This window comes from Solea senegalensis, linkage group LG21 (assembly GCF_019176455.1).
Source record: "Solea senegalensis isolate Sse05_10M linkage group LG21, IFAPA_SoseM_1, whole genome shotgun sequence".
NCBI lineage: Eukaryota > Metazoa > Chordata > Actinopteri > Pleuronectiformes > Soleidae > Solea > Solea senegalensis.
The window spans coordinates 11,119,949-11,189,373 of NC_058040.1; the positions used below are offsets into that span (position 1 = coordinate 11,119,949).

Here is a 69,425-nt window from a genome sequence, read left to right on the forward strand (position 1 = left end):
ATTTGTGTTCAGTATTAAGAAAAGCACTAATAAATGCTACTGCGTCTCGCAAAAAATACTTCTTCTGTTTTAGGCACAGCAAAAAAAAAAGCGACTTGGGGCCCCATCTCTTATTTAGATAAATGTCCTGAAGCACTAGTAAAAAATGAAAAATGATTAGTATTATTGTTTTTTTGTTTTTGTTTTTTTGCATTATTCCCAGGCAGCAGGCATCAAACAGACAATCTAAACTCGAGGGCCAGAAGTTGAGAGAGAGAGAGAGAGAGAGACATGTCGTATTTTCAGGGGGTGGTGGGGCATTTATAGAGTGTATCTACAGAGCACAAGTTTGCCCCAAAGCAAGTGTGGGATGAGTGAAAGTTCGAGAATAATATGGTGGTGAAACGATTTGGTTGATTGTTTTGTTTCTTTGTGTTGAATTTCTGTAATGTACTGTACATTACCAATGTTCATGTGTAATGCACTTTTTTTACATTTTGTTAAAATGATGTCCAGTCTAATGTTTATCATGGAAATAAACCATTTCCTCTGCATTCCCCTGTGGAGCAGGTGGTTATTACACGGGGCAGTTCAGCTGGGGTTTTTTTATTTGGGTGGAAAAATATCACGGGAGAGAGACGGTCCTGTAACTGTGGCCCGGCATAACTTCAGCCTCTGTCTAGTGTTGCTCTTTCAGTTACATGCAGCGGGCAGGGAGTAATCTTATTGAATTAGTCAAATTAAGTCTGCTTGACATCACGAAGCAGGTGATAGCCGGGAGAGAAAATCTCCTGACAAGACCAAGTCTAACACAGCGGGCAGACAGAGCATCAGCCTCAGTAAGTATCTGCCTATTATACTGTATTTTTAACCTCTCAGACACTGAGATGACGTTATATATCTGTGTATCTGTTCAATTACTTGAAATAGTCGCTGCTGATTGTCTTGATAAATGCTTGAGTAACAACTGGTCAGTTAAAATTGTTTGAATATAAGTTTATCTTGCATACATCCATGGTATGTATCATAAAAGCAACAGAAATAGAATGCTATGAGTAGCTATGTTGCATAAATCCACTGTCTGGCATTGGAAAATGGGAATGTTACTGCCTGAGAGTCTCATCCTGTTGTATGGATCATTTGACTTTGAGCTATATACTTGGTCTGGCAGAGGAAAACAAAGTCTGAGCTACTGGTGCACTCTGAATCACGAGTTTCTTATAAACTGTGTGATTAGTCCTCCAAGCATGAGAATAACAAGAACGGGAGATGAAAGAGAGACAAGAGGGAGAAGAAGAAGAAGAAGAATGGTCAGGGTTTCACAGGCGAGTGTCACAGATGCCTCGCAACGCTGGTGCTGTAACACATCCATCTTAAAATAACACGTCAGATGCGCTGAAGCTTCCAGCTCATGTGTCTGTCAGGCAGTGGATTATTGGGAGTTCACCATGTGCCACATCAAACCAAACAATGTTCTTCTCTGCAGTTCAGTCAAGTGCTGGTCAGAGCCAAAAAAAAGCATATTATTGCATTTTTTGGTATTTATTAAAACGTATTTTCTGATCATTGTGTTCATGTGAATGAGTGACTATATGATGTGTTCCTGCAAACTGTCACATGAAAAAAAAACTTCCTTAATACAGTCATTCATTTATCTTGTAACACTTTTAACTCATTGTCCAAAACTGTGTTTAACTACCTGTGGACAAGCATGTGATTTAACCCTCCTGAAAGCAGCAAAACACACAAATGGTTGACCTCACTTTTTTCACTCACCTTTCAACTCACAAAGTCTTACTGTGGTCAAAAAAACAGTTAAATCCCTGGTTAGAAGCAGGTTTTCACCAGTGGGAATGTGTTTAACCGGCATTCACTCCCGAGTAAAATGATTCTGCAAATGACTGCGGTCTTTCATCAGCTTTGGCTCTGATCGACATTGTAGGAAAAGAAAGAGGATCCCGGTGAACTCGCGCCAAGTTTGCCTGCTCTATTTTCTGCCAGAGATGCAACTGTATATTTCTGCACACGTGTAAACATCCTGTATATTTAGCTGTTTGTTTGCTCAAAATACTCCACATGCCACCCCAAAGCCCATTGAGCTATTTTCCCTTTGTAATAATCTCTCCTCCACCATCCATCAGCTCGGTGGTTAAACTCTCATCAGGCTCTTGGCAAACAATTCAGTTTAGCAGTCAAAGCACTTGTGACTTGCATCACATATTCCAGGTGACCTTTCTTCCGCTCCCACTGTAACCAAAACAATCATAAACAGTCAGATAGTTTGAAGGGATGCACACACAACACAAAGGGACCTTGTGTCCAAAACCGGTAATTGACAGTGCATGATGTCTCGCACTGCGCGGTTACTAAAGGGACATGTTTGTACAAAACTTTTAAACCCACAAACCATGATTAGCAAGGGTTTGGTCTAAGTGGAAACAATATATTTTCTAAAAAGGTAAAGATCACGTATTTGACTGTATTTATCGGAAATCTATCTTCCCTCTGGTCCTTTTATTTGACCTTGGAACCGGGTGACTGACCTCTTATCTCGCTTGTCTTGTTTCCTTTTCGGCCGACTGACTCAGTGGCAGCAGTTGGACCTTTAATTATAGCAACCACAGCATTCCTTTGTGACAGAACAGGGGGAGATAGACAGGGAGGCATTGGAGGGGCACGGATGAGTGGTGTAAATAAATATACAAAAATAGAGAAAGATTCACTCTGTTATGTGATTTCACCTAATTAGGAAGGAGAGGCGAGCCATGCTCACTTTTACTTGCATATAAAACTTGTGTTTTTTACGCTTCCCCACAGTTAACAAGAACAAGAACCATGGGCCAGAAACTGGAGAAGCCTTCGGAAAAAGATGAAGAGTCACGCAATAATTCGGAATGTTCTGAGCAAACAGGAGTGACAGAACAGCCCGAGACAAGAGAACAAGGTGAGAGCAGAGATGAGGATGATGATGGCCGTTTTGGTAGGATTAGCAGGATCAGTATCAGTGGCTCACCGGCTGGGCATACAGGGGAGCTCACAGTCAATCCTGCACGTACAGACAACCAAACTGGGCAACCAATCAGGCCTCTGTGTCAGCCAGAGCACCCTCTCAACACCACAGACAAATGGGTGGGTGGAGACAGGGAGAGTCTGAGTGTCACTCGAACTGTCGAGGATTCAAAAACTGTCCTGAACCGTAAAGAGGCGAGACAAACTTCTAACAAGAACCGAGGCTCTGAGAGAGAGGCTGCAGTCTTTACTTGGACTACAGCTATGGAGGGGCAGGGATATGGAATGAAATCCGAAACTGGCTGCAGCAAGCTTGGTCCTGACATTAAAAGCAGGGGTCTGTCAGGGTCATTTGATCCCCGTAATGAAGAGGACTTTGTGGTGCTGGAGAGGGAGGAAACCTGGACATCTTTCGATGGAGAAAGCAATCTTTCAGGTAACATGATAACAAGGAAGAATCTTCAATCATCTGCTAAAGGGAGAGTTGAAGAAGACACATCTGCTCCCTACCTTCCAAAACCTTCCAGGAATACTCCTCAGGAAAAGGTGTATGAAAGTAAAAGCAGACGATTATCTGACACACTTCTGGTGATGCCAGACACTGAGGAAACATGTGCTGGGAGTTCACCCACTGCGTGTTTGCAGAGTGAAAGGGGGCAACATTTGGCTGAAGTGACAGGCAGCAGGTGTCGGCTAAAAGGAGTCGTTCATGTTGGAGCTGCCCACACTGAGGCAACTGGGAGAGGAAAGGCAGAGCGAGAACAAGTCATGAAAGACCAACGCGAGGGGCAAGTTGCTACTCACCAATCAAAACAAAACAACGGCACTGGTGGTTTGGAAAGCATGCGTGATACAGAAGGTTGTTTTGTTACACAGGAAGAGGAACATGGGGAGAATTTAGGATTTATTGCACAAAATGTTGATCAATCCAATCAAAACAGATTTGCTGGTGCTGTCTCTAAGAGGGCTAGAGCAGGTATTATCAGTTCAAGTGGTAAGAAAGATGATGGCCAAGCCTTTGACTCTCGTACCACAAATGCCAACCCCCCTAGATCTGAAAGAACACAAGCCCGAGACAATCCCTCACTTTCAATGGATGTTCTGTCACCAGGCAGTGAAGGCTGTGATGGAAAGATGCAGAAAGTGATCTCAAAGACGGAGAATGAACATGTCCGCTTGTCTGCTGTCATCACCCCTCCACCTCAAACTCACCTGTTGCCTAAGAAAGACACAAAAGTGACAACACAACTCGATAGAGAACAGATAGTTCCTGAAGCTGTGCCTACCGGTGATTCTAAGGACGAGCCTATGCCAAAAGAGAAGCTCAGAGTAAAAGGTCCACCTCCACCTGTTCCCAAAAAACCCAAAAACCCATTTATAAAGCTCAAAACTGCACAATTATTGTCTACTGATGTCCAACGAAGAGGAAGAGATCATCGTTCTGAGGAGAAGGTCAAGAGAAGGCACACTTTCCATTTTAACAAAGACCTTAGATGCAACACAGCAAAAAACCAGGACATGTGCATGCTGTGGGACGACAGAGGCCCTTACATCCCTCCAACCAACACACGCCGGCTCTCTGCTGACCTCGGCCCATGTCAACGTCTTTCACTTGGACGCATGGATGAACAGTACGGAGACATGATTGACTATGACTTCTGTGATCGCATGGCAAATCTGTCTCCGGATGAAGACATGCAAGACCTTGATATGTTGCAGAGAAGGATATTCTTCGAGAGACGATCCAGAAATAAAAGTTCACCTCCACCTGTCGCAAAAAAGGCCCAAAATCCGTCTGCATCCACAGAGGCTCTGCACATAACAGAGGTTGCCCGGGACCTAGAAATCCAAAGACTAAAATCTGCTTGTTTAAGGAAAAGAGAAATCTGCCCTGAGCCCCCAACTGAGATAATCAGCAACAACAGCCATGCTAACTATGGTAAATGTAGAGATGTCACTGACCACAGAGCTGACAGGGATTCAGGCAGTGAGGTGGATTCTTATAAGCCCGTGTCAAAACTTATCAAGGAAAAAAATCAAATGCAGAGACTGCAGGGTCGGGTCAAATCTGAGGCGGTTAAACCTGAGGTTCGAGTGGCAGAGCAGGGTCCAAGTGTGAAAGTATCCCAGATGAAGACCGCCTTTGATGTCCCAAAGAGGTCCAAAGAGAGACAGGCAGAGGTCCAACCATCTCCAAAGAAAGGTAAGGACAGAAACACATTTTTCCAAAAGATATTCTGGGTTCACTGCTAGTACAGATACTGGTCTGGTCCTGTTTCCTCACTCTCAGGCAGTTGCCTTGGGCAAGAACACTCGGAAAAACCATAGACCAGGGGTGTCAAACTCATTTTTGTTCAGGGGCCACAAACAGCACATTTTGATCTTAAGTGGGCCAGACCAGTAAAAATAGTAAAATAATAGCATAATAACCTATGACCAACAAGAACTCCTTTGTTTTTTCTCCTTTGTTTTACATTTAATGAGGGATATTTTTACAAAACATGACATTTCTTGAGAAATTTCAACAATATCATGCCTAAATTTACTATTTACACATCATCTATAAAGGCATAAACATTTAGTCACAGGTATCTGGAAGTGAAAAATATTGCATTTGACCTTACGTTTAGATTGTAATCATAGTGTGAAATTTTGACAAATTCATCCTGTGGGCCGGATTGGACCCTCTGGCGGGCCAGTTCTGGCCCCCGGGCCGTATGTTTGACACCCCTGCCATAGACTGTAAAAAGATTTGGACGTAGTCTTCCAGTCCCTTAGTTCTTAGACACACCACATTAGCAAATATGTGTTCAAAGAGCCTAAATCCAACAGTTAAAAAAAGTTAAAAAAAAAAAGAGTAGTGTCTCTAAATGAATGCTAAAGCCAGGAGTGTTCTGTTTTTGGTGACATTTTCCTTCTCTTTATTAATTCAAGGATCTGCCTGCCTGTCTGCCTGTCTGCCTGCTTGTGTCTCTGTCTGTCAAACTGATGTCATGGCAACCATTGAAGCCAATAAAATCCTCTGAATATTTTTTGAAATTCCTTTGATGATAAAAAAAAGTCCTTTGATGACTTTGACAAGCACCCATAGTTCGGTTCTCTCTTCTTCCACATGCCTATCAGTGGAGAGATGCTAGAAATGTGACATCACAAATGAAAGGAGCGTGACGTCACCCATCTTTTATTTCAAGGAACATTTGAATTGTCCATCTGTCCACCTGTTATTCACACAACTGTCCAATGGGTCAAACTTGGCAATGACTTGCCAAGGGTGTGCAGTGTGGTAGGAATGTGATAGATATACCGCTAAACAAGCCGCTTCTGCATGCTCAAAGACAGTCGGGCCAAGGCGATGTGACATGCACGTGATGCTGAGTCGAAATGTGAGAATGAGACTGGTTGGCACTGGTTTTATGTAACTATAGTTATGGGTTTAATTATATCACATGATTAGTAGTATGTATTCATACGCTAATTCAATGGCTCTGCCAGCGAAAATACTCGGTTGCGGGATCTCAGTTACATAACATAAAACATCTAAACACTTTTGAAAATCTATTAAGAGTTGGCTCTATTTTCTAGTCTTGTTTAGAGAGTAATTTAATTTCTTCTTTTTTTAAAGTATGGCAGGATTTCCCCAGACAACATCTTCACATGGCATCACTTGGCATAGGTAAAGACAAAATGTTGAACAACACAATTAAACCACATGTTGCACAGGGTTAAGTAAAGACTTTAATTCTGCACTAGAAATAAATGTGAATATTGTGCAGATTTCTTCCTGCTACATCTCCCACGTATGTATTCACATCTTAAACAAAACGTTAACATTCTTTTAGAATTAGATTACATTACAATCACAGTACATAATTACATTAGATCACTTTTCCCAGTACTCTTATTACATTTAACAGTGTTATATCACACAAATGCAAACCAATTGAACATCCAAATGGAAATGTCCTGCTGCAATGATCTGTTGACATGTGAACTAAATAGCTGTCATGAACCATTCATCATGAGAGGACTAGAACTGAAACCCTACATTACCAGCAGTGCACCAGATTGTTTTAACATTTATTAATAATTCATACACACAAGTTTGTCAGGAACCAGCTTGAGACATGGCTACTCACCCTCACTGAAAACATGTCAGGGGAAAGACATGCTAAGACTGATAAGACTTTATCTTATCAGGAAGCCTTATTTAACAAAACAAGACACTCATTTCCAGGTTTGGAAAATACCAATCATTATTTTTCATCATTTTCTGACAGTTGATAAATGAAGCAACTGACTCTTTTACGGAGAAAATGATAAACACATTAATTGATTGTATAAATAATTGTTAATTACAGTTTGGAGGGTATGGGGTCTTGTTTTTGTTTGAATTTGACAGGATGGGAGAGACAGAAAGGGAACACTGAACAGAACACCAAAGATGTAAAGCTGAACAATATAAATATTTATACTACTTAAGGACACATACATAGGGATAAACTCAAGTTTCCCTGCAGACCCATCCCCAATCATAGCCTTGGAAGAATGAAATCTGACTGCTCGTCTGCGCATGTGCAGTAGTCGGTCGTCATAGAATCCCTTTGAATGTTAAAACGATGAGAATAGACGATTCTTAATCATTTGCAGGTGAAGATCGGACTGGAGATGCTCTGATCTTCCACTGGCATCCTGAAATACCGCTAGATACAAACTGTGACTCCACTGACCGCACCTTTGCAAGGAAGGCAGTATAAGAGGAATAATAAGAGCAAAGCGGCTGGGCTTTTTTGTGTGTGTGTTTGTGTGTGTGCGGAGACAAGGGATACCAGAGCAACGTCCTGCAGGATAAGGGCGCGCCTAAACTACCACATTCATGTGTTGTGATTGATTACCCCGTGCTCACGAAAATCTTGCATAGATTTAGGAGGTAAGACACTCTGAAATAGTCTCTCGGCGTTGTGCATTTTCCATGTGCTGCGTGGGTCCGCGGATGTGCAGCATCCGTTTTGCCCGCTGGATGAGCTTGAGAGTGGGAGCAGCAGCCTCACAAACCCTGGGTGGACATATCTGCACTTGCGTCAGCTGGCGGTGCTCCACCGCGGCTAACACTTAGCAGCTAGGCTAACTAGCGTAGCTGAACTGTGGGTCCAAAACACACTTGCCGGCTCGTGTGGAAGAATTAAGCACGTTTAGTTTAAATTGACACAAATAAAATGGCGTAACTCGCAAATTAATAGGAATTAGTGTGATTTTGTAAAATGTCCACATAACAACACTTGCCTCGACCGTGTCTGCGGTGTCGGCGGATGTTAAGTGGGACCAGCCCCCGGTACAGCTGCGAGCTGATGGCTGGGGCAGCGCGGCACAACACGGTCTATTATTATGCATCACCCGCCCCTTACAATACTATACGTAAATGTAATTATCATTCTTCAATTTTGTTAACTTTTCCCCAAAAAATAAAACTTCATGTTTGGTGGCGTTCATTAGTGCAAAATCACATTTGGGGCGTTCTTCACAAAGAAAAAATTAAATCTGCATACGCGGCTCAGCCCCTCTTTCGGTAACTGTAGCTTCCACGCGTCATTGTTAAAATAACTTCTTATATAGTCTAAAATATTATCACTGTCGGTTCTTATTATCACGTTAATAATGTATTATGTAGCGGTTTTGTCTCAATGAGGTGGTGGTGGCGGAGGAGGAGGGGTACGTGGCAAGCTTTGTGCTAACAGCAGCTAGCAACCATTGTTTAACGGTGACACCGTGCAGCTGTTTGCACCGCCGTTGATTCAGACCATACGGTGCATGTAGCTCATGAGCACGTACACATCTCCAACATGCAGGCGTTATAATGAGTAGGCCGACGTGAGGTGTTGTTGTTCGGTGTATGTTGGTGGCGTTGTTATGAATCAATGTAGTCGCATTGTCCTGACAGTCATTGGAATAACATGAGGAGGGAGGGAGGATGTGGGGGGTGCAGTCTAGGGGTGCCAGAGACACCGCGATATGCTATTATCGCGATATTTAAGTCACAGTACAATATTGTGAGTTATTTGTTTGTGGGCAAAATAAGACATTTGAGAACATCATCATTTCCAGTTTTGTTAAACACCGATAAAACTGATATTTTATGGACTCAAATCAATTGAGAAAATAATCAACATATTAGTTGATTATAAAAATAATTGTTAGTTGTAGTCTTACTCAGTATATTCAAATATCGTGATAATTACTATTGTGGTGTCTCCGGCAATTCCCACCCCTACAAACTATAAAAGTAGCACTTCAGAAATATTGAATAGATGTACTTTATTAATCCAAAACTGGGAAATTAGAGTGTAGCAGCAGCAAGACACACAATATACATAGAATAAAAATATACAAATAAAATGAGATTAAATTGTATGTACATAACATAAGTATAAGGAGTGTAATGCATAATAAATATGTAGTCAACTGTGAAGTGTAAAAACTCCAAACTGTGCATAAAGTGCATAAAAAAACCGGTATGAACCTTAAAGTGCTGATGAGGTTTTTACACACAACTATCTCTAGAGTTTACAGATAATGGGCTGAAAAAGAGAAAATATCCAGACAGTGGTGGTTCTATCGGCAACATTACTTCGAGACCATATATGAACGCGCAGCATGGCGAACCTTGAAACAGATGGGCTACAAATCTGCAGCAACCTCTTGGTGTTAGTTTGGCATTATGGACCATAAACTCACAAGAATGTTTCCAGCACTTTCTGGAATCCATGGTGTGAAAAAATGAGGTAGTTCTGGAGGCAAAATGAGTACTAGCGAGGTTGATAAAGTGGTCATGTAAGATGCTCAGTCCTGCTGAGGCCTGGATGCTGATACGGTGTAGAAGCAGTTGTTGTAATGTATGGCATCGTTTAAACCAGCATAGGTGAAAACAGCTCATGTTCTTGGGTGTACGTTTGGAGTGAGAGGAGTTTCTCTTGAATGCAGCGTTAATACCAGCAGAGAGAACATGCTGTTCTCATCCGCCTGTGCTGTCCAGGCATCATGCTCTGCTGTATCACAGGAGCATAGTCCCCACTGTAGTGGTTAGGGATCTGTTAACTGGTATGTCAGTATTTTATTCATAAAAGAGTGCTGTGTCTAGTAATTGGTGGATCCAGCATCCGCATGTAAAAACTGACTGTGCATGCTGGTATTTTTTAGACTGCCCTAAGGTGTCAGTGATACCAGGTAGAGACAAAGTCTAGTGTTGTGCAGTAGTGATTAGGGCTCTGTGGTTAATATTTCACACAAGTGACTTGAAAATCCTTGCTTACTCACTAACGTACAGTCCTTGTGATTGATGAAAGTGGAGCCACATCTTTCCTTGTGACATATCATGCTCTTGATTGATAATTTTTCACCCACGCAATGTTTCTGACCAGCACAAGTGTAGACAGAAGGCTGTGCCTATTGTAAGATAAAGAATCTAAAATCAATCGCAATAATATCATTATAATATCGCAATTATTTTGGTCAGGATAATCGTGGTGGGAAATGTTTATATCGTGCCATGCCTACTGTGGAGTGGGACCTTATTATGTATAATTTCCCTGTTAACTAGTAACATTCTCTCATATCTCTGTCTCAGATTAGAATAATAGCTACTCTTTAAAGTATTGCGTCTTTTAATCTATATTAGCTCCAGAAGGCTGGGATTCAGCTTTTCCATTTTTGTAATCTGTGATTGAATATAGAGAAGCAGGTTGTTTTTTTGTGATGACAGAGCAGTGTGTAACTATAGAAAAACCCTGTATAACAACACAGTATGAGGCTTCAGAATGGCAGTTTAATTATCGTCCCACACTTCTGTATTTTCCACACAATTACTCTGCAAAGCATGTCACAGAAATTATATATTTCAGTTATCAGTGATTGAGTTTGTTTTTTTCTTCTTTTTACAATAGTCGGAGCTTAGAAGAGTCAGGTGTTTGGAGAATTTCATTGGAATCACACTGCGATCATTCAGTGTGTTTCACAAGTCGGGAGTGTTTCCAGAATCTCGCAGCAGCAACTGACCATCTGTCATGTCGTGCTTTTGTAGCCCACAAATGCTACGCTTGTATGAGGCCGTTTGTCAGAAAAGGTCAGGTGTTATTCAAGATTCTGATGATGTCATCGTTACTTTTCAGAAATCAATGGCCAGATATCTACAGTGGGTTAGGTGTGGGGTTTCTCAGGAAGTGGCTTGTTGTTGTTTTTGAAATGTCCCCAAGGAAAAACCTAAAAAATAAGTTGCCTATTTGTTTTCACTTTCAAAGAAAGTGCAGATGGTTTGCGTAATCCTAAATCTATTTACAGTGAACCGCAGACATCCACATGTTGTAAAATGGTGAAATCAATAGAGCATTCATTAAGATGCAGGGTGAAAAGCAACATTTTCTAAAGCTCTACTTTATTATTTGATTTGAATCATGCATTAACACCAATTAAGGCTAAAATTCACTAAATAAAATCTGAGGCTGCTGATTAAGATTATTTTCTTTTGCTCTCAGAAATGTGCACTTTTACACAGATTTAAACACATCTGGAAAAAACAACATTTCTGTTGTTTTCCAGCAGGTAGCGCTGATTTGTTTCCTTTGTATGAACAGGAACAAACTGAGTCACAGCCAATAAATGTAATCTCACATCAGACAGACTGACTGAGCTGGCCGTCCGCCAAATCTTCCTCTCAAGGTTTCCTCTGTGTACACACTGGTGACAGCGGGGCGACAAGTTTAATAGTATTTTTAAAAGCCATTTTCAGCAGTGCTTCTAGAAAACGGTACTTCTGTGAGAGCAGTCGTGCTTAACTCTTATTTCTTATTCTCTGCAGATATGTTGCGGCGAGTTGTGCGACAGAGCAAGTTCCGTCACGTCTTTGGTCAGGCGGTGAGGAACGACCAGTGCTACGATGACATCCGTGTCTCCAGGGTCACATGGGACAGCTCCTTCTGTGCCGTCAACCCCAAGTTTGTTGCCATCATCATAGAGGCGAGCGGGGGAGGAGCCTTTTTCGTCCTCCCGCTACAAAAGGTGAGACGCTCGACTTAAGGACATGACATCGTATCAACGCTTCAGTTCAGCTGCACAAGACACCATTATCCATCCATTATCCGTCATGCGGAAGAAACTGAACGCCTGTTTTGAAGTGTTGAGATTCGTGAATTTAACAATGTCACCTGCAACCAGACTCCTACTGGACGACACCAGCCGTCAATCACACTGGTGTCCACTCCTCTAAATGGCAATTAGATTTACAAAATTGACATCACGTTCTCCTCAGGAACATGTTAACCAACATGTTCACAAGGTCAAGTGAAAAATAGGCTTATTCACCTAGAGTCGCCCCCTGGTGGCTATTCACTATATTTTTACTTCCTAGTTGGCCTCACTGAGCAAACCAGAACACTACGTCCCATTTTATACACATTTTATGATTGCATCTTTAATAATATTAACTTCCTCTGCTCCATTATTATTCACGGGCAACGGTGGATCAGTGGTAAGAGAGAGTTGTCTTTCAACTAGAAGGTTGTGCGTTCCATTCCTGGCTCCACTCACACAAATGTGTTCTTGGGCCACACATCCCCACGTTGCTCCTGTCGTCATGATTAAAAAAGCACTATATAAATACATAAATACAGACCATTTATTATTTAAGTGTGAAAAATGAATGCTTCTGCAGTTGAGCTTCAAATCAACAAGGTTAAGGCTATAATCGATCATGAGCTGAGAATCATCCACATCTGCATTGCTACGCATTTTTAGAAACAATACATTTTAACACCTCTATCTCCGCTGCTTCCTCTTGTTTACAATGATTTTTTTTCAACCCTTTACAGGAGAACTGTGACAAACAGTGTTGCACAAAGTATTAAAATAATTCCAAACACGTTCTGTTGACAGTTTGACGGTTTAAATTTGGTCCTAAAGAGCTGGTGTTAGAAGTTATTTGTTCTTCTCTTGTGGACAATAGCACAGTTAGAGGTCACGTCACATGTGACTTTATACAAGTTATAACCACGTCACTGTCCTGGTTAGTAGTTACTCCCCTGCATTAGTTTCATTGTGAAAGCTCCAGCAGTTCACATTTAAACCATCACAAAAAGACACGTGTCTAATGAATGAATGAATATTAATGTAATTATCACATTTCTTACTTTACTTAAGTGATAATGATGATTATTATTTTTACCAGTGTATTTTTGCAGTGTGGTCCTTGTAACCGCCACATAATTATAATATTACACATTTAGTTTTGCCCTTAAAGGTTGCCATGGCTGCTTTATAGAGTTAAGGGGAAACTTTATTTTTTAAATGGAGTTAATAATTAAAAAAGATCAGAGAAATCTTATTTCTGTTATACTATCTGGTCTTGACAGCGTTACAATGTTAGACTAGATGAATTATTGTGAAGGTTGTAATGCTTCACATGTTTCCGCTCTGACTGTTGACTCTAAGAGGTAATTATTCTGATGGCAGCTTTTCAATCTGAACAACACCACAGTCACAAAGTCTTGAATCCTCCATGCAGTGACTTTTAACAGGTTGGATTAACAGTGGTTGAGCCGATGAGGCTGTCAAACACATGCAGAGGCTGTAGCCGTGTGGATGACACGTTGCTGCATTCAGATCGCGTGGCAAATTGATTCTTATGTTGGTCCAGAACGCTGCTGCACGTCTGCAGACTGGAACTCAAGCAAGCGAGAGCGTATCGCTCCTGTGTCGGCATCTCTGCCAAAGTATTTTATCTTTTTATGTATAAAGTCCCATCTTACCTCAGTGATCTTTTACAACCTTATTCACTGACATCTGCACAAAGATCTCTTCTTGTGTAACCTCTCATATCCGGTCTGTTGTATTGTATGTATTTATGCACTATGTACAGCACTAAATGTGCTATAGAAATGAATTTGGATCTGAACTGGATTGGATGTTATGTTCCCCTGAGGCTCATATCTGCAGCAAAGAGTATCAATCAATGAGTAAATCTGATCCATTTTAAAGGTGTCTGACATGTATCCTGTTACTGTTCACACAGAGGGGGTTGCTTTTCTGTTGTTATATCGTGGGCCACTGGGTTAAATAATTCATATGTGTGACTGCAGAGAAGCTGCTCTAAGTTTCAGGCGGAATTCATAAACGTCCCTCACTGATGAGCACAGATCGTCGCTATAAACTTTGTTCACTATTTTCAAATTACAATACCCTCACAGATTCTACAATCAATTGATTTCTCAATTATTCATTGGTTAATAAATAAATAAAGTTTGGTGATTTTTTTCAGCTTCTTAAATGTGAATATTAGCGGATTTCTTTGCTCCACATAACAAGGAAATCAGTAAAAACCGAATGATCTTAGTTTGAAATGTACTTATTCATTTATTTATTTATTTATTTAAAAGGAACGATGCATAAATGACATGTAATGTAATCTAATGTTGATGAACATGTCAATGTTAATATGCCAGAATTAGCCAAAAAAAGCAGGTTTAGACAAAACAACAAATAATAATAATAAATAAAAATGCACAATAAAACAGTCAAACAAAACACTTCCTGACACTTTATGGACTTAAAAAAAGAAAATAATATGAAAATAATCATTAGTTGCAGCCCAAGCTACAATGCAATTGTACTGTGTTGTGTGCCATAACACATAACACATTTGAACATGTATATCAATTATAATTATATATTGTATATAATTATACAAATTATATTGCAACTCAAATTTCATTTAGGGGAAAAAAATACTTGTAGTACCAATGTTGTTTTTCTTTGTTTTCATTCTGAGTGCTGTATAATGTTAGTGTAAGTAAACTGTGAGTTTTTTTAAAAGTGTAAAATCATTATAAATGAACTCAGTTGTTGCATAAAACAACAGCCTGAAGTGAATAATTATCATGTTGTCACGTTTTACATGCACAGCTTCTATCATCAGCTCGCTCGGCATCTTTTTTTTTTTACCACATGTCCTCATGCTGTCTCTATAACAAAGTCCTCTTCTGTCTTACAGACTGGACGCATAGACAAGGTCTACCCGACAGTGTGTGGTCACACTGGCCCGGTGTTGGACATCGAGTGGTGTCCCCACAACGACCTTGTCATCGCGAGCGGCTCCGAGGACTGTGCGGTCATGGTGAGGTCACTGGTTATCTCTGAAGCATCGCAGTGCCACTTTATGTATTATAAACCACGTACTATTTAAAATGGACCCCCAGCTAATACTAGTGATAGTTTAAATAAAAAGAATCACCTTTTCAAACAAATGATAAACAAGAAAAACATGTGACATATTTATAACCCTGGGATACGCCTTGTTTTAACTTATATTCTGTATTATATATTGTGATTTTTCTGAATTATAGTAGTTTTTGTTTAACATGGTGTCGAATAAGTTAAAGAGACTCGTCACAATCTGTTTACCTCAACTTAAAACAACACATAGAGCTTTTATTTAGGCCCCTTTTTAATCTATTTGTTTATTTGGTGTTTCTTGCTAAAGTTACAAAGTTATAATCAATGTCCCTGTCCGTGTTTAACACAGTGTATAATAGGGCTGAATGGGTTTTGAATAAATATGGAATTGCAATTGTTTTGACTGAAATATTCAAATTTTTCATTGAAATTAACATATTTTTATGTAAATTTAATTTAATTGCAGCTGGCCGTATTGCGACGTTGATCATGTTCTGATGAATTGTTCAGCCCTTGTGTCCAACACTGTTGTGTTTATGTTGATTTAGGTGTGGCAGATCCCTGAGGACGGGCTGGAGACTCCCCTTTCAGAGCCAGTGGTCGTGTTAGAGGGCCACTCCAAAAGGGTCGGCATCGTGTCTTGGCATCCCACCGCTCGCAATGTCCTCCTCAGCGCAGGTAACGACTGGCTCGACTGCTGAGATAATACTCCTCCCTGTTCATCATGAGCCTGGTCTGCCATTTTGTCCAGTGCCCAAGAGCTGAACTCCAAATCTGACCGATTATCTCAGGGCCTGCCTTCTGTCGCGCTGCTTTGTGTGATGTAAAGTGCCCGAAATAAACTTGGACACAGAGGTGTGTGTGTGTGCGTGTGTGTGTGTGTGCGTGTGTGCGTGCAGTCAGGCAGTCAGGCAGTCATGGTGTTTGTGTCCATTTTAGGGTGCGACAACCAGATCATCATCTGGAATGTGGGCACGGGAGAGGCCATGATCAACCTGGAGGACATGCACCCTGATGTTATCTTTAGCGTCAGCTGGAGCCGCAACGGCAGCCTGCTCTGCACCGCCTGCAAGGACAAGAAGGTCCGCGTCATCGACCCGCGTAAGAAAAAGATTGTGACGGTGAGTTGACAGGTGGAATAACCGTTCCCAGAATCACCCACCGAGCACAAGGCTCGCGGCTGTCCCATCTGACAGGTGTTTTTTTTTGTCTATTTTCAGGAGAAGGACAAAGCCCACGAGGGAGCTCGCCCTATGAGAGCGATCTTTTTAGCAGACGAGAACATTTTCACCACTGGATTCAGCCGCATGAGCGAGCGCCAGCTGGCCCTGTGGAAAAGTGTACGTTCCTGTGGAGAATCTCTTGGAGAAACCTTTTAATGATGTCATCTGCTATAATGCAGACAACAACTCCCATCATCCCTTGTCCCTTTACAACAATCTTTTTTTATTGTTTGAATTAACCCTTTAACACCTAAGCTGCAAGCTGCTGATTTTCACCATAAAAGAGTCAAAAAATGTCCTGTGATTTAAATGCTTTTGCCCGTTTTTCCAGAATAACTTTCAATATCTGGCAGTTATTTACAATTTACTGTATGTTAAAATGGTGTATTAACAGTTTATAATTGAGAAAAACTAAAAGTTTTATTTAGAAGAACAATGTAGTTGTACATGAACGCCAGATTTTTCGTGTTACATTTGAAATTTGAAGAGTATTAAACATATATATGTCTGAAAACAGGCCAGAAAATGGAAACACAGACACAGACAGATAATGTACAGACATTTTTCCAACTCTCTCCTCTCCTCTCTCGTGACAAAGACACTTATTCACTGGCTTCCTGCAACAGCTCGAGATTGAAATAACCGTAATAACCACATGTTGGCCTTGACATGCAAATTCTCAGCTTTCAGAAACCTTTGGGATTCTTCTGATAGTACAAACCATTGTGTGAATACGGTGATGCAAAGTGCACTTACGCCAACGTGTCTTCTGCAATACGCACGCTAGAAAAGTGTTAAGCGGCAGAAATAACATCATGTATTTCTAAATAATGCACGCATAAAACAAAGTTGTGCTTTTATCAAACATAATCTACAGTATATCTCTTGGACATGGCTATTTTACGTCTTCAAATTAGTATTCGGTGTGACAGAAATAGCAGTAAGAACAATCAGAAATGTTACGTTATGCACACATTTGCTCTTGTTGTGATTTAAAATTGGGTCAAAGTGGTTTGTCGCCCTTTTGAAAAGTGGGTCTTCATGTCAAATATGTGGCAGACGTGGATTCTAAATGAGGCACAAACGTCCTAAAGTGACATTGAACTTTTATAGAAGCTATAAAAACAAAGGTCAGATCAGTGACAACATTTCAACTGGTTTTCTGTTTATCCTTTCCCTTCTCTCTCATGACTGGAGCTGTACCATCTCAGCTCCAACAGAGGGCGCTAAATACAAAGAAAGAATGAATCCTAACCCTAACCCTTCTGTAAAAACTGTTCCAGTAAATGCTGAATGTTTGTGTTTCCAGGACAACATGGATGAGCCCATATGTGTCCAGGAGATGGACAGCAGTAACGGAGTTCTGCTGCCCTTTTATGACCCCGACACCAGCATAGTGTATCTGTGTGGAAAGGTGATATTTCTAAGTGTTTCATTTTGCCCATTCTCATATAACTGGATGCAGAAACTGACTCTGTGGTGTCTGTGGTGTCTGTGGCTGCGTGTCCTCAGGGCGACAGCAGCATCCGGTACTTTGAGATCACAGACGAGGCTCCGTACGTGCACTACCTCAACACCTTCTCCACCAAGGAGCCGCAGAGGGGCATGGGATACATGCCCAAACGAGGCCTGGATGTCAACAAATGTGAGATAGCAAGGTAATGCAGCGAATTAGTCGAAATATTTATCACATGTTCTCTCTGGTATCATCGATTTCTAAAATGCTGGGAATCGCACACCTTGTCATTTTAGTTTGATTGTGTTATCAGTGTTTTTGCAGAAGACTTATCCCATAATGCCACACGGTGGTATAGTGGTTAGCACTCTCGCCTTGCAGCGAGAAGACCCGGGTTCGAGCCCCGGTTGGAACAAGGGCCTTTCTGCATGGAGTTTGCATGTTCTCCCCGTGTGTGCGTGGGTTCTCTCCGGGTTCTCCGGCTTCCTCCCACAGTCCAAAAACATGCAATGTGGGGAATAGGTCAATTGGACACTCTAAATTGACCGTAGGAGTGAGTGTGAGAGTGAATGGTTGTATGTCTCTAGTTGTGTGTGGCCCTGCGATGGACTGGCGAACTGTCCAGGGTCCAGGGTGTACCCCGCCTATCGCCCGATGTAGCTGAGATTGGCACAGCACCCCCCGCGACCCTCTGGTGGAGGATAAAGCGGTTAGATGATGACTGACTGACTGACTTATCCCATAATATTTCCATGTAATTAAAGGCTTTCAGCTGTAGATGTAACTATAGGAGAAAATATGAACAGAGAAGGTTAAACTACAAAACTGTTTCATGTCTCCATTTTTAAAATGTTTTAATAGATCATATTTTCATAGCTTTACACCTTTATTTATCCAGGAAATATCCTTTGAGATTAATAATCTCTTTTCCAAGCATGTCCTGGTCCTTGCATAAATAGAAAATAAGCTATTAAAACACGGAACAAGGACAATGCTAGCAAAATACTATTTCCTATGGCATTGTTTACATTTGAATAATAGACTGAAGTGCTGTTAATCCTTAACGTTGCAGTGCATATAATATAATAATATTATATTTTTCTCATCAGGTTTTACAAATTACACGAGAGAAAATGTGAACCAATCATCATGACAGTCCCACGTAAGGTGAGTGTCTTTACGTCAGCATTATTTCATTTTCAGACTGACGAGTCTGATTATTTATTATTTATTCTCTTCCCTGCCGCTCCCGTGCCACCCTGCTCCAGTCGGACCTGTTCCAGGACGACCTGTACCCGGACACGGCCGGACCCGACCCCTCCCTGGAGGCGGAGGAGTGGTTCGCGGGCAAGAACGGCCGCCCCATCCTCATCTCTCTCAAAGACGGCTACGTCTCCACAAAGAACCGCGACCTGAAAGTGGTCAAGTCGAACGTCCTGGAGACCAAGCCGGCCACCAAGCCGGCGACCAAGCCGGCCACCAAGGCCGAGCACATCTCTCCGGTGCAGAAGCACATCACTCCACAGCCCTCAGTGGTCAGTGTTGAATTTTGACTTTTTTGTATTTTTTTTTGCTGACATTCAGACTTTTCCTGTTCACAGTAATTATTAGGGTTGGAACAAAACATGTGGATCAGCACATACTTTGGTGTGTGGGTCACAATTCACTGGAGCAGTAAAGGGAAAAAAATGTGTTCAAAGCCACATGGCTTCGCTGCATGTAGCTGAAGTTGCCAGTGTGAATAAAAAGATTTATGGTAAACAATCTTTTGGAAATATTTAGTTTAAATAAAAGATGGAACGTTAACTTTCTTTCCCCCTTTTTTTCTTGCCCAGAAAATTGAAGATAAACTGGAAGAGGTACTCCGAGAGTTCAAGTCACTCAGGGATCGCGTCATCCTCCAAGACCGTCGGATCGCCAGACTGGAAGAGCAGGTCGCCAAGGTCGCCATGTAAGAACCCACAACCACTCGTTGTTTTCGGAGAGAGAGAGAAAGAATCGACTTGACAGTGTCTGCCACGGCCAAATTCTCAAGATTGGGCTCCATTTTGGCTCGGCGTCGTCTCCCGCGTGACGAGTTCAGGCCTACATTCCAAGACGAACTTTTTAATTTTCCTCATCAAGCCTCCTCCAGGTTCCCCACTCTTGCTCAGACACACACACACACACAGAGAAAAAGGAAAAAAGAAACTCTAGCAGCTCATGTACGAAGAAAAGACATTTTTTTGTTGAAGGAAACGTCTTAAATTCTTTTTTTCCTTTGTTTTTAAGTCGTGGTCAAACATCATCTCAGACAACAACATTATGTAGCATCAGTATTTTTCATCGCTCTCTTTTGTGTTGCCAAATATGAGTCACGTGTGTGTGTTCCACGCACTGCTTTTTACATTTATCTATCTCTCCTGTTGTACATTCCAGTCACAACCAGGTAGAATGAGTTAGTCAAGCTGGATTTGTTTTTTGTTTTTGTTTTGTTTTTTTAAAAAATAGGAGCTGTTGAACTTTTCCCTCCCTCCAGTTTGCTCATTGATAAAACATCCGATTTCTCGTTTTGGTTCCTGTTCTTCTGGGATAGAAATTCAAACATTGGGTTTTAAAATGGTGGGGGGGGGGTGTGGGTGTTTGCATCTCTATGGTGTAAATGTTGTGCAAATGTAGTGGTGCCTCTGTGTCACTGTTTAGGGTCAAACTACCGTTTGCCTTCTCCAGTGCATATTTGTTGTTGGGTTGGGAAGGGACCACTCACCCGGCTTGTGTTTCACTGGACCCATGACAAAACAGTTCTGTGCACATAATAAAAGATTTTACACATGGAAACCTCAGATTCATCTTTTCTCTGTCTGTTTTTGTGGCTTTTCACGTCAGTTGACGTTGCCTTCTGCCACCAGAGAATTGAAGATATCAGCCACTAAATTTGGGTAAATCATTAAACATTTATTTGTAAATTAGGTACACTCACAGTGAAATGCTCGGTCTTGTGGATGCATTCATAGAAAGAAAGTAAGGCATTAGTTTCACTTGAGGTTAAACATGAACAAATCCGTCCAAAATGATCACTCGGCCGCCTTTTTCTCTGGATTAATCTGCTTTTATATAAATGTCAGAATTGTTTGTCAAACTCAAATGACTTGGGTGCCACTGAGTAATAAAAATATTATAAAATTTATGATGATATTTTACGTACTTTCAAAATCAAAGCTTGTTTTGAGATGGAACGATATACAGTTCACAATATACACATTTATGATGCAAAATTAATCTATTCTTAAAAATAACTTACAGAATTAACTCATTATAACTTGATATTAAGTGTCGGGCTGCGTGAAATTGATATGTGCGCCACCTGTGGGCCGCTGGCCGTGGGTCTGAGACCTCAGAATTGGAATATACTGTGTGTTCTTAAAAAAAATCGATGTATCAATCATTAAAATACATTTTCAACTGAAGGTACAAACTGTGGTACATGTACTACCAGTGGTATACCAGAGTATGTGTTCAGAGTGGAAGTGAGGAATTTTAAACCAGAGTTCGTAGATAATAGATAAAAGAGAGAGAATAGATAAAATAATAATAACTAGTCACCTTATCTCTCACTCCATCTTAATCTAATTTCTCAGTCTGAAGGAAGAGGAGGAGGATGATGAGAGAATAAATCTACCTCCTGTGAAAGGTCCTTAGTTGTCTATTTACACCACTGTATTTTAACATTGGTAATAATGGCGTAACTTGGTCTGAAACTAAAGCATAAACTCAGCCTCCCTCCCACCAAAGCCTGTAAAACTCCTCACTTGTTCATTCCCCTTTCTTGCCTGACGGGGGCGCTAAAGCTGCCGTCCTAAAGGCCAAATGGAAAAGTAGGTCATTCCCTCCTCACATTCTCAGAATTAATTAAACATGACACATTTAGCACTAAAGTTGTTGCTAACGAAAACCTACATTTCCCAGAATACTTTGGGACAATTCTGTCGAACACATCTAAAATAGCTGCTGCTGCTGCTGCTGATCATACAACAGACAACTGCCATTTCACAGAGGTGCAAAGTCAACTGTGGGAGGATGTAGTTTGGGTCAGGTTTAAATACAGTTGAAAGGTCTTTACTGTAATTACATTTTTAAAACGCTCTCTTTCTTTCTCATTTTGTTGCAGTGAATTTGTGAATTTGCCCAGTTCAGTCCGACCTGATTTAATCTTAAACATGGCTTCATGATGGAAACACGTCTACGAGTCACTGCACAATCTGCACTCTCCCCGTTTGAATCGACAAGTTCCCGAGCAAGTTTCTTTTGTTTTCTCGGCATGACAACTTTCCAAACACTGGAAACAGTGTTTACCTTGGCAACACTTTAGAAAATAATCTCATTGGGTTTTGTTTTTTGGGTGTTTTTTTCATAACCACATCTTAGTTTGACTCATCTGAACAGGAAATGACTGGGTGGGATTTTCAAACTAGACACATAATCATTTCCTCTCATGGTACGACAGTCAAAGCTTCAATTAAATTAGATAATTGTTAATTATTATTATTATTATTATTATTATTGTTAGTATTTACTGCATGCTCTTTCTTGTAGAAATCTTACCAGTGGATGTAATACACAAAGGTAGAAAACAAACATTTTATGCAGCTATTAAATTTTTTGTAACTTTCTTAATTTACATTAAAACGTACTGTTTGAAATGAGGAGAAATCTCGTGTGAGATCCATGTCAGGTTGGGGGTTAGGGTGCTGCTGTTCTTTCTTATTATTCACCGACAGAATTCTATAAAAATCTTAATGAGAAAGAGAGAGAGCATATTTGTAGAGCTGCATATTCATAATCGATTAATCTGTCGAGTATTTTCTCACCGTTTGGCCCATAAAATGTCAGAAAATGTAGAAAAATGTTGCTCAGTGTTTGTCATACCTGGAAATGATGATGTTCTCAAATATCTTGTATTTGTCCACAAACAAATATGATTCGCTTTTAATGATTTCTTTGTTGTATGGAGCAAAGAAACCAGAAAATATTCCAATCTTGTTTTAATAATGAAACCCTCAAACCGATTAATTTAGTAATCAATTAATAATCGATTATTCGGGTAATTGTTTCAGCCCTACATATTTGTTATTCACTTTATTAATTATTGTTTTCTTATGTAGATTATTTATGTGTTATATATATTATTGACAGAAAGTATATTATTGTTTTTATCATTTTATAACATTGCGTTGCAGATTTGTCTTGACTGCTGCACATTTAGAGTTTCTGATTTACGACTGAAAGTCCACATGTGATCAGATCTGTGTGCTGTTTACAGAAGTGAGCACTTCCTGCTTCTTTACAACACACTGACAAGAACATTATTATCAACATCATCATCATCATCATGAGCGTCAGACGTCAGGATCAGCAGCAGCAGCAGAACTCTCCTCCCGGTCCTCTCCATCGGCAAAGTGAGATATTTTATCTGAGATAATAATACATACATACATACATACATACATACATACAGCAAATACATAAATACGCATTTTCATAAGAAGCACTTCCTCACAAGGAAGTACCCATATCTGATTTATTTCAAAATGTTGTGAAGTGCTTTTTTTCTGAGAGAGAGAGAGAGAGCAAAGAGTGTGTCTTAACATTTCCTGTTTTTTTTTTCTTCTATCAGGCAGCGTCACAGTCAGCATGTCAGAGCTCCAACGATGTTCATGGACAGAGAGACTGAAATGAGCTGAAGTCGACTTTATTTCATCCTCAAACCTATATCTCTGCACCTCCAGGCAGACGGTAAGACAGACACGTCTGTGCAGAGTAGACACATTTAAGATCTTTGTTCTCTTTCTGTGTCTCTGTTTGCGGGTTTCCTTTTGTTGTGCTATCAGATTAATCATGTGAGCATGCACAGTTATTATATGACTGCACAGCAAAGAAAAAAGGGACTTATTCATTTAAAGATTGTTTAAATTGCTTACTTTTTCCCTGTCGACCCCATTTCAGATACTACACAGCATCTGGATTTGAGTCATTTGTTGTTGAAACTATTTATTAAAAACTAATAATGTAAAGGAAGTTTGTGGGCACCCTTTCTGTGATAAATGTAGCAATGGGTGTGGTGAAAGACTTGTGACAGTTTCGACTACCGCACATGTGACACAGTGACCAGCCGTGCCGAGGTGGAGCCTGTAAACATGAGTCCACTCTGTCGTTTCAGATCTCAACAATGAAACGCCTCAGCGCGAAAGCATGCGTGACTCTGCTGTGTGGGGTCTCTGTGGTGTTTGCCACGGGCAGTAAGAGCACTTCCATCCCAGAAACCACCAGCAACTCCAGCAACTCCAGCACTGCTGACGCAAACGAGTTGCTCACCGCTGGACACAATGCAACGGAGATGACGCCTGTGCGTCCATCTGCAACTCACAAACCCGCACGAGACACTGTCACTGCAACAGCTGACACCGCCACGTTGCACACACTGGAAACAGAAGATGGCGTCATGAGGAACCAAAGCCATAGCTCAAATAGCAACACGACTGATTTGACCACAACAAGCTCAGGTGCAGGACTCACAGCGATAACGACTGTACACACTTCTCTTAGCAATACGCTGGCGCCCGAGACAAACAAACCCACAGAGAGGAAGTCACCCACCACGTCTGCTGACACGACAGCGCCTGCAACATCCTCTGCAGCATCTACTGCAACAGTGACCGTGTCTTCACTCACGTCCACCACCACCACCACAGCTGATGGTTCCACTTCACCCCTCAGCAGCAGTACCTCTGCTTCCACTGTGGCCACAATGACAACAAGCTCTACCTCTGAGGAAACACCTGTGTTTGACCACACTTCTTCTTCTTCTTCTTCTTCTCCACCTGTCACCAGCACATGGACATCCACCACTGGCCCCAAGCTTTCATCTACAGCTCAGCACATTTCTGAGACAAGTACCCACGTCTCCACATCGCAGTCTTCTGACACAACAAGCTCAACCTCCACCACTGAGTCTTCTACCACCAATGAGTCTCCTACCATCACGGCCTCCGAGACCTCTACCATCTCTACCTCTGCTGTCTCTACGAGTCCAGTCGTAATCTTGGTCCCCCGCATTCCCAAAAGGTTGCCCATTCCATCAACTCCAGCAACACAAACGACATCGACGACGACGACGACGACAACGACAACGACACCTTGTGGAGACCCACAGAACCCACCCAGCTCTGACGTGGTGGGGCCCTGCTCTACTCGCGGCCTGGTGAAGCACTGCCTCATCACCATCGCCTGCTTAGCAGCGCTGGCCACCATCTTCATGGTTTCCACCATTGTCCTGTGCACCAAGCTGTCGGCAAGGAAGTACAAGCTCAAGAAGCCACAGCAGGCGACCGAGATGATGTGCATCTCCGCGCTGCTGCCCGAGAGGAACTACAACTACACAAGGCAACGTAGCCGTGTCACCAACGGCGTGCTGGTGATCCCCAGTGGTGAAGACAGCGATGAGGAGGGAGGAGATAACCTCACCCTCAGCAGCTTCCTGCCTGAAAATGACCGTTATGTTTAGAGTGTTTTCATCAGCCGGGGACTGATCTGGCTGATGTTAGTGATGTGGATGCATTTGCTGTTTTAAATACAACAAACGCTTCCTCTTTCGATTGCTGGTGGTTTGTCCTTCAATGCATGCTCATGTCTCTGTGCAGCAGGAAGAGACATAGACACCGTCAACACGTGGATTTCACGTTCATGTGCCACTAGCCGTATCTGTGAGGTCTGGTCCTCTACTGAGGGCTTAAAGCCAGGACGAAGAGCAGGACCAAAGTTTGCTTTGTGGGTTTTTTTTTCAAACATCCTGAGCAATGGGAGACAGGAAGTCTTGTTTTCTCATCGAGTTACATCGTGCAGTGTTGTTACACTCTGCAGTTTTCAAGTGGGAGTCTTTGTGTTGAAATGCAGTTTTTTCTTTTATTTATTAAAGAAGAATCTTCCTTATTTTGTGTTTTAATGTGATGCTTTGATGTCATGTGTCCGTGGACTGTCTATAGGCACAAGTGTAAGATACTGTATGTATATATGTATAAGAATGACTGACATGTATTGGGGAGACTACAGATTGCAACAAATTCTCCTCATCCCTCCCTTTGCCAAGCATGTCAGACAACTATGGGACCAGAGAGGATGATTCTTTTTTGAATGCATAGTAAATTTCCTTTTAAAAAACATGACATGGAAGCTCTGGCTGGTTTGTCCGTTCAGGCTGCTGTAGGTGGTGCAAGATGGAGGCCTTTGTGGATCAGGAACATAAAACATAAAATGATTATTCTAAGCCTACAAAAACCAATCATTTAAAGCAGTTATACACTTAACACATATACTCGTGGATATATTCAACTTCTAACAAAAAAAAACACCTTAAATATCACACACTGGCCCTTTAAACCTAGGGGAAAAAAGGTCAGTTCAAAGGGAGCTGAATATGTGGTAGTTTATCAATCACTGATGGTAAAAAAAAAAAAGGTGGCATTTCTCTTTGCACTTATTTGAGTGTTCTGTAAACTCACTTCCTTATTAGCGAGAGGCCTGATAATAGGCCTTTCTTCTTGATCTCATATTCACTTCCCCTCCTGTGAAAAGAAAACAGAGCCTCGAATGCTCTTCCTTTTTCTTTTCTGTTCTTTCCAAAACAGACACACACACATGAACTCTCAGCAGAGCAGATACGAATGTAAACCTGGACGATGCTGGAGCTCATCTCCTGCTCCCGATGACCATATAAAGCGTGATGTGCCTTGCCTGATCGCAAACACAGTGGACTTGCCAAAAAGGCATTTACACACACACACACACACTCACACTTGTTTTTATATCTTAGTGAGGACACATCATAGGCATAATATATTTCCTTAAACATAAACCATCACAACTAACTAAGTGCCTAAAACTAGGTCTTTACCCTGAAAAGTCCTTTTTTTCCCGTTAACCAGTTTAAACGTATATACAGAGGCTATAAGAATGCAATATGTCCTTTTTTCAACACAACCTAAGCAACTGTAATGAGGAAAAACAACTCTATAAACACACCTGAGCAAAAAGTACATAATTTTTTTAATATACGATTGTATTTTTGAGATTTATCTTACTGTCACAGACACAAAAACAGAGATCATAGCTTGTCATAGCTTGAAATTAGTATATTAATAAAGTATATTAACAAACAATAAATGTCTGTCTATGATGTACACTCTACATTCTATTTTAACTCTTTTTTTATAGTCTTAGTGTTAATATATTTTTGGTAATGCATGTTTATTATTCATTATCTTTATCTTTACTGTCTTTGCTGCTGTAACAATGTAAATTTAATAATAATAATAATAATAATACATCAATAATAATACTATACATATATATATGTGTGTGTGTACACACACACACAATGCTCACTCATGCAGTCCACTGTCACACTCCCTTAAGTGGTCACACACACCATGTGAGTTTAATTGCTCGACTCTGAAGAAAAACCAACACACCACCACGTTGTTTCTAACGGTCTCTTTGTGCCCGCCCCCCTCTCCTGGCCATCAACACAGGAAACATTAACCTCTTCCTGTATTAACCAGTCACTGGTACAAACCACTCTCTGACTCTTGTGTTTTTTACAAAGAGGTGGTGTGCTGTTAGTCATCAGTGTCAGCGGCAGCGTAAGGGGTTACAGGGAGAAGGCCAGGCCACTGGTCAGGGAAAGAATGCCAGGAGAAATAGTGAAGTTCATGGTGTTTAAGGTTGTTTTTAGTGTTTATTTTCATTTTGATTGTCTGACACATCCAGTTATTGACACAGGAGGGTGCAAGGAGACGACCCTGCCCCCACAGCTCATAATAAACTCCAGCCTATAACAAGAACAATCTGTGTGCAAGGCCGAGACTCTAGCAGCAGACACTCTCGGGGAAAGAGAAGGGGGGGTGGGAGGAGAACAGAGGGGAGGCAGAAGGAGGGATTTGTCCTCTTGGTTATTTTCTTAACTATCCAGACAAACCTACAGCCTGAAATCTGAAACTGCAGAAGTGGTGTGGCTCTGTGCTGTGTGCTGTGTGCTCTCTCTCTTTCTCAGTTCACTTTTTCCAGACTGCTTTCACTCATCCATCCTCCTCCATCAGACACGAATCCTACTGTGAATGGTGAGTAAAATGTTCCATCAGTTCATGTGCGGGAGCTCTTCCTCTTTATTTTGTTTATACCACTGACTGGGGTGCCCTTAGGTGGAATGGGGGGTTTCTTGACCACATCATGTCGAAGGTGTGTGATGCGACAGACCTCATGATGCCTTCAGAGCAGCTTCCAGCCTCGGGAAAGAATGGAATGTGATGCAAAAGATGATATTTTGTCAGTCAGCTTAAGAGGATTACATGTTATTATGTTTGGTTTTGGTTTTTGTCTGAGTATGTGTGGCCTTTATTTGGTCAGAGGTGAGTAGGAGATAAATTATTTTGGAGGAAAAAAAAACAAAAAAAAAACTTCCACCATTCCTTTCTCCAGATGAGAGTGGAGTTTCATTTGGCACAGCTTGCACGCAGATGCAGCAGCGCATGGATCAGAATAACGCAGACTGACTGTAACAGACTAATGCTGTGTTTAAAGCTTTATTTCAGCCAATAAACAAAATTCCTATTTACCATGACAGTTTTGATTGAATTTGGGCTGCTTGTTTAACTGTTTAAAGTTGCATGTTTTCTCCAGAAACTTCGGACTCTCTTCTGATAAGAGTCTGAGAATGTGATAAAAATATATTTGTGGATTTGCATACTTAGCTATCTCATTAAAGTAAGGAACATTTAATATAGTTTTTGTCAACAATCTCTGCTGCTGCTTACATAAATGACTTTGTCGTTCCATAAACATGTTATCACTGACTCAGAGCTGTCTTGTCTAAACCTATAATTTGACACAATTGTTGTATATATGCTCCTAGTCTCTGTCTTCTGTCTCTACCTCTCTCCCACCTCTCCTCTGTCCCCCATTTTTTTTCCTTTCACCTCAACTGGTCGAGGCAGATGGCAACACATCTTTGAGTCCGGTTCTGTCAGTTATTTTCTCTCCACTGATGCCTAGCGCTTGTTCATTGTGTGAATTGTTGGGTTTCTCTGCACTCGATGATGTTGTCTCTGTCCAGTGCCTTGAGATAATGTATGTTGTACAAATAAAACTGAATTGAAAGATGGATGAAAGATCCTTTATTGTTTTTTTCTGCAGAAACCTGGACATTCCAGATTTCATCCAAATGGTCAGAGAAGTGTGAAGATTCAGGTAATATAGTCTGAGTGGTGATTAGGTTGTAAGATAGTTTTGAAGATCCTGAGGAGAAAACAGATGTGCACTCTGACTTAAATGTGATGACAAACATGAGAGGCACAGACTATCTTCACAAACATGTAAGTTATTGTTATTTTGTTTACTGTTATTTACAGATCCTGCGGGGAAACCATGCTCCCAATGGCCCTTCATCAGATTGGTGTGTGCCTGGTGCTTTGCCTCAGCAGCAGTTTGGCTACACCGCAGTCTCTTTACAGTTCAATAGAGGGAAGTGCAGATGAGGAAGACCTCAGTAGCTCTGCTTCCTCCATGCCCACCACCTCCCTTTTCTACGAGTACCACACCACACCTGTCGGCCACACCCACGTGGAAACGGACTTCTTGAGCCAGGTCGTGAACTTTCTGGAGGAGAACATGCTCCTTATCCTCGTCACAACCTCTTTCACCCTCCTCGTCTTCCTCGCCATCTGTGGAGCCATATTCATGAGCCGCAGGAGAAAGGTCAATGCCTACTACCCTTCCTCCTTCCCCACAAAGATGTATGTGGACCACAGGGACAAAACTGGAGGAGCTAAGCCCTTTCATGAAGTGCCAGAAAAACCATCTCCTAAGCAGGAAAGTGAGCCAGTGGACTCTCACAAGCAGCTCCAAGCAGACATCATGAGGGCTGCCAAGGGCCTGCGCACGCCAAACAAATCTGCTGATGCCGCAGAAGGAAGTGAAAACAGTCAGAAAGTAGCAGACCGCAGTCCTGAAGACAGCCTTAAACCACATGGCAACATCCTGGATCAACAGCTACCACGTTTCCCCGAGGAGAAGGCGCCTTGTGAACTCTCCGACAACGAAGCACCCACAGCAGGAGGCGGCACAGAGCAGATTCCTCCAGAGCAGCCTCGACCAGAGGAAGATGATTCAGAGCAGCCTCAACCAGACAAAGATGATTCACAGGCACCTTTGATTGGCAGGAGTCTCCGGCCATCCTCTCTGCACATTCACAATGACTCTGCTACACTTCAGCTGATCGAAGGAGAGAAAACTGCTTTCTAACTCCTCAAAAGTACAGTGAACAGACTCCTGCTTTGAATCCACGTGTGGCAATTTGTAAAATAAACCTCAAATGTATCTGCAGATTTACAGAGAACAGTTTCCACTCATTTTTGTGTGTGTGCAAAGTCATACATTCCACTCAGAACAAAACATGATTGAAATTTTTAATTGCAGCAGGGAAACTAAAAACACAGAATTTCATAATAAAACCAGTTGAACCTCTCATTGTTTTAAGCCACTTTGCTGAACTGTACATATAATCTGTCAGTGTTTAGGGTGCAGACACCGATACTTAAACAGCTCAAACTATTCATCTCACCTTTCAATACAAACCCCTGAAGTCATTGTACAAGTAACTCAAACGGTGCTTAAATTGTGCGTTTAGGTGACAGGCTAAAGTTTAACTGTACAGGGTTAGAGGACCACAGACTAAGTCAGACGACACACTGCTACAGAGAGTTGGTGACGTTGTGCGCGTCATAAACATGTTTCGTGTGCGTCTGTCAGTACTGCGGTTAAGTGGATTACTGCTTCTCTTCTTTTCCTCCTGGCAGGAGGAAACAAGCAGTGACGTCCAGCTTGGAGTGATTGCTTTAACTGCTGGCACTGACTGCCTCCTGCTGGCCGTCCTGCTGCTTGAGCCGATAGTCAGCCAGGGCAGCTTTGATGGCGTCCTCTGCAAGCACTGGGGAGAAACAGGAAATACAGATTGAATACACACACGAGAACATGTGTGGAAAAGCTTGGAGAAGGGGAATCGAAGGGGAATCCACTGAAAAACCTACTGGAGCAGTGGAGTTTAACTGGTGGAAGACAGAGCTCTTTGGCAATGTCGGTGTTCCTTATTGTCAAAGCTTCGTCCACCTGAAAAGGAAAGCACAAGTTGAGGCTCATGTAACCAAAAAAGTGAGCTCAAGTGTGAAGGAAATGTTGTGTCTGCAGTGTGTTAACTCACAGATTTGCCCTTCACCCACTCAGTGGCCAGAGAGCTGGAAGCAATAGCAGAGCCACAGCCAAAGGTTTTGAACCTGGCATCCACAATCTTCCCCTGGTCATCCACCTGAATCTGTCAAAAATTAAGGGTTTTTACAGTTTTACTAAAATACAAGGAGAGGAAACAAACTCTCTATTTATTTTCATTTCAATATAGAGAGTGTGTTTACCAAACTGATAACGGGAAATGCTCTACAGCAATGTTTAACTAAGTAATCTAAAATCTGGGACCATTGTATTGTGTATCAGTGCGTGCTGTGTTATTATAATCCACTCTTTGTGTAGACAAAAGGCTGAATACATCCTTATTTGTTACCTGGAGTTTCATCACATCTCCACAGGCTGGCGCTCCAACCAAGCCTGTCCCAACATTCCTCGAGTTTTTGTCCAGAGTGCCCACATTTCTTGGGTTCTCATAATGATCGACCACCTTCAAATAAGAGCGGAGGGAAACGCTGTGTTAGGAAAACAATGCAGTGGAGGTGCACTTTATCAAATATTTGACAATATATCCTGACACTAAAACATAGGACAAGAATTCAGACCACATTAATATCCTGGAATTATTTTCTTTCATCCTACTACAATCACACAATGTCCACATTTATTGTTCATTGCTGTTACATGACAATGAGTCTCCTCCATTACACACGGAACACCAACATAAACAGATTAGGACTGAATTTCATTGTCCCCTATATGAACCCCGCCATCCTGTCCTTCACCACTCGTTCCTGCTGAGTCACTCTGACTAAGGCAACATAAACTTGCTGGACATTGTAACAGAAGTGCATGTTGATAAAAAAGTAACATTTCATGTAAATACACAACATTTCAGATGATTTGGGATTTATACAAATACTTGTGATCTTTTTCAGTTCATTTCATGAAATTTCATCACAGACCTTTAATTTGTTGTTGTTTTTTGAGAACAGTGACAAATAATGGCAGCTACATATTAGGGCTGAACAATTCATTGATTTATCAAATCACAATACAGTGATATTTTTAAAGCCAAAGTGTGTGTCAAAATATCATTTTAGTTATTGTCTAGTTATATAGTTTTAATTATTGTCTTGATCTATGCACGTCTTATTCTACCCAGATGTTTCTCACAGATCTGCACAAATATCACACAGTGATTATTTTAAATGTAAAAAATACTATTCCCTCTGGTATCACAATTACATCGCAATTATATATTTAAAATTGTTCAGCCTCATTACATAATGGCTTTGCCAGATTGGATGTTGATTCATAAGTTTGGCTTAGAAGCTTTTTAAAAGCTGTTTCTGTAATTCTGATTTCCACAGGTGTGGTTATCATGTTGCATAATGCAACATAATGAACTTCTCTGACTGTATATGCTACGTTATATGACTACGAATATGTTGCAAAAACAAGAAGAAACACAGGCATTTAAGACTGTCACAATTGATTAATCTTATGTGATTTAAGTATCATAGTTGTGGCATTGGACACGACTATTACTACAGTAGTAAGTCAATTTGTAAACTAGCGAGGATTTTTTACAACTTATGTGAAATTTCCAGACTGTTTGACTGTTGTTTCTGTCACACAAGGGGTGATCTGGGACATAAAAACAAACGTTTAAAGTGTAACGTGGAATTATAGGTTAAACTAACTAAGATATGAAATGGTATTTATAAACACTTGGGATATAAAACCAGGTTCGAGTTGCTCATTGGAACCTTTTGGGTACTACCTATCAGTACGTAACAACTGTCTAATGACATATTTAAGCCATTTAACTGAGTAATCAGATTAATCAAGGATCAACTTCGCTTCCGTTTACGGGTAAAAGAAGTAATAAAGAGCTATAATTCAAGGCTTTATATTGCCTGATAGAGGAGTTCGCTTCTTGTGGTTAACTGGCCTCATACCTGAACCAGGTGCCTGTTACCAAACTGTACTTGCTCACTTGTTATGACTGTAAACAAAGGTCACAGCAGCAGCTAATAACACACCGTCACCCGTCCTCGTTTACAAGAAGCTGTGACCCTCCATCTTACCTTCTTGTGGTAACAGCATCGAGTGGTGAATTCAGGAGCAGAGAGCCTTCTGGAGAGCAGAGACAGAGATCCGAGACACTTACTCGCCACCGGGACCGCCATGTTGCGAGACCGCTGGAATGACGCAGTTTGAGAGAAGGGCAACGGCAGCGTTAGCTTCTCCTGTCCGGCGTTGAGTGAGGGGGCGGGGTCAACTTAAACATCATCTGCGCATGCTCGGCTTACACAATCAAAATAAAGTCTGTCAAAACAGTTCACATTTCATTTATACAACAAATCAATAGTCACAGTCCATGCACCCAATGTTCTAAGCTTTAATTTCACGTAAGACCGAAGCCAACTTTTGTACAAGTGAATAGATCTTGTTCTCACTCTTAAAAGGTACAGTAAGTTGATGTTGGGGTTTCATGGCTAGACCATTAGATAAACACGCAATGCATTATGGGGCAGAGTGACGCATTACACAGAACATTCACAAGTGTAGAACAAAAATAAGGCAATAAGGCAGCTTTTTCTGCAAGACTTTAGAGTAAACGTTCATGATATATAGTTCATCATATTTATTTATTTGATTCATTTATATATTATAGTGACCACATTTTTATTCACAAATCCAAAGTTAGGAAGGAAAAAAAACATTTTGTTTGAATTTACAAATTTAAAAAAGCTGTCAAAACCTACAACCTTTGTAAACTTTATAAGAACAAATTCACTTTATTCCGTGAAGTGAGTCTCGATAATTTGCCCTATAAAAAAGTGACTCCCCCATACAAAACTATGCTTTAGGATATTTCATGGTAATAGGTCTGTACTTTTACTAATGTAGCAGTTGCATTTTAATCTGGTTTTCATTGTCTTTGATATATTTTACATTGTTTGTTTCATAATAAATGCAAAAGAAAAGACACATGTATAAGAGTGGATGTAAGTCAGTGCTATTGCATTAGTGGATCATATGATGTTTTAGGGAAGTGAACAAAAATGCTTACTCAGACAATAAAAACATGATTTGAAGAGGGTATTGGTATTGACACATATATATTTTTTTTTATTTATTTTACATATATACAGGATATACACACATACTGTACATGATTCATTTGTTGTTTTGTTTAAGTATGCAGTGTACCAACAGTATGTGAAAAAGTGAACTGGTGGTTTGTCTCTTTGTGCCAATGTGAGAAGACGATCCTCTGGTGAGATTACAACAGCTGGGTTTTATAAGACTTGAAATATCATCTTAAAAGCTTCAGGAAAAAAAATCATTACTTTTTAAGTTAACTTCTCACCGCCTGTAACAACCAAAATTGCTGAGAATGCTCTCACCCACACTACTATCTGTGATAGGTGGACACCAAAAGCTCACTTTTGTTCCACTGCATTGTCATTTTCGTCATTGTGGTCCGTGCTCAAAAAAGGGAATAGAGAAGTTGGATCCAACAGCGAGTTTTTCACCAACTAGTAAACTGACTGTTCCTTTCACTCTGACAACCGTGAGTACAAAATAACATCTTATTAATTTGACAGCTAAATCAACAATATTTTCACAATGTTATAAAAAATGTTAAGTTGCTTTAGTATTGTGTTTGTGTCCGTTTAAAAAAAAAAGACATTGTGTTTAATAATCTTACAGGAAAAACAAGCATGGAGGTGGATTATATTCCATATGATGATGATTACATTCCTGACAATGAAACTGAGAACACCAACACTACAGTTGGAGTACTGAATTTCAACAATTCCCAGTCTTCTTTGACACACGTCCTTGTGGTTTTCAATATCCTCATAACTGTTGTTGGCCTTGGAGGGAATTCACTCGTGATTTGGATCTGTGGCTGGAAAATGAAAAGAACAGTCATCAACACCTGGTATGTCAGTCTGGCCATTTCAGACTTTTTGTTCTGTGCATTTCTGCCACTGGAAGTATTCTACATGATAACCTCTCACTGGCCTTTCGGACTTCTCTTGTGCAAGATCACCTCCTCCGTCCTGTTCCTCAATATGCACAGCAGTGTGTTTCTGTTAGTTCTGATCAGCACCGATCGCTGTATAATGATTTTATTTCCCATTTGGTCACATAATCATCGGACTGTGCGAAAAGCGTTTGGAGTTGTCGTCCTCATGTGGCTCCTCTCCGCACTCCTAACGTTGCCCTCAGTGATCTTCAAACAAACCACGGTCCATGGCTCAGTCATTCAGTGCTACTCTGATTATATGGACCATTCTAGACACAAGGCAGTGGCTCTGACTCGATTCATCTGCGGGTTCCTGATTCCTTTCCTAATGATTGTCTGCTGCTGCTCTGTGCTTGGTGTGAAGCTCAGAAGTTTGACCGTCAAATCGACAAAGCCTTACAAAGTCATGGTGGCACTCATCTTTTCATTTTTCATCTGCTGTGTCCCCTACCATACCTTTGTTCTTTTGGAGTTAGACTTGAAGAACCACAGGCTGCATGTTCTCCAAGCTGGACTGAAGGTGGGAGCCACCCTGGCAGCAGCAAACAGCTTTATATCCCCATTTCTATACGTCTTTGTTGGTAATGACTTCAAACAAACCCTTAAGAGAACTTTGACATCCAGGATAGAGGAGGCAATGATAGAAGATTTTCGCACAGGTTTAAATCACTCAAGGTCTAAGTCAATGGACATCATCCAGAATGGGTGTTAGGCGTCATCTCGATAATGGGTTTTAAGACCTAGTAGATTTCAAGTCATATGTAATAAACTTAGATCTTGATGCATCTGTATACACTTGGACAAACTATACCTATGTTGGAATGGCCAGTGACAATAATAAAAAAAAACTTTAAGTTCAGATATTTATATATTTGTATTTAAAAGGTTTGTGTCTGTGGATGATTTGCTTTTGCGTCATGTTTGCAAACTGGCTTTAAATTTGCCCACATGGAACAAATGAATTGAATCAAATGTTTGATTTGTAACCCTTTTATAATTTATAAAATTAGGACATTTAAACTGTAACCTTCCAGTGTTGTGTTTTTCATTGCATTTGTATTATTTTATACTAACTAAAGACAAAATTATTAAACATTTTCTGTATTGATTGGTTGATTATTTATTCAAATGCAAGTGCCCAACTGTCATGGGTTCATAAGACACCCGAAAAGGTCTAGGTCATCCAATATTTCATTAGTGCAAAGGTTTCAGCTCAATTTCCAGCTTTGTTTTAAGCTTCTCTGCCACGCCTCCCCTTTCCTGAAGCACAAGTCAATGTTTTCATTATCATCAAAGCAAAAGAACTCAGCATCTAGGAATGGCATTTTACAAAATGAAAAGTTAAATAATTCAAATGGTGACTAGATACTGTCATCACTAAATTGATTACACACTAACTATAGGCCTGTCAACCATTAAAAAACAAACTACTGCACATTTTGCCCTGATTAATTGTTTTTCGTCATAATGAAGCTTGTAATAATTAATTAATTCATTTAAAGGTTCAGTTCAATTAATTTTTATTTTTAAAGGTATTAAATATTGATAACATGATTCTGGGTGATGATGGAAGATGATGATGTAATAATGTTTGGTTCACTCTCCCCCTTACATATCGTTAATGTTAGGCGTTTTATTGACGCATGATGACGAGTTCTACTCTACTACACGACATCGACAACTAACCAAACTGAGGGCAGCATTGAAACAGACTAAACTGAGGGCAGCATTGAAACAGACTAAACTGAGGGCAGCAGTGAACCCACTCACGCCATGACTAACGCAGCCAGTTAACCACGCCCCTAGTTTCAGTTCAGGATCTACTTCTCGGTTGCGGATGTGTGACGATGCAACCAGCTGTTAGGATATTTTCCCAACTTCCCTGAAGTGTCACTGAAAAGAAACAAAACACCTGTCAGTTAGAAATCTCATTTGCGCGTGTTGTTCGCTGCTCTGTGCTCGGTTAAGCTGTGCTCGCGCTCTTCCGCTCGCTAACTTTAGCAGCTTAGCTCACCGTAGCTAGCAGCTCATGGGTCTGGTGATTTACTTCCATATTTAAACAATTCCACAATTTAAGTTTAGGGTCTCGTCTTCATTCGCTTGGAAAAGCCACTACCCTACAGCGTGGTCCTCCACATGTTTTTATTTTGAACCGCTGGATGCCAGCGGAGGAGTTACCCCACCTGTGCCTTCTTGCCTAGCGGGCTTGTCTTTAAATGGCCACCGCTGCGCCTCCTCAAGCCTCCGGCTCTTCTGCGGCCTCTGACAACCCGAGTCCCGGCTCCAGCAGCTCAGCTGCAGCCGACGGCGGCAACCAGGACAGCACCTTCGAGTGCAACATATGTCTGGACACTGCCAAGGATGCTGTGATCAGCTTGTGTGGACATCTGTTCTGGTATGTGAGACTTATTAGGGGTGGGAATCACAAGGTACCTCGCGATACATGGTCCACGATACCAATAATATCGCGATACAATGATTCTGTGATGATCAGTATATTGCAAGACAAGCATGTAGTGATACATATTGGTCTAACTGAGGAAAACAAGGATTTCTCTATTTCTTCACAACATAGAGAACAAAGTGCATAAAGTCTGTTTCTTGAATGTGGATTTTCCACTATTATCCTGCTGTAAATCCCTCTTTTCCCTCTTTGGCCCAATAATTTCCACCACAGTTTCCCCTTGTTAGAAGAGACATCAAGTAGCAACGCCCAGAGTGAAACTGGCAGGGACTGTTTACTTTAGAGCACCTTAATTAATGAAATAAGGTTGTGATATTTGCCCTGGTGTATCGATTATCATATTGCATGAGGAAGGACAACAATACATCAGCAAATATAATTTTTTGACCCACCCCCCTACAATATGTCCAGTAGGATGTTATTATATTAAGACAAAATTATGATTTATTAGATCAAATTAGATTAGTTGGATCATTTTGACCTAACTCTGCTAATTAATACAATATACTTTTTACAAAACAATTAATCTGGTTCATATCTGAATGCTGCTGCGAAACAAAGATGCAAGTTTACATCATGTGGATGGAAAATATTATTGGCTGCTGAAATATATTAATCCAGCCATATGTAAAACACTTGTAAACATGTCTGCACTCATTCAGAATGAAAACTACTTTTACCAAATGATATAGCTATTTCCGATCTTAGAAATATTTTTTGTAGAATTAGAGTTAATATTGCTGGTTTATTTCAATAAGTTGTAGTACATTTAAAAAAATATCCCAGAGACCCAGTCAAGCATTTCCTATGGAAGAATGTGACTGCAAATGATTTGATTAGGAAGTAATCGTTGAAATATTTCAGATAAATAATAATGTCTTATTTGCTGTAGTCTATCAAGCCTCTTTTGAGCATTTAGAAAAAACTTTAACTACTCATGTACTGTATGCATTTTATTACGCAAAATTTGTGACTTTTCCACTAAATACACCTCTTCTCTTCCTTTGCATCTCCTCTTGATCAGTTGGCCATGTTTGCATCAGGTAAGTTGAACCTTTGTTTTTCCTCCTCACCATCACTTTCATTCAAATGCCAGTGAGAGGGCAGCACCTTGATACGCCTTTGTCTTTGTGCAGTGGTTGGAGACCAAACCTACCAGACAAGTGTGTCCAGTGTGTAAAGCTGGCATCAGTCGAGACAAAGTTATCCCCTTGTATGGGAGGGGAAGCACAGGTCAACAAGACCCCAGGTTGGTACTGTTGTGTCCTTTTAGAGGTCAGGCTGACTCTAAATTTCACATATTATGAAATCACAGTAACCTGTGTAATACTGCTGTGTTGAGCATGTTCCCCTGTATTGCAATATTCAATACTAGCTTGAGGGTCATTAAAACAGCATTGTTAACAATGTACTTTTTTTGGTTTTACAGAGAAAGAACACCTCCCCGACCACAAGGGCAACGGCCTGAACCAGAAAACCGTGGTGTAAGTACTTTCACTTCCATGTTAATAACTAATTGTCTTATGTCAGCTGAGATTGGCACAGCACCCCCCGCGACCCTGCTGTGGAGGATAAAGCGGTAGATGATGGATGGATAATTTTGTGCTGGATATCAAGCAGCATTATGTAATCTGTCAATTCAAAATCAGATGTAAAAGTTGGGGCAGTGTAATCAAATACAATATCTGTCAAATTCATACACAGATTAAGTGTATATTCTGAGGGGGAGTCTCTGAGCCAGAGCCACAGCAATTTAAATAGGCTTGTCAACAGTTTATGCTAATTGTAAGATGATCCTGGTTCTTCCTCATTTACTATTAAAACACGTAGGAGCATCACCTGTTATGTTTCAGACAAGATAATGTCATAATGTTTCTGCTACATTAACATTGGGCTGTGGAGTTTCTAAAGTGGCACTGAATTAAGGGGTGTTCTTTTGTTTGTTTTCAAATCATTCCCCAACATTGCTTAGCCCATTTTTAAGTAATCTTACACTTTCATGATGAAACTATCACACAGAAGGCGAGTAATGAGGTGCAGTGTTGGGCTTCCGTATTGACAAAAGTCCATTTCCCTCTGGGATCTATTAAATACCAAGTGCTGCGTTGCAAGAGGTTTCTCTTGAGATTGACCTCAAATTGCATTGCGTGTTGCGTCACATCTGACTAACTATGTCATAAGCTGTACAATTAGATCTGAAAACATGGTCGGACATAAAAAAACAAACCACACTGATGTTGTTTTTCAGGGATTTCAAGGGTTCGGCTTTGGAGACGGGGGTTTCCAAATGTCATTTGGAATTGGTGCCTTTCCGTTTGGTATTTTTGCTACAGCTTTCAACATCAATGATGGCAGACCTCCTCCAGGTATGTGTGATTTTTACACACCACATATATTCAACTTTTATCGGTTTTATCAAATAACCCATTTTTAACCACTTCCCCAACAGCAGCCCCTGGCACGCCACAGCACACAGATGAACAGTTTCTGTCTCGACTCTTCCTCTTTGTCGCTCTGGGGATTATGTTTTGGCTGCTGATTGCGTGAACGCATGCATGGCGACGCCTTAAGATTTGATGGCAGACATGATAAGACACATCATCAGCGTTGTGCAAATGTGATTCTGATTTCGTGCATGATTTATTTTGTTTCACCTCACCATTCATGGAAGAATGTAAAGGGGTTTATTTTTCTTTTTTTTCTTTCTTTACCCAAAACCACATTTCATTGGTTTCCACATGGGATTTTCCACAATAGAATTCTTGATTTGCCCCAGTTGACATTTAATATAGTAACAATCACATGTGCTTTTCCTACTGTAATCTCTGAACGTGTCTCATAAAATGTTGCTTAGCAACCTCTTGAGATGTGATGAAAATGAGCGTCTGCTTCCTCTTACGCCATGACTCTGTTCACTAATTTTTTTCGAGTGCTACATTTACATACAATTTACACTTTGTCATCAAAATTTTCTGTGTGAAATTGTCTTTTTATTTTGGTTCTCTTGTGATGCATATAAGTATGGGAAAATATACATTTATTTAACAGTATTCCTTTCTAAATACCCTCTCTCAGCATTTTATTTTTTTTGCCTTGTGTTGCTGTAATTAAATGTAAGATACTGTACTACAGAGATGAAATAAATTTTGATCCTTTGACATGAAATATTTTTTCCTAATATGAATTCACATGGTGAAATCAAAGCTATGCAAATGAAGATGTTGGTTTAGTGTTGATGGTGTCAGTTTCAAATCAAACACAAAAATACTTCAATGAGATCTGTTGAAAAGCCGAACGATTCATTCACACTCACCCACTTTATGCTGTACAAAAAAGGAAAAACAAATATTTTCGTCAATCTGTGGAAGAGTTTTATAGAAATCAAGAATAAAGTATAAAAAAAAAGTAAGTTTGATCTAGTCCGGTGTTTCTTGCTCCGTGTGTTTCTCGTGGCATTCTGATTTGCAATGTTGAACTCTGCTTCATACATAATCTGCTGGATCTTTATTTTTGTCTCACACCTTTTCTGTGGAGCGAGTCGCTTAAGAGCAGGAACAAAGCTCAGCAAAAACAGTTCATCCTCATCTCGGGGCCTGGTGGGAAATGCTGTGCCATTGTCTTTCACTAGCCATTTCGTTGGGGATTGAGAATTTTGAGAAGGCGGCGAAAGTGAATCTTGCACCAGGCATCGTTTTCGGCCAGTTTTGCTGATGGTGGGGCTCGACGGCAACTTCGCCATAGCGGCGAACTGCACCATCTGTGACTCCTGAGACATTGATGGGACCTGCGACACAAACGAGACCTGAGGCTTGAGGTCAGGTTGACACACGGGGCCCTTCATGATGGACTGCGGCACCTTGACCGTTTCAGGTGATGTGGATTCTCCCTCCACACTGCCAGACTCGTTGTCATGATGGTCATGGTCATCGTTGCCACACAGGTCGAGCATTCCACATCTCGAGCCAGCAAAGGGTGCAATAAAGTTCATAAGCTGTCTGTACTTCCATCTGCTGGGTACAATCTCCCCTTGCTTTTTGCTTTTGATCTCCATCCGCAATTCCTTCAAGTACCGGTCCCTCATGTTCTTCCATTTTCTTTTGCACTCATCAGCTGAAAAGTAAAAAAAAAAGTGTGTAAATCACATGATTCTCCTGATTAGTCCCCAAAAATGTTCAGGGATAAACACAAAGCATTCTGGACACAGAGGTGTTTAGTATTAGTAAATAGTTAAACGTTTGTCTGAAAAACATTGCACTCATGCACTGTTATTCTGTTGTATTTTAATAGTTTAATCCTTATTCTTTGTTTAGCTGAGAAGTTATGTTTTTATTCTCTTAACTATTTCATTGCTACATTTTTACTGTACGAGTTTGATACTTAACTGCTGTAACAAAACATAATAATCGCAAATAAGTGAATAAATAAATCACATTTACTTTCAATCGAATTTTCAGATTTTGAAAAATCAAATAGTTCATATCATGACGAAGGGTAAAATCTTTAGCACTCAGACAATGAATGGAATACATTTGGTATTTTAGGTTTTGGTTTAAAAATAAATGAGTTTGCTGCTTTTCTGCACAAATAAAAGAATTGTCCACTCTAAACCCCAAACCGAGTCGATGGTTGATTATTATTTATTTATTATTACCCCAAACAAAGCTGCTGAAATCATACAGTGTATTCAAAGCGCAAACGTGACGGAAGTATAACGGTTAGTTTTACTGCCTGACTATGAAGCAGCGTTATGTCATGGCGGTCTCCATGCGGCTACCGCTGGCTCCGCCACTGCCGCTGCCAATCGCCTGTCAGTTCATAATATGCGTCGCGGTGCGTGACGGGGAAGCTCCGTGGACAGTTTTCTCCTCCTACGCGGTGCCGTGTGTGGTGCTCGTCACGCGGTTAGCGGCGCAGCAGAGCAGTGCGGTGCGGGACCTCGCCGTCCGATACAGCGCAGCGCGGCGCGGCCTAGGCGTACGAGTAGCGGCGGCTACCGCTAGCACGGTGCGCGCGGCTGCAGGCACAACCACCGCGAGGAGTTAAATGCACACAAAAATCATGAAACATCGACAGGGGATGCGTGGGATTCCTTTCAGTGCAAGGAGCACACGTGTTGTCCAATTCCTCTGTTAGTTCGCCCCCGCTAATATCGGCGTAGCGGAGAATAACTGACAAATAAAGTTGTGATAAACAAAAATAACGCTCAAATACTTACACGGGAGTCCGAGCACAATGCTGATGTTTCGCCAGGCATTTGTTCGACTTTCTGTGCAGCGGTAATTCGGTAAAGTGACATTATACAGCTCTGGGTAATTAAACACAGACAATATTAACTTTTCGTCCATTTTGCCCCCGTGAGTTGGTGCTGCGCGGACGCGGAAGCGGCAGGCTTCTCCCGCCTTTTCCGCCCAGCTGCTGCGCCAACGCAACGCGAGTTATCGCGAGTGGCGGAGCCGTTTGCCGCGTTGTGTCGCGCCGCCGTTTACAGGTGGTCTGTGTCGTTTCCTCTTTTCCACACTGGGGGGCGCACGACTGCACTGGACCTATGGCCATCTCCATCAAAACACATTAAATAAAAACAGTTAATGTGACCTAATTTATGCTGCACTACAATTTAAATGAATAAGTTGCACAATCATGATCATTTTTTTCACTTCGTCTTTTACTCTTGATAGAAACACAGTAAAGAGCAGTGTAGGGCTCTTTTATTTACCCTGAATAAGGTGACTTTGATGTCGACTTTTTGTCAATTTTTCAATCCCAACCTCCTGTTATTGTGGGAACGAGGCATGTGTCTCAGATCCACTGTCTGATGATCAAATAACACTTTTATCTCTGGAACGCAGTAAAAAATAATAATAAAAAAAATCCCACTACATTTTTGTGTGAAGTGGCCCTCTAAATAACATTTTCTGTGACATTTCCTGCATTAATCTAACTTATAAAAGTACTAAAATATTCTACTCAAGTAAAAGTACCACTATGTTGATAACATTTTACTTAAGTACAAGTAAAAGTACTGGTCTAAAAAATGTACTCAAGGTAAAGTAAAAAGTAGCTTGCTTATTACTTAGTTCCTTTTACCGCTTTCATGTGTCAGGGGACGCAAATCTCACATTGTTTTTAATTAAAGTCAAACCTTTACAAATTAAAGTACTGATAGAATAAAATATGTAAACACATAATGCATCTGTCAAAATGGGTCAAAGGTCACAAATGCTTTCACTTTCTCACTCAGGGACCTTAATGCCAATTCAGCTGTCCTCATTTACTGTGTATGAATTTTTATTTCATCAATTTTTTTGTCATAGATGTAATAGATGTGACTTAAAACGTAGCGAAGTACAGTAACTTCCAAATGAACCCTACTCAATTACACCACCTCTGCTTATGAAGGCTCCTTACCTCAGAGATAGTGTATTTTGTTACCATTGTTTTATTTGTGTCCCTGCATATTTTGTTAACCTTATACTTTACCTTATTAAATAAATAATAATTTTCCTAATCCACTTGGTTATTTTATGTTGCAATTACATTACATTACATGTCATTTAGCAGACGCTTTTATCCAAAGCGACTTACAATGGAATTGAGTACAATCAGCGAGGTTTTAAAGTCAGAGTTCAGAGAAAAAAGTCAGTGATGATCTGAGATGAAAAACTTGCATCTCAAAAGAAACAAAGGTTACAAGTTACAAGAGGACAACTTGCTTACTTTTGTTGGAATCAGCCACATTTCAGAGATTTGAAAATTTACATAAAAAATAAAGTTCTGTGATTTTGAGTGACTGCAGCCACGCTTCCTAATTTATGCAGTTGCACAAATTAGCACCTGTGAAAAGGCTCGATATCTACTTATAGGGGTACATTTCCAGAAAAAGTCCATGGGAATTAATGAGACTAAACTGGACATTTTGGATAATTTAAAGAAACTGTCACATACAAATATAAACATGTTTGTTTTGTCAGAAGCAGACATGCATGCAAAAAGATACTATTCAGAAACTGTCCAGCAGGAGCCACCTTAGGTCAACATACAGTATCCACCTCTTATCAAAACTGACTTGACTGATAGTTCAGGTTTGTAGAATCAATCACCTGTGATGTCATGTGTTAAAGGAAAGCACAGTGCATGTAGGCTTTGTCAATAGCAGTAAATAGTGTTCTATGTACCTGTGAGTGAGGAATAGCATTAATAGTCAACTGTATTTGCATCAAATCTGATTGTTTTAGCCAAGATTGTGCTGCAATATATTATTTACAAACTGCATTTAAGTTCACCACCTAATTGGTTTTATAATTAAAACAAGTTCTAATTTTCAGGTTTTTTTTTCCCAATGTGTACATTTTCTGATTTCTTTGCTCCGTATGAGAAATGATTAAAAAAATAATTTTGGTTTGTGGACAAAAGACATTTGAATCAGCATTTCTAAGTTTTGGAAACACTGATCAACATTTTCTGGTTAAGGGTTAGGGCAATTGTTAATTGCAGCCCATTTCTTTAGAATGATGAACGGGTGAAAAGGCACAATTTATTTGTTTTACATTTATTTTTAACACAGCTTTGTCATGTGTCAGTTATTCTCTGATCAGGACTGCAAGAATTACCAAATTAATCAATAAATAACTATTTTGATAATCGGTAGTGAGCCGTTTTATATTCTCAGATTATTCATATTTGATATTTTTTTTAATTTCTTTGTTTCATATAACACAAATCATTAAAACTGATTCATTTTGTAGACAAAACAAGACATTCGAGAACATCATTTCCAGGTTTGAGAAACAATGATCAACATTTTAACATTTTCTGGTCCAAGGAATAGAAAAAAAAGAAGTGACTGGTGAATTGGTATTAGAAATTAAAAAAAAGCCCTCTTCTACACAAAAGCATCATCACACTACCAAAATGTCAGTCATCCCTCTTCCTGTTTAATTCATGATGCACGATATGCTGAGACTGGAAGAATCGTCTCGTCTCTTTGCAGCTTGCAACAAGCCACTGACTTTTTTTGTCTACTGCTCTGCTGTTCCAAGTCTGATCTTTACTTTGGGAAACATCTTGTACATCTGTGCCTCACACTTTGGTGTTTTATTTAAATGCTGAATATTTTCCTGCACTAATATGTGGAGCGTTATCTGGCTGTGATTCATCACATCACCTACCTAGGCTGAGACAGTCAGAAATAAAAGCATTGCATGTAGCTGCTTATATTGCTGCTGGTGTTAGGAACTGCAACACTGTACAAATAACTATTTGAATAGCACAAAACAACTCTACAAAGTGCTTTCCATAGTAAAAAAAAATAAAACCTTTAAGTGTAAAATGGTAAAACAATAAAGACAGAATTAAAAGATAAAATGAAAAGCCAGATGAAATAAAATAGTAAAAACACATCTGAAAAGAAGGCATTTAGTAGTCTAATGTTCAGTGGCATATTTTTATGCATTAGCCATGTTTAGTGTTAGTGGCTAGAAGTAAGGAAGTAGTGAGATGGGGGCAAGTAGCAGCATCACCATCCACTGTAGCATTCCCTGCTTTAGAGTCCAATTTATATTTCCTTTAAAACCTTGTACAAAACCATATAGGAGACCAATCCTCAATGTTGAGTTGTTTTTGCAACTGATGCCGATGCACTTGAATACAAAGCACTCAGTGCAGTTTAACGCAATTTAACTACATTTGTGATCATTGTTTAGTTTGAATGCCAGCAGTTATACAGCTCCTCAGGGTCAACACAACTTCTATCCTTAATCTTAATACACAAGTTGGCATTCAGAGTTCAAGGGTCACATTTTCTTTCTACCAATAATTGGAGTAGTAATGCAATCGTGATCTTGACACGAAAATGTCATAGATGTCAAAATGTTGACATCTATGATAATACAGGACCTGTAGGTTTGAATTTTCTGCTTAAGATCAACCTAACACTTGGAGCAGTGTCAAAAGGTGCCAAGTCTACAGTAACGGGCAGTGCAAATCGTATTAATCGTATCGTATCTTTAAGTTCAAAGCACAAACTTGTCAAAATAACACTCATCACAGAATCACTGAAAAAATACAAGTGAACCATAAAGTTAAGAACAAAAGTTTTACTTTATAAAAAAAAGTCAAACATTACAGGCTGAAAGTAGCAGTGTCTGTTTTTTAGTGTGGTGATGCATCACATGTACAGTATTTTGTCATGTGTGGTTGTGGGTCAGTGGGGATGGGCGGGGTTAAAAAATCTCGGTGACCATGTCCTGTTGGGCAGAGTGACGTAGCAGCCATTGAGGCATGTGAACAGTTTGGCAAGTTCCAACATCTAACAAAAAAAATAAATGAATAAGAGTCAGCACACTTTAGTACTAAGTAAATATGGATTAAACATATTGAGTACCATCTGAAAGAACGTACCTGAAGACATCCTGTGGAAAAGAGGCGTCATTGTAGAAGGGTCGGTTCATCTTGGGCGAAGTCCTCGTCGTAGAAGGGTCGGTTCATCTTGGGCGAGGTCATCACCGGAGCCATCCAGGACCGGACTTCTCCAGGTCGTGGTGTCCAACATGGACTACAGACACTTGATGGCCTAAGTAGCTAATGTATGGTGAGGTGTTCACCCTAATGCTCTATCAAAAATCCCACTTTGTCCTATCATTTCAACCAGCTGCCAGCTTCTCAAATAAGAGGCAAAAGGCCACTTACAAAAAATAAATTAAAAAGCTGCAGCTGCTCACTCCTGCTACAAGAGGGTACTTGAACGACAGTCTTTAACATGAAGCCAAATTCTGTCTGATTTTCTAAACACCATGACTCCTGGAATTCAGGCCACAGAACAAAGGTTTTATTTCAAGTCATATCGAAAGATAAAAAGTTTGAACATTTGGTGCAACTTTCACTTAAATAATCTGAGTTGTCTCTCTGCCAGGTTTGTGTCCTCCTAAAGAAAAGAAACGCGCTCTAAACCTGCAACCTACAATCTCATTTATGAAAGAAACTATGCAGGATAGCCCTGCATCCCTAAGACGAGTAACGCATAGTTTTGCAGGGGAAGATAAAAATTCCCTGCTGGGAGGCCTCCCAACATGACGCGCAAAAAGACTATGAACACAAAAAGGTTCAATTCCTTTAGAGGGAAATAAACTTGGCAGAGTGAGACAAGTCAGCATTAATATTAAATTAATGGGTCAGTGGGGATAGGGGGGGGTTAAAGTCCATTTAAATCTCGGTGACCATGTCCTGTGGGGCAGAGTGACGTAGCAGCCATTGAGGCATGTGTACAGTTTGGCAAGGTCCAACATCTAACAAAAAAAATAAAATAAATAAGAGTCAGCACACTTTAGTATTAAATAAATATGGAACATATTGAGTACCATTTGAAAGAACGCACCTGAAGACATCCTGTGGAAAAGAGGCGTCATCGTAGAAGGGTCGGTTCATCTTGGGCGAGGTCCTCGTCGTAGAAGGGTCGGTTCATCTTGGGCGAAGTCCTCGTCGTAGAAGGGTCGGTTCATCTTGGGCGAGGTCATCACTGCAGCCATCCAGGACGGGACTTCTCCAGGTCGTGGTGTCCAACATGGAGTCCTCTGATCCAGGAATGTGCTGCAGCCTTCATCTCTTCAAAACAAGGAATAATTTGATAAGTCACAAAAAAAAAAGAAGTAAAAAAATGGCAAATCTTCAAGTAACTCACCTGGTCAAGTGTGACAGGTCCTCACATCCAGTCAGAGCTCACCAATGGATGCCCTCCCTAACCTATACCTGCCTTTCCTGTTCTACACTGACAGTTACAGGCAATCTTTGCCAGCCATTTGGGATGATGCTAACCCCAATGTCTTGGTTGGCTGCATGAAAAACTGTAAATCTCCCAGTTGCCCAGACAAACGTTCCTTCTGATTCTGTAGCCCGCCACAAAAAGGTCCTCTGCTAAAACCCTCATTTTGCTAAGCATGAAATCAATTCCACTTTCCTGTCCTCAGATCTCATTTTCTCTCCCTGCAGCCTTTCAACAGCCATTGATGTTGTAACATCTGCAAGAGGCAGCAGTTTCACAATTCAGAGCTTCTCATGTGTTCAGCAAGACGTGGCACCAGAGTATTGACAAAGCAGACACCTGAAAATGCTTGACCCCAATTTAAACAAATGCTTCATCATCTACAAGTGATGTGATGTGATTTACACTACAAACCTGTCCATTCCAATCCTTTGTTTCGGAGGAAGATAAATGCATATCATGACAGGCCGAGTCACAAAAGCAGATGGATCCTTGTCTGATTTTGGAAACTGCACAGCCGTGGTATGTCACTCAGTCAGGATCCGTGGCCAGATTTCCTCACACACAGAGAAGAAGGGGAAGGACCAAATGCCTTACCATGTTACGAGTCGACTCAATTTACCTTGTTCTCTGCTGTGTGAAGAAGATCCAGCTCATAAAATCTTGACTGATTTAAAAATTGAGCAATTAAATCACTCAAACATCGATGCTGTTGGGTCATGCAGAGAGCTTGCGATCTTTTGCATGGTTTCCCAAACATTTAGAGGTCAGGTTACTGACCCCAAAAATGTCAAATTCAATGATTTTTTTGCCCTAAACTGATGAACCATTTGGGTAAATTAGATCAAGCATTTAAAAGGTGTTTACATTGTTAATAGTCTAATGACACTTCTTACCCAACACATGAAGACGCAGTGAATCAGGATACGGCTACCTTTAGCAGATGCAACAGCAGCAGTGGGTGGTGGAAGGCTGCAGGGAGAAAAAAATTGATATGGAGACAAGTTGGAGGAATCATTTAATGCATAGCTCAACAAGAGTTAAAGCAGAGAGAAACTTAAGGGCAAGTCTACAAAAATCAGAGGAGGAACTTCACCAACACATCTAAGAGATAGCAGTTTCTCATGCAACCAACCGAGACATTGGGATTAAGCATCTTCCTAATGACTCTACAAGCTGCCTAAATTGTGGAATTTGAAAGAAAGTAATGGATAATAACGGACTACAGATACTTGTTCGCCGAAATAGCTAGTGTATGGTGAGGTGTTAACCTTATGCTCCATCAAAAACCCCACTTTGGGCAAGCCATAAAGTCCTATCATTTCAACCAGCTGCCAGCTTCGCAAATAAGAGGCAAAAGACCACTTGTGTTTACACGTTTACATGATCACTGTTAACCACAAAGCTCCAGACACCAAGTCAATCCAAGAAACAAATCAAATAACGAAAAATAAATTAAGCTGCAGCTGCTCACTCCTGCTACAAGAAGGTACTTGCACAACAGTCTTTAACATGAAGCCAAAAGAGTTGTCTTTCTGCCAGGTTAGTGTCCTCCTAAAGAAAAGAAACGCGCTCTAAACCTGCAACCTACAATCTCATTTATGAAAGAAACTATGCAGGATAGCCCTGCATCCCTAAGACGAGTAACGCATAGTTTTGCAGGGGAAGATAAAAATCCCCTGCTGGGAGGCCTCCCAACATGACGCGCAAAAAGACTATGAACACAAAAAGGTTCAATTCCTTTAGAGGGAAATAAACTTGGCAGAGTGAGACAAGTCAGCATTAATATTAAATTCGATTTAAGTTAGCGACTACAAAAGGCTGATGGCAGTGCGTTAAGTTTAAGACTTAAATGGATATCAAGTGTGCCAACAAATGCCAGATCTAAAGTATATCATAACATTATCCATGGGCTGAATAACACCTACAATCTAATGTGACTACACGTGCATATAAATCAAAAGTTTCGCTTCATAATCAAATCAGGATCCAGTTATCTTAAAGCAATTATCAGTTGAGAATAAAGGAAGACCTGCTCTAGCTCCTCGTAATCAATTACTACATTTTAACAGCACTTTGAAATAACTTTAGACAAGCTACAGTAAACTTTGATGCATTTACTACATGATTCATCAGCTTCCACGTTTGTCAACAGGCCAAGTTGCAGCTATGATAACGGAGATTCAAGACAAAAATTTAATTTTTAAATCAAAGCCATTTAAAAATAAGGTACCAGGAATTTCCTGCAGAAATCAGACGCCTCAAGACTAATCAACTTTAAAATCATCTATTTAAGTCCAGACTAAAAAAGTGACTAAATCCAACACAGGACAGACGGATACCAGACAGACAGGACAGACAGACAGACAGGCAGACACAGAGAGAGACAGAAAGACAGAGACACAGGACAGACTGACAACAAGAGAGACGGACACAAAGAGACAGACAGACGAGATACAGACCAGACACGAGAAAGGCGGAGACCAGACACACCGTCAGCAAGAGAGACAGACAGACACAGAGAGAGACAGAAAGACACAGACACAAGACAGACAGGGACCAGACACACAAAACAGTCAATCCAAGTCAGTCATCACACACACACACTCATCCAGGAAAACTTAGTAGGAAAAACAGATCAGAAATTATAGACTGGCATGAAGACCAAGTACAGACATGACACAGTGGCCATGAAGAATCAAGATTCAGGTCAGAGCAGGTACAGTAATGGCACAGCGGCCAAGCAAGAAAGAAAAACTGCACTCCCCATTTGAAATTTTATCTTAACTAAAACGCAATCTAATTAGGGTGGACATGCAGTGATGTCGGTGCTCCTCTTGATTGATGCTAAAAGAAAAGTACAGGTTAGTTCACTTACTGTGCATGGACGCGGAGGCACCCATGTTTGCCTATGTAAAATGACTATACGCGCAATGCCAGACGTACAATAACACAAATAGACCACGAAGGCACGGGCACAGTTAGCGATCATGGCCTACTTGCATTAAGGGACGTGTGACAATACAAAGGCAATGGCATGGCTGCCATCCAAAGCCAGGTACTGTGTAGATCACCAGTATGTATTTTAACGTTCTAGGGCTAAGGGTAGTTTAATGGCCACGATGGAAAAGAGAAGAAAAAAATAAATAAAGGCACAGCGGCCAAGAAGTCTAAGCCTTGACAGAATGTACAAGGCACAACATTAACTTTATTTCTACCATCTAGCTTTAACTGTACACCAACATCCATTTAAACCTCATTTAAGATCTGGTCCTCCAACATCACTATATTTTAGTGCTAACGAAAACGGTTCAAGTTGATTTTTTTTCTCCTTTTACAAATGAGGAAAGGCACGAGGAGGGCCAGGACAGATCGACACGGCGGCCGGAAGAGCGATGGCCCGCGGCCTGCGAAACAGTTGGAAAGAAAAAGTGTTTAAGCGCACAAGGCAAGAAAACACCTCCCTAGAGAGCTGTGTTCTTACCTTTGCATTGTCAGTGTGATTCGGTAGTTAGCTGTAGGCAGCCAGACTAGCAAGTCAGTTGCAGACACCTAAGTACCTTCACTTTCAAAAAACACAACACTAAAGTTTTCTTTTGTTTATTCCCCTACTCTGCAAACCCTACCACACATGGAGGCCAAGAAGGTAGCCCCCAGAGAAGAAATAAAAAAATATGGACTCACCCTTGTAGACGGACCTAAAAAGGAAATGTTAGTGCATTATAACTTATCAAGCATCTAAGCCCTTCAAGACACCATATCTACCCTAATGTGAACTGCTGAACATAATCATATTCTCAGACCATCTTAACTATTCAATCCAGGCCTCTCAGTCACACACAACCCACTCATTCAGAGAGAGAATTTCAAGTCACATCATTCTTTCAAATCACTCGCTCAGCAGTTCCACAAAAATATAACCAACAAGGACCAGATTTACAGACCACCCAATAAAGTGGACAGGAACATACAAAACCAACCTGTGGCAAATGCTCCATGTACAACCCTGAGCTATCTGACAGATGGAAAGCAGGAGAAGAGAAAAAACGTGGCCATGTTGGACAATGCAGAGAGATGCTGGCACAGCGGCCAAGAAAGAGTGGGGACACAGCGGCCACCCAGAGTTAAATCATGACACCTACTCTTTGACGAACTTCATGAAGGTCAATCTGGAGGAAAAAAACAAACAAAAAAATGTTTGAGTGCAGTCTCCAGCCTTGACAATGTTCAAGTTCATACCGTTACAGGTGTAAAATAACTAGCTATGGTGTTCTACAATGTGTTTGTATAAGGTAAAGACATAATTCACCCAGCCTGAGATATAAAGATTCACTTTCAGTGAAAACATTGCTGCCAGCACAAATTCTATTCTAACCGTGAAACAAAAAAATGAACATAATCACAAGTGATGTAGAATAAAGTTGATTAAGATTTAAGGAATGCCTTTAAGTTCAAGTATAGAAATGTCAGTACTTCATACAGCCACACTCTTTAAAAACACAAAAAAACTTATATTATACATGTTTGATTAATTAATATATTTTCAATGATGTAGTAAATTATCTATAAAGGTGTCACGCACCTTTTTTTGACAGCCTCAGGCTTTTGTATATGGCGGGTCCGACCAGGTCTCCGTGAGCAGGAAGCAGGTTGTTCCTTTAAAAAAAAGGAAAAAAAGTTTGTATTTTAATGGCTACATTAAAAGTATAGAATTATAAAAGACATGTATAACCCTGAATATTTTTAAACGTTTAACAAAAAACAAATAAGTCTTTCTAGTGAAAAACTCAATAGTAATGACCATAAGTGGAGCAGTAAGTTAATATCGCACAGCAACCATTTTAATTTGTTTTTAGTCTTGTTTTGTCTACTTTGATAATGGATTGTTTTCAGTGTTTGAGTTTCAGATTTTCTTTATTTTCTTAAATGTGAATATTTCCTAATGACTATGCTCTATTTAAGCAATCATTGGAACCAAATAATTTTTAGAAGAATATAGTTGAATTTAGAAACAGTGAACATTTAACATTTTATGGACCAAATAAGAAAAAAATCCCAGGTTAAGAAAATAGACATTAGTTGCAGGGTCCGTGTATGTTTTGACCTTCTGTTTTTTCATTTAAACCAATTAAGGAGAAAATATTTAGGAGAATACCATCGTTCTTCATCGTTTCATTTTGAACCATAAATGAAAAAAAAACAGTTTTTTGTTTTTGTTGTCAAAATCAAAAAACGAGAAATGAGAAAACGGCCCGATTTTGGTTTTTGACTATATTTTATTTTGCCTTTTTTCATCTGAGGAACGAAGTGAAGGACAGGAGGTCAGGTGACCCAAAAGTAAAAGCAAATGCTTCAAAATAAAAGCCAAGAGGAGAGTAGAGAAACAAATAGCCGATAGACAGACGATGAGTGACTCACTACCAGTAGGTGGCAGTATGAGTGTATTTAACTGTATACCTGGTTTGCTCATAGGACTGTAATTGTCCAGCTTATTGATATAGATGTATTGAATGATATTCGTTTCATCTGGTATTTGTTGGTTTATTTGCAACATTGTTAGGCCTGTATACAGCATGTATTGCATCTGTGAGTTTTTTTATCATTTCAGAGCCACCCATACCTCTATAAAGGGAAGAGGATGTGTTGATGTGCAGCAATAAATGAACTATTGAAAAAAATAAAGAGGCATTTGTTGTCTTAACACCCTTCAGTAGTCCTGGCTTCACTTACCAGTTTTTCATCACTGTATCATGTCATCATTCACCCTCAGCTCAGATTTAAACCTCGATGTCCTGGCCTAACGCTGCTGTCATCTTCTAAGCATCACAAAATGACAATGTGTTATTTTGATTTACTGACCATTTCACATCTGTAGATATTTACGTTCAGATACCCTCTGGTGGGGGATAAAGTGGTAGATGACTGATGACTGACAAAGCGACATCTGCTGGTCAGATTTAGTAATTTTTCAATTGATGTCTATTATGTTCTCCCTTCAGACTACAGTGTATTATAAGACCAAACAGGACAAGTTATACAGTAAGTATAGTTTCAGTGGCATAGATAAACTTAATGTTAACATAATCATAGCCTAGCACAAATGAAATCAACATCAATAAATTAAGCTATGGCTGCAGAACACTGACTTGAAGGCAAAAGAAATGCCATTTTCCAAGGCCCTTAAATAATATAAAACAGGCTTTCAATGCCAAAATTATCTAGTGATGTCAATCTGGCCTTCAAGCACATAGGGTGCAATAGCATTCTTACATCTGAGCACTGCAAACCAAAAACAATGGAAGTTGCCAAATATATTGTGAGCTAAGACAATACACTGACCGACATCTCAGATTGTCATGGGGTTAACATATTTTGACTCAAACCTTAAAAAAATCAAGCCCATACATTTTAGTTTGTCATATTCATCCCCTCTACTCAGGTTTGCATAATTTAATCACTTCTGTGTATTCAGCATATGCATCATTACTTCTATTAACCTCTGTAAATTGGACTTGATATGAAATCTTTTGATCACTGACAATTAAGTTTTTTTAATATTCAAAACCAAAGACTTGACAAAGTGTCTATTGACACCCGAGTGTGAGCACTTACAAGGAGTCATGGTGAGTGAGTGGCTTTAGTACAAGTCCAATTAACTTATGGATCAGGGTTAGAGAATTGTAGTTTTTAGTCAAAATGTGCTTATAACCTAGCTGAGTATGTTCCCTATTTGTATTCTTTAGTCTATTTCCCTTTCATTTTGACAGCTGCCTAATTTATATTTAATCATACCTATTTACAAAATTGGTAAGAATATGCATATTTTGCTCCCTACACTCTATGGACAGCATAAATAGACAATTGGAAAATGACTAAATCTGACCAGCAGGTGTCACCCTGTATCTGAACATAAATATCTACAGGTGTGAAATGGTCAGTAAATCAACATAAATAACACATTGTGATGCTTCGACAATGACAGCAGCGTTAGGCCAGAAGGACATGCAGGTTTAAATCTGAGCTGAGGGTGAATGATGATGAAAAACTATGTGGTAAATGAAGCCAGGTCTACTGAAGGGTGTTTGTTAAGACACCAAATGCCTCTTTATTTTTGCAATAGTCCAAATAGTCCATTTATGGCTACACATCAACACATCCTCTTCCCTTCATGGAGGTATGGGTGGCTCTGAAATGATAAAAACACAGATAAAATACATGATACAGGTCTTAAAATCAGCTCGATAGATTGCGCTTGTATTAGTAACGTCTTATTTTGAAAACCGGAATTGATCTCGCTCCGTATCAAATTGGCGCTGACATTCTCAGTCGACTCCCAGCATTCACCGTAAGCTCAACTTCACGGTCGCACTTAAAAACGTTGGTGCGGATGGCTTGACCACGCAAAGAGGAATGACGGCTCACTTGACCGCAGTTTCTGGCTTCAGACTAACCCTCTTACTCCCATTAAAAAGAACATAAATGTCAATTTTGTATGTTTTTTACGTTGTCCCAACACTAGCTTACGCTTCCCTTCCCGATCACAGGTAGTCTTCTTGTCTTGTCCGGTCACAGGACACTTCCGGGTCGTAACTTGCATTTATCAAAATTGGATTAAACGGGAAACGCTTGTTATCCATTTTTCATTTCAGCACAAAATCGTTATTTCGTTTTGATTTTGTAAACGAATATTGAGAAAACAAGTCGTTTTTTTATTTCTGGTTTTGTTTTGAAAAACGAATGATACACGGATTCCCCATTTAAACCAATGATTAAACTCTGTAACTTGATAAAAACGGCTGCCAATTCAGATAACTGGCTGACAATGACGCACAGCTTGAACCAAAGCTGAAATTGAGCAACTAATAGCTAAGATTAAGGCCGAATGGAGCCGACACTGAGCCAGGGCTAAGTTTGAGCATATAATTCAGCAAACAGAGTCACCATTAAGATAACTTGACAAAGTTACTCACCATTCTGGACGGGCCACCAATCTGGACCAGGTCGAACACGCCACCTTGGAGCTGCCTACTGCTTTTTTATACAGTAGCTGATGCACGCGGCGTATGGCGTCATGCCTCGGTAGTTTTCTTTTCGCTCTCTTGTTTTCCTCCTTTTTTGAGGTTTTTCCCTCCTTTTTTGAAGTTTTATGGCGGTTGGTGCATTACCGCCACACGTTCCCTCCCCCCGGAAAAGTTTTAGTAGTTAAACAACGACACTTTTTTTGCGTCTTTTTTTTCGTTTCACGGCTCTTGCAGCTTCTCTTCAAAGTAACATCACGGAGCTGTTGGCTGGAAGAAGATTAAATAAGAAGAGGAGGAAGCAATCAGCGGTCATCAGCTAATTGAAAAACACCTGGGTGAAGATGAGCACAGACGCGCAGCTTGTGTGTCCCCCTAGCCGATAGGGGGACCCCGTGACTCGGAGCCTGAGGGCTGTTTTTACCGAAATGTATTAAACAACAATGGGTCATTTGCAATGACATCTCAGTCGGAAACCTCCCTAAAGGGGCCCCAGCCACGTCAATCCCATCATCCCACCTCACGTTAACCTGTGCGAAGTTATCGTTCTGCAAGTTTGAATGAAGCTGAAATAAAAAGAAAAGAGGAAATATCAGTCAGGTAGTGAGAAAAGAAAGACAGTGGTAAGTGGTGCTGCTGGCGCAGATAATGGTCATAACATTAACAGTCAATGACTGCTGTTATTGAACGTGGACACAGACTTGAACAGCAGCTAACAGTAGCGTCAGAACGCTAGTGGACGCTAACACTAACTTACACGAATTTGGCACCCTGTCATACCCTGTTGGTATCATTAATGATAACAATGAAATGAGATGGAGTATTATTGTAATATCTGCATTGAAGCCCCTTTAACAGCTATTTATATACGACACCTTTTTATTAACTTTTAACTTGTTTTTAACTTCTTATGCGGTATTTATTGTAAAGGTACACAATGTATTGGAAAAACAGCTTTTTCTGTAACTAAAGTTGTGTAAAAGTTAATATTGCTATGATAGCAATGAATAATTGTTCTGCCCAAGGAGAATAATTATAAACCTGTCTGTTATCGCTCCTCAGGATCATTTGTCACCTAATCCAATATTCCACTTTAATTGATAACATATACCATGCCCTGTAAAGATTCTTTATGACAATATACACTGTTTTGTTTTGTTTTTTTGTCATATCAGTTCCAGCAGCATCCACCTCCAGTGGCATAGTGGCCACTCCACTTTCTGGTGGTCATGAGCGGGAAGAGACACCACAGGCACATCAAGCTCCCACACCAAGTGATGATAGCGGCAACTGTGAGTTTAATGAATCAATACATTTTACTTTAAATAATAACATATACCATACCCTGTAAAAATATATACTCTGTCTTTTTGTTTGTTTTTGTTACATCAGTTTCGGAAACATCCACCTCCAGCAGGATAGCAACTCCTACCCCTCATCATGCTGCATCACCTGCTACTGCAACAGGTTTGACCACATCGGAAGACCCGGCAGAATGGTGTTGTGAATCCTGTCAGATTATTTATAACATAGTGGTGATGAACACTGGTCGGAAGGGCCCCCTGGGAATTTTTGCTTGGCCCCAACAGACTCTAGAATCGCCCCTGGATGAGCAGGTGTGTTGTGTGTCACCAATCAATCAGTCTACTCTTTATGCTATATCCACGGTGTCTTTTATTCTGAAAATTGCTGTTTTAGCGTACAAGAACAGGTATTTTTATTTATTTTATTGTGAAATGTTTAGGGATCTGTTGTATTTTAGTGTGGATAGAAACAGGAAGTGGATTTGAAAACTGTGTGGTTGTATCTTAGCTTGGACAACAAAATGGTGACTTTTATTCTGAAAATTGCAGGGTTACTTTTAGTGTGGACAAACCTGTGTGAATCGAACCAAGAGCAACTAAAATTGGTTGTAGAACCTTCAAGATCCTTGGAAAACCATAATACAGATGACAGTTGCTGTGGATTGCCAGTTTTTACATTACATTACATTACATGTCATTTAGCAGACGCTTTTATCCAAAGCGACTTACAATAAGTGCATTTAAACATTTGGGTACAAACAAGAGCTAGAAGTAAGTAAGAGCTTCAAGTAAGCCAAACTATAAAGTTCTAGTCATAAGTGCAATGTATAAGCAAGTGATTTATTTATTTTTTTGTCACCTTTAGTCAAGGTTGAGTCGTAAGAAATGTGTTTTTAGTCTGCAGCGGAAGATGTGGAGGCTTTCTGCTGTCTGGATGTTGATCCTCTCAGTGAGGGGGCAGCAAGACCGTTTGCCGATGCAGAGCAGAGTGGGGTGTAGGTAGTTTCCCCATGTGAAAGGGAAGTAGCAGAGATCATAAAATCTTGAGATATTGAAAACTATTTTTGTTGCACCAGTAATCAGGTTTAGAACAGAAAAGTAAACATGTTTTTCTGATACTAATAATAATAATTACATTACATTACATTACATGTCATTTAGCAGACGCTTTTATCCAAAGCGACTTACAATGGAATTGAGTACAATCAGCCAGGGGTGGAGTCGAACTTGCGACCATGATGTCTTTCGCACACAGGGTACCGGTCTTAACCACTGAGCCACTCCACCCCCATAATAATGATACAGTAGTTTGCATGTGAGAAGAAGAAATCAGCCTCCTCAAACGTCCAGTCAACTGTATCTACCAGGGTGGTGGTGGTTTCTGTCACTTTACCTCTTGTACCAAATATTGCTCTTACGACAACAATATGAACTTTTATCAACCTAATCCCCAGTAATGAATTTTGAGTCATTTGAACCGATGAGGATGTGGTACAATTCCTTCTTTTCAGAACCACAATAACTGCAGATAGCGATCTCACATGCTCCTCAAACCATATGTCAACAATGTGGACGCTATTAAACCCAAGTGAAAAGGATGGGATGGTGTTTATTGTTATCTGTTTTCAAAAGCCCTTATAAGCGGAGCTTAAGACAGATTGTGGAAATCCGTTAATTCGTATATTGCCTTGTATGAAATCTCAGGATTTGTTGGAGGGCGATGAATTTAACCTGTAATAGCTTTACCTCAGCACATTGTCGGAGATGCCGCACAGACAATACACATGATGTATGATTGTGAATACAAACTACATAGATGTAACCTTTTTTTCTGAATGTACTGCTTTTATTTGTACTTATATCTGTTGAGTAACACTCTAATACAAATCTATTAGTGGAATAGCACACACACATATAATTAATTTATTCATTAATGGGGGTAATTTAATGGGGATGTGCACCCATAACTGGTGACTTCTTGCTAATTTGTACAAGATCATATGTTGATCAAGCTTAATAGGAAAGTGACATCTGGAAATAAATTTAAGACCTAATCCTCAAGTTCAGCATGCACAAGTCTCCGGCCACATCAAAAACACTCATCTTTAAATCCAGGTTTCTAATACTGAGCAATCCCCTTTTCTCTAAAACCCCAACAATAAGGATCTTAGGAGCTCCCCACTTCTCATTTTATGCAGTGAAATCTGATTTCTTTTGGAGAAAGGAATAAGGCAAGATTAAACGAATCTGCCATCCTCCCTAACCTCTTCACAAAACTGCCCAGATTAGCTAGGAATTAAGTTTCAACCATTTTATGTGTCTGGTCCATAGAAGGGATTATAGTTTTACTATTTTTTTGCCTCCCAATTTCACTATAAGTGTCTGACACAGTGTTGTAGAGAGAGGAGAAGGAGAAGAACAGCTCAGGCTGAGAAGTGCTGTACGTCAACATCCTGTGATTATCATTGCTTGTGTATTTATTGGAATTTCATTTGAGATGGATCGACTGATTAGGATGGACAGACAAAAGTTTCCTTTCACTATTGAAAACATATTGAGCAAATATCCAAACGGCAACAGTGATAGATGGATATGTACGACAAGTGGTGCTGGACTAAATGAGAGTACAGTGAGTCCTGTTGGAGACCAGATAGAGACTGTTCATCACACCTGTGTGTGCTGCTGCTGCTGCTCCCACTGTGGAGACATACTCCGATCGGATTTCATACACGAAGGTGAGAGCAAGCCACCAGCTCTGTCGATGCTTGTTTCAAAATAGGTTTTGTCATCTGTATCACTTTCTCTCTCACCCTCTGATTTCACACCAGACTTCCTGCCTGCAGTCTGTCAGTATGGATGGCCATCAGCGATACTCCCAAACCCATCTTGTAGGCAGGGAGAAGGTCACAGAGAGGAGCAGTTACCTGCTCAGGTGCAGAGGAGGACCAGACGCCACCGCACTATTTTCACAGAGGATCAGCTGGACGCACTGGAGGAGCTGTTCCTGCAAAATCAGTATCCAGATGTGAACATGAGGGAGAAATTAGCTCAGTGCACTCACTTAAGAGAAGAGAGAGTGGAGGTAAGTCAGTTCAGTAAATATCAGAATGTTCATATGAGCATGGAATAACGGAATTGATTTATTTATTGGGTTTTTTATTTCATGCCTGTGTTAAGGGTGTGTTATTATGTCAAATGTGTTCCTCTTTATTTATAATAGGTCAAATGTGAAGCAATTAATTTACAGTTTAGGACTGTTTGTGTTTTTTCCAGGTTTGGTTTAAAAACCGAAGAGCAAAGTGGAGACGTCAGAAAAGACTATCATTTGCTGTTGGAAATACAGAAAACTAAACTGTGTGTGATACAATTTTGCTTTCTGCAGTTGTTATGCAGGTTATGTTTTCAGCCACGTTTGCCTGTTCATCTCAAAGAATTCAAAAGTAAAAGGTGTATTTTGAGAATGTATACGTAATGACCCTATGGAGACATTTATAGATTTTGGTGGTGATCAGGACACAGAAATGCATTCTGGGTTTTTCAAAACAACCGTGTGCGATATGGTGGTCTCTTGACACTGTAGCAAACTGAAGGACCTCTGCATTCTCTGAGTGCTTTCTCTACTTATCTCATATGATAGCCAGATTTCTTTCTCCCACAAAATAAACAGACATGGGGTTTTTTGTGTGTCAGTCAAATCATGTGTCTCTCTTGGTAGCTGGCTTGTTTATTGAGTACATGATAGAAATACCAGCAGCATATGTTAATACTAATTGTGAAAGGTAAAATTAGTATATTGATTGTTCCAGTTGGGATCTGTTGTGGGAAAAAATAACCCTAAAGAACAAATAAAGTTGTTGCTGTTTTTTAAAGAAATGGAGGGGCTTCATTTTTTGCAATATACACTGCACAAAATTTAAAGCACAACACACGCTGTGAACACTTCTGAGCAAAATTTTAATAGTATTTTGCGAGTTACAGGGTTATGTTTAGGAGGAAAAAGTGAAAACTCTCCTGCATTTCACGACGTATATGTGACAGATTTATTTGTCAGACATTTAAAAATAATGTCGGGTATCAGGAACACACCAGGTCTCTTCACACAGTAATTTGTGGAGTTACAAGGTCATTTCAGGGGACAGATGCTGTATTGAGTGTTGTGAAAACATCTATTGTTTTGGCAATGCTCTAATGAACATACATAATTATATACTGTGAGTCTTTAGTCAAAAGGTAATACGTATAATTAAATAATACCTGATCAATTTGTTGATTGATTTTTATAATCAAGTATACAGTGACTACTTGAGATGTGAAGAGCCTCTTAATGATGGGTTTCTTCTGGCAAGGTGGTCTAAGCCTCTGCAATGTTGGAAACCAATCTGCTTCTTCAGCAAATTTCTCAGGGTCACTAGTATTTTGTACACTGAGCGGGGGTGTGAGGACTAAATTAGCCTCCACCTTCAGAAGGTTTCCAACTGAAGGCTCTTGTTAGCCACAGCCATCTTGAGCTGGTCTCGGCTGTTGCAGCTATCTCTCCAATGGCCTTCTTAAGTTCCTTGGGTGCAAGTCCCATTTTCTGCAAGAAATAGCACACCGATATAGCAGGGAAACCACGGCAGCCAACTTCAATAGGAAATAAGGTTGCATGCCATCCTTTCAAATTAGCCTTATCAATCAATTTCTGGTATTTGGCTTTTTTCATTTGATGAGAAATGGCAAGTCTGTTCTCCCAGGGCACTGTAAGTTCAACAACTATGATGGTGTTTGTGCTACGGGATATAAGAACCATATCTGGTCTGAGTGATGTTGTTGCAACTTCGTCAGGGATGATGAGTTTCTGCTTTAAGTCCACTTGCATCTCCCAGTCAGAAGCGTGATGTAAAATGGTGGGGCTCTTGCTAAGTCCTTTTGTACTAAAAGGCTCATTGCTATCCCTTTGGAAACTGAGACCCTTTGATGGTGGTTGTGCTTGATGTTTGTTTGCTTTGACTCTCTGCAGATCTGTCCATTTGGCGATCTCTGAGAGGACCTTATCATGTCTCCACCTATATCTACCTTCTGCCAGTGCTTTGGGACAACCAGTCAGGATATGTTTCAGGGTACAGTGGGTTGCCCCACAAAGTTTGCATGATGGGTTCTCTTCTTTGCCTTGTATCTCAAGGTTGCTTGGAATCGTCAAAAGGTCAGCAGCCACTACATGCAGAGGGAAGGTCATTTTGCCTCGGGCAGTCAACTGACGTTCTTTCCAGGACAATGATCGCTCGATTTCCTGGTCCCACTGAATCCACTGACACTGCTGACTGAGCCCTGCTGCTTTTACACGGCAGTCTTCTTCAAATGACTCGTGGACCCCCTCCTTCACAATTCTTCTGACCTCATCGTTGGCCTTGCGCCACTTTTTTACATTGTAATTTCCAAGTCCCAACCACCCTTGACAAACCACTTTGACTATCTCCTGGTGCTTCTGGTATACTTGTGCTTTCTTGCCTGCTTCTCGAGGTTTCCATTTCCTTCCACACCTGAGGGACTTGTTTGCATGTCTTACTTTCTCATCCCTGGACACTAAGAGTGTGCTGCTGACTGTCCTTGCCTTGGTGGCTTTGAATTCTTCCACCACTGATGGAGCTGGGAGGTGGGGTTTGGAAGTCTTGCCGTACAGATTAACCAAGCTGACTGATGAAGGAACACCCAGCCGTCTCCGCAAAAACGTATTGCACATCCTCTCCATAGCCTCCACTTGAGTTATGTGAAAGTGTAATTAATGTTGAAAACTATTTATGCAGCTCCCTGACATAATTGAGCTGCATTTGTTGTAATATTTTGGAACAATGACAATAACATGTCTATTATATGATATTATAGTTATTTGCCTGTCAAATGAGACAGTGTCTTTTTTCATCATTTTATAAAAGAAACAAAATGTCACCTAAAATATTGATTCACCATGTTCAAAGTAGTGTTTGTGATGATTTCTGACATATTTCATAAAATTGTGAATAGAGATAATGGATTTCATTATTGTTATTGGTTGTCTTTACATTTTCACTTCAAAGTATCAAGAATTGTCTTCCTCTCCTCTCATGTTCCTTGCTAAGGCAAATTCGAAAATACTAGAAATCACATGGGGTACACTTCCGGTGACGTAATATTTTAGACTTTACGTAACGTAGTACGTCCGTAGTTCTTGTGTTTTCCTCCGGTGGTGGCTAATGGCTAGTTAACGCACAACGATTTTTTGTGCTCTCATTTGTCGAAAACATGTCCGTTGTGGAATCGTTTACGGTCTATGGTGTATTTATCAAGTAGAAATCCATATTGTGTTTACCCCCTCTAGCCTTTGTTTGTTATTGAACGATTCGTAGTTAGCATTTAGCTTGTGAAGCTACATGGAAGGCAGCGCGAGTGTGAGGAAAGCGCTGTCTGGGACCCTCGTCCCTGTAACGGCAACAACAGTGGCTCTGCGGCAGCCACCTGAAGACAAAGAGACGGACAAGCCGAAGAGAAACGTCCTCGATGAAGTGCAATATATTGAGGTAAATACATTTTAGACGAGCCCTATTAGTTTTATGTTAGGGCATGATAACAAGTTCAGTTTTACAAGGCTAATGTTGGCTAGCAAGGCCTTTTCTCATGGCGTTTTAGCAAAGTATTTTTAAGTTTATACATGGTCTTAATATGTGACACTTTAAATACATATTCTTAATTTATCAGGGTTGTCATACCTCTTTTTTTAAATACGAATGATAGTCAGAGTTGGATCTAAGAGTTTGCATCAGTAGTTTTGTCACTAAATCATACTTGGCATGTAAAACATGTAGAACAGTTCTTGTTAGGATTTTTTTCTGACAACTTTTGAATGAACATGCATCAGGTCACATTAACCCACAAACATAAATGCTCTTCCTGACAAACATAACAGGAGGGTTAATGACATTGGTTTAGAAAATATAAAGTATATTCCTTTCAGCTTCTCCCTCTCTAGGTGTCGCCACAGTGGATCACCTGTACATCATGATATTAAATAATTAATTGGTAATTATTTTGAAGCGCTAACAATCATTTTGATTGTTTGTAATTAATGTAATAGCTACTCATGCAATGAGTTCCATAGCTTTTCTCTCTTTCATTTTACATTGAAATATTTAACCGTTTTAAGCAATAGTTAGGAAAAGGAAATTATTTAGTGATGTTCAAATGAGGTTTGGAAAATATCTATTGACATTTAATTTTAATTTGTGAATAATCTGCAGCGTTATCGTTCTGATTTGTTTTAGAAACTATTATTTTCCCGGAAAAATAAATTATATGAAGCGGCTTGGCTGAGAAATATGGGTCACATAACTGAGTTGCATCAAAGAACAAGTATTCTCACTGAACATAAGACTTATACATTTACCTGTGTTTGTTTCTAGAGTTTAGAGAAGATCATCCAAAGGGATTTCTTCCCAGATGTGACAAAATTGCAAGCACAGAAGGAATATCTGGAAGCAGAGGAAAATGGAGACCTCGAGAGGATGAGAGACATATCCATTCGATATGGATCGTCTTTAACAAAATCTACACCGCGATCGTCTGCACCTTGTGAGTATCATTACATGATAATTTAAATGCTGTATCTTCATCTTCAGAAAGATAGAAAAGCTTGTGTATATTTTGCTGCTTTGTATGTTATATTGATTCTTCAGCCTTGTGGCAGTATACTGAAATCCTATGTCTGATTGTCTGTATGTGCTTTTCAACTATGTTTCCATTTCATTCTCTTTGTGTGTAAGATGTTACTCCGGCTAGTTTTGAGACACCTGTGGGCCAGTCAGGATCTCCATCCTCAATTCGTGGCAATAAAGGTTTAGATGGAGGTAAGTATCTATTTTATTTTTATTTGAAGCATGAGTTATTATATTTTCTGACCTTTTGTGTGTTTACACTAAACCACAGACATATATCACCCCCTTAAAGTCCCCTTCATGATTCTTACAAGTACTTTCAAATTACTTATATACCTATGTAATAATAAACATGTCAAATTACTAATTTGACATGTTTATTATTAATTTCCCTCTTCAGTTAGCCCCATGAATAGAAATATTTGGCAAGGATACCAAAAAACTGGACCAACAGAGAAGGTAAATAGTAATTAAACAGTGGTTAAACCATTTTTTTTCTATCAATATTTTATTTACAGATTACAAAGATGAAGACAAGGAAGAAAAAGAGCTTCCCTCCCTGGATCGTTTCCTTGGTAAAAATACCAGTGAGGATAATGCATCATTTGAACAGATAATGGATCTGGCTGAAGACAAGGAGAAACTGAGACATTCCTGGTTATATGAAGCTGAGGCCGAATTCAAACAGGTATGTATTTGTAGATCTGATTTTACTAAAATTCACATACATTTCTGCTACATATGACGGTGGTTTAAGTTAGATATCACTTAACCTTTCAAGCAGTTGATCACTATCATTAGATTATTATTTCACACATCCCAAGACTACAGCAAAAAAACATTAATAAACACTTATGTGTTTCAGCGCCATGAGGAGAACCTCGCTTTACTAGCACCGGAGAAGGCAGCACTTGAATGTGTCAAAGCTGGACTGGAGACATGGGAGTACAAAGCAAAGAATGCCTTGATGTATTATCCAGAGGGTACGATTATTTTAAAAACTAAAACTAAAAAAAAAAATTTAATTATACAAAAAAAAGGTTATAATGTGCTTTATATCATTCCAGGTGTTAAAGATGATGACACTCTCTTTAAGAAGCCAAGGGAGATAATTCACAAAAACACACGTTTTGTTGGAGACCCTTTCAGCAAAGCGCTCAACAAAAGCCAGATTCAACAGGCTGCGGCTCTCAATGCACAGGTACAGTTTAGGAACATGGTTCATGAAATCCAGAAATAAAGCGTTTTGTATTGGTCGAGATGTGCTCCACATTTTTGAATTAAGTATCTCTGCATGACATGTTATTCTGCAGTTTAATTGCTGAGTGAGGCTGATATGTGGTTTTATGTGTAGTTCAAACAGGGTAAAGTTGGCCCTGATGGGAAAGAGCTCATCCCACATGACTCTCCAACAGTGAATGGATATGGTTTTGAGGGAACACCTTCTCCTGCCCCTGGTAAGTGCATCCTAAAATTAATCACCAATGAATTGTTGCCTTACATTAATTAATTTTGTTCTACCTATGTTTGAAATACTTTTCTGATCGTTTTTGTTTTTTTTTGTCTCTTTTTGTCAGGTGTGGCTGAGTCACCTCTGATGACCTGGGGTGAGATTGAAAGTACTCCATTTCGACTGGATGGATCAGACTCACCGTATGTTGAGAGGAATCATGGTCCATCATTTAAGGTGCTTATCATCTAGTTGTCGCTGAAATGCTCTGTTAATAATATGAAAAATATTTCCTGTGTCCAGAATTGTTTCTTTGTTGCGGTGCAGCAAGGCATAGTGACACACTTCACACAACAACTTGTCTGCAAAGATCCAAGCCATGGTGCCTCGGGCGAGTATAAACTAGGCTCAATACACAGTGGATGTCTGAACAAAAGTGAAGTTACCCTGTATCAGTATGGATAATGTCCGTTCATATGTGACGATCACAGTGTGACGTTTGTCAGGGTGAGACAACAACCGGAGAATCTTCAGATCATCTCGAGGGACACCATTCATTATACAACGTTATTCCTGCTGCATTCTCACATGAGCTCACTTGGCCATTATCTGCGGTGGACATTTTTGTTCACATATACAGCCCTTCTGGACGATCTCCGCAGAATGGCTACAGTGCATGTCTGGAAGCAGCTTACGTTACCCACAAGAATCTTAAGAATAGCTTTGGTTGTCAGTGTGTTGCATTGGACTGTTTAAATTAAGGTGTAGCTGCGGTCTCTATGATTTAACAGCACTGCAGTGGTCAGGAGTGTTTACAGTGCTTGTGTACCATGAAAAACATCACAGGTGATTGAATCTGAAGCCGTCTCGCTTTATAAACATGGGAGGGCCCAAACATTTCATACGGAAGAAACTGCGTGTGTGAACATGAACATTAGCTAAGACCCGCTTTCAAAAACACCCTAGTGTGACTTCACTTTGTGCTCCATTATTTCCACTTTGTATGGAAAATGGTTGTAGGCTGCTATGTTAACATCTGAACTTCTAACATTGTCTCTCAATAGATTCCAGAACCTGGACGACGAGAGAGGCTGGGTATAAAGATGGCGAATGAAGCTGCTGCTAAAAATCGTGCCAAAAAGCAGGAGGCTTTACGAAAGGTCACAGAGAACCTTGCAAGGTAAATACTTAAATTCGTGTGCACTTTTGATTTTATCTGCTTGTAACAACACACGGTAGAAACTTAAACTCTAAGCTTTGACACCACTTGTTTATTACCAAAAGTGTTTGTTAGAGCGGTCATGTGATATTAACTAACTGAACATGTTATTCTTCATGTTGCAGTCTTACACCTAAAGGTCTGAGCCCGGCCCTGTCCCCCGCCCTGCAGAGACTTGTTAATCGGACATCTAGCAAATACACGGACAAAGCGCTCAGAGCAAGTTACACCCCATCTCCCTCACACAGAGTCCTTGGTTCCAAGTCTCCCTTTGGTGGCCTATCTACTCCATCAGGAACACCAACACCAATCAAAGCCAAGACGCCGAGCTCTCAGGATGTTACATCACTCACAGACAATCTCCTGCAACTTCCCAAGAGAAGAAAAGCCTCAGACTTTTTCTAAGTGGGAGGAGCTACTTTCTGCTGCTACTGTACATAACATTATTGTAATGTGGCGAACTTTACAGGAAACTCCACATCATTTTTACATTATTTTAGCTGGATGATTTAATTAAAAAAAATGGTTTATCTAGATCCCAGTGAAATATTGTTTTTTGATGTATTTATGTTTGTTATCCCTGCCAGAACTCATTAACACACGCTTAGTTGAATTTTAAATGTACTTATTCTCATTCTTTCTGAGATTTAAACACCCAGTTCTTAGTTCTTGGAACAGTGAGTGTCTATCATTTTTCATTAAACACACTTCAAATGTTGAGGCATATTCAGACACTTAAGTGTTTAAGCTACACCCACAACTACAGCACATACGCAGCTTGTGGTTTGAGGTTATGGGGAACCCTGCTGCTGTTTTTTATAAATCCAAGTGAGGTCTGGTGTGAGACAAAGTCGGCACACTTGCTGCAGCTTTATTTTTCTAAAAGACTTCTTGTTGATAATGCATTGAAACAAAGATTTGGCAGATTTTGATTCTGAGTTGCTTGCGTTGCAATACTTGGATATTCATTTGTTTGATATTAGTTCTGTTGATGTTTAATATACATATTTGTTTTCATAAGGAATTCTGTCTACTTTCCATTTGGTCAAAAGTGTTTAATGGAAAGGTTTGGTTTTGGATTTTGTTAAGTCTTAATTGCTTGTGGTGAGAAGTAACAAAATGTCACAGATTAGCAACCAAGCGTATTGCAGCATCAGCGTAAGAAGTGGAAGAAAAACTCCTCTGTACCGAAATATGTGTTTTAAACCTCAGCGGAAGCAAATGTGAAACTTCAGCAGTCTTGGTCAAGTGGGTATATCATCTGACAACACACGCTTTTAAAGACTAAATTCCACTCTGTCGGAATGACTTTTTGCTTGGAGTTGTTTGGATTAAAAACTTTTCTTTATTCATGCTCTTAAG

At 40.2% G+C, this 69,425-nt stretch overlaps 9 protein-coding genes across 11 annotated transcripts; 7 read left to right on the forward strand and 2 right to left on the reverse strand.

The window, feature by feature from the left end:
- Positions 1-4,790: 4,790 nt before the first annotated feature.
- On the forward strand, positions 4,791-20,697 carry LOC122758205 (coronin-1C-A-like). 2 transcript variants are annotated; one of them, XM_044012202.1, is made up of 11 exons: positions 4,791-5,191; positions 11,834-12,033; positions 15,020-15,142; positions 15,750-15,879; positions 16,141-16,322; positions 16,422-16,541; positions 17,734-17,838; positions 17,937-18,082; positions 18,990-19,047; positions 19,149-19,415; positions 19,716-20,697. In XM_044012202.1, the coding sequence occupies exons 1-11, from the start codon at positions 5,029-5,031 to the stop codon at positions 19,833-19,835; spliced, it is 1,614 nt and encodes a 537-aa protein (XP_043868137.1). In that variant the 5' UTR covers positions 4,791-5,028; the 3' UTR covers positions 19,836-20,697. The 2 variants fall into 2 exon arrangements, with proteins under 2 accessions (XP_043868137.1, XP_043868138.1); XM_044012203.1 differs by lacking the exon at positions 4,791-5,191 and adding an exon at positions 7,583-7,915.
- Positions 20,698-23,233: 2,536 nt separating this feature from the next.
- On the forward strand, positions 23,234-25,691 carry selplg (selectin P ligand). The gene is made up of 3 exons (XM_044012204.1): positions 23,234-23,315; positions 23,534-23,652; positions 24,077-25,691. Exon 3 carries the CDS (start codon positions 24,086-24,088, stop codon positions 25,418-25,420), a length of 1,335 nt encoding a protein of 444 aa, XP_043868139.1. The 5' UTR covers positions 23,234-23,315; positions 23,534-23,652; positions 24,077-24,085; the 3' UTR covers positions 25,421-25,691.
- A 2,145-nt stretch (positions 25,692-27,836) lies between these two features.
- On the forward strand, positions 27,837-30,304 carry tmem119b (transmembrane protein 119b). The gene is made up of 3 exons (XM_044012934.1): positions 27,837-28,031; positions 29,104-29,157; positions 29,319-30,304. The coding sequence occupies exon 3, from the start codon at positions 29,335-29,337 to the stop codon at positions 30,208-30,210; it is 876 nt and encodes a 291-aa protein (XP_043868869.1). The 5' UTR covers positions 27,837-28,031; positions 29,104-29,157; positions 29,319-29,334; the 3' UTR covers positions 30,211-30,304.
- A 56-nt stretch (positions 30,305-30,360) lies between these two features.
- LOC122758664 (iron-sulfur cluster assembly scaffold protein IscU-like) lies at positions 30,361-33,415 on the reverse strand. The gene is made up of 5 exons (XM_044012935.1): positions 33,237-33,415; positions 31,520-31,633; positions 31,166-31,276; positions 30,996-31,074; positions 30,361-30,895 (listed from the first exon to the last, which is right to left on the reverse strand). Exons 1-5 carry the CDS (start codon positions 33,336-33,338, stop codon positions 30,804-30,806), a joined length of 498 nt encoding a protein of 165 aa, XP_043868870.1. The 5' UTR covers positions 33,339-33,415; the 3' UTR covers positions 30,361-30,803.
- A 1,018-nt stretch (positions 33,416-34,433) lies between these two features.
- Positions 34,434-36,271, forward strand: LOC122758425 (chemokine-like receptor 1). The gene is made up of 2 exons (XM_044012608.1): positions 34,434-34,729; positions 34,870-36,271. Exon 2 carries the CDS (start codon positions 34,881-34,883, stop codon positions 35,901-35,903), a length of 1,023 nt encoding a protein of 340 aa, XP_043868543.1. The 5' UTR covers positions 34,434-34,729; positions 34,870-34,880; the 3' UTR covers positions 35,904-36,271.
- A 707-nt stretch (positions 36,272-36,978) lies between these two features.
- On the forward strand, positions 36,979-40,493 carry rnf185 (ring finger protein 185). Of its 2 annotated transcripts, none has more exons than XM_044012610.1 (6): positions 36,979-37,586; positions 38,680-38,698; positions 38,792-38,904; positions 39,085-39,139; positions 39,904-40,021; positions 40,105-40,493. In XM_044012610.1, exons 1-6 carry the CDS (start codon positions 37,408-37,410, stop codon positions 40,200-40,202), a joined length of 582 nt encoding a protein of 193 aa, XP_043868545.1. In that variant the 5' UTR covers positions 36,979-37,407; the 3' UTR covers positions 40,203-40,493. The 2 variants fall into 2 exon arrangements, with proteins under 2 accessions (XP_043868545.1, XP_043868547.1); XM_044012612.1 differs by having other exon boundaries at positions 40,108-40,202.
- Positions 40,494-40,713: 220 nt separating this feature from the next.
- On the reverse strand, positions 40,714-43,074 carry LOC122758426. Its single transcript, XM_044012609.1, has 2 exons — positions 42,871-43,074; positions 40,714-41,765 (listed from the first exon to the last, which is right to left on the reverse strand). Exons 1-2 carry the CDS (start codon positions 42,998-43,000, stop codon positions 40,903-40,905), a joined length of 993 nt encoding a protein of 330 aa, XP_043868544.1. The 5' UTR covers positions 43,001-43,074; the 3' UTR covers positions 40,714-40,902.
- A 16,564-nt stretch (positions 43,075-59,638) lies between these two features.
- Positions 59,639-61,579, forward strand: LOC122758487 (homeobox protein goosecoid-2). The gene is made up of 3 exons (XM_044012705.1): positions 59,639-60,465; positions 60,559-60,812; positions 61,004-61,579. Exons 1-3 carry the CDS (start codon positions 60,228-60,230, stop codon positions 61,079-61,081), a joined length of 570 nt encoding a protein of 189 aa, XP_043868640.1. The 5' UTR covers positions 59,639-60,227; the 3' UTR covers positions 61,082-61,579.
- Positions 61,580-63,898: 2,319 nt separating this feature from the next.
- Positions 63,899-69,424, forward strand: ess2 (ess-2 splicing factor homolog). Its single transcript, XM_044012879.1, has 10 exons — positions 63,899-64,263; positions 65,143-65,311; positions 65,503-65,586; positions 65,913-66,082; positions 66,260-66,377; positions 66,462-66,595; positions 66,749-66,851; positions 66,972-67,081; positions 67,909-68,024; positions 68,189-69,424. The coding sequence occupies exons 1-10, from the start codon at positions 64,117-64,119 to the stop codon at positions 68,466-68,468; spliced, it is 1,431 nt and encodes a 476-aa protein (XP_043868814.1). The 5' UTR covers positions 63,899-64,116; the 3' UTR covers positions 68,469-69,424.
- The last annotated feature ends 1 nt before the right edge of the window (position 69,425 follows it).

Bases quoted from the DNA above. Each gene is read 5' to 3' on its own strand.
- LOC122758664 (XM_044012935.1), bottom strand. From the start codon at position 33,338: ATGGCGGTCCCGGTGGCGAGTAAGTGTCTCGGATCTCTGTCTCTGCTC. The intron at 31,277-31,519 runs GTAACAAATAAG...AATTTTTGACAG, and splicing joins GAGATGTGATGAAACTCCAG to ATTCAGGTGGATGACCAGGG. The intron at 30,896-30,995 runs GTAGGTTTTTCA...GTTTCTCCCCAG, and splicing joins AGTTAAACTCCACTGCTCCA to TGCTTGCAGAGGACGCCATC.
- LOC122758487 (XM_044012705.1), top strand. From the start codon at position 60,228: ATGGATCGACTGATTAGGATGGACAGACAAAAGTTTCCTTTCACTATT. The intron at 60,466-60,558 runs GTGAGAGCAAGC...ATTTCACACCAG, and splicing joins ATCGGATTTCATACACGAAG to ACTTCCTGCCTGCAGTCTGT. The intron at 60,813-61,003 runs GTAAGTCAGTTC...TGTTTTTTCCAG, and splicing joins TAAGAGAAGAGAGAGTGGAG to GTTTGGTTTAAAAACCGAAG.
- LOC122758205 (XM_044012202.1), top strand. From the start codon at position 5,029: ATGCAGAGACTGCAGGGTCGGGTCAAATCTGAGGCGGTTAAACCTGAG. The intron at 12,034-15,019 runs GTGAGACGCTCG...TCTGTCTTACAG, and splicing joins TCGTCCTCCCGCTACAAAAG to ACTGGACGCATAGACAAGGT. The intron at 18,083-18,989 runs GTAATGCAGCGA...TTTTCTCATCAG, and splicing joins AACAAATGTGAGATAGCAAG to GTTTTACAAATTACACGAGA.
- ess2 (XM_044012879.1), top strand. From the start codon at position 64,117: ATGGAAGGCAGCGCGAGTGTGAGGAAAGCGCTGTCTGGGACCCTCGTC. The intron at 66,852-66,971 runs GTAAGTGCATCC...TCTTTTTGTCAG, and splicing joins AACACCTTCTCCTGCCCCTG to GTGTGGCTGAGTCACCTCTG. The intron at 68,025-68,188 runs GTAAATACTTAA...TTCATGTTGCAG, and splicing joins GTCACAGAGAACCTTGCAAG to TCTTACACCTAAAGGTCTGA.
- LOC122758425 (XM_044012608.1), top strand. From the start codon at position 34,881: ATGGAGGTGGATTATATTCCATATGATGATGATTACATTCCTGACAAT.
- LOC122758426 (XM_044012609.1), bottom strand. From the start codon at position 43,000: ATGGACGAAAAGTTAATATTGTCTGTGTTTAATTACCCAGAGCTGTAT. The intron at 41,766-42,870 runs GTAAGTATTTGA...TTTACTTTTCAG, and splicing joins CATTGTGCTCGGACTCCCGT to CTGATGAGTGCAAAAGAAAA.
- rnf185 (XM_044012610.1), top strand. From the start codon at position 37,408: ATGGCCACCGCTGCGCCTCCTCAAGCCTCCGGCTCTTCTGCGGCCTCT. The intron at 38,905-39,084 runs GTTGGTACTGTT...TTGGTTTTACAG, and splicing joins ACAGGTCAACAAGACCCCAG to AGAAAGAACACCTCCCCGAC. The intron at 39,140-39,903 runs GTAAGTACTTTC...GTTGTTTTTCAG, and splicing joins CTGAACCAGAAAACCGTGGT to GGATTTCAAGGGTTCGGCTT.
- selplg (XM_044012204.1), top strand. From the start codon at position 24,086: ATGAAACGCCTCAGCGCGAAAGCATGCGTGACTCTGCTGTGTGGGGTC.
- tmem119b (XM_044012934.1), top strand. From the start codon at position 29,335: ATGCTCCCAATGGCCCTTCATCAGATTGGTGTGTGCCTGGTGCTTTGC.